Source organism: Triturus cristatus, chromosome 9 (assembly GCF_964204655.1).
Source record: "Triturus cristatus chromosome 9, aTriCri1.1, whole genome shotgun sequence".
Taxonomy (NCBI): domain Eukaryota; kingdom Metazoa; phylum Chordata; class Amphibia; order Caudata; family Salamandridae; genus Triturus; species Triturus cristatus.
This window is the reverse complement of record NC_140592.1, coordinates 181,601,625-181,673,713: the sequence shown is the minus strand read 5'-3', so window position 1 is coordinate 181,673,713 and position 72,089 is coordinate 181,601,625. Positions and strand designations below refer to the sequence as shown.

General features: G+C 43.5%; 1 protein-coding gene across 1 annotated transcript; it reads right to left on the bottom strand.

Moving 5' to 3' along the window:
• Positions 1-23,153: 23,153 nt before the first annotated feature.
• PSMD6 (proteasome 26S subunit, non-ATPase 6) lies at positions 23,154-63,568 on the bottom strand. Its single transcript, XM_085624701.1, has 8 exons — positions 63,313-63,568; positions 55,340-55,545; positions 44,615-44,760; positions 37,904-38,123; positions 37,617-37,725; positions 28,459-28,627; positions 24,268-24,345; positions 23,154-23,417 (listed from the first exon to the last, which is right to left on the bottom strand). Exons 1-8 carry the CDS (start codon positions 63,455-63,457, stop codon positions 23,321-23,323), a joined length of 1,170 nt encoding a protein of 389 aa, XP_085480827.1. The 5' UTR covers positions 63,458-63,568; the 3' UTR covers positions 23,154-23,320.
• Positions 63,569-72,089: the final 8,521 nt, after the last annotated feature.

The window sequence follows — 72,089 nt, the reverse complement described above, 5'->3', positions numbered from 1 at the left end:
CAGGGGTAGCACACTTTTTAGGAACTTGGACTCTGGTTTGGTTAGTACCTTCCAGACAATCTTCGGAGTCATTCCATCATTCATACACTCAGTGTTTGAGAGCGTTTTCTGAGGTCTTCCGTTTGCCCTGTTCGTCGGGACTGTGATTTTATTTTTCCCGCTCCGCAATGGATGTCCCATTTTGAGATCAAAGAGAACTGGCACCACCACATGTGCTCCTGTGCTGTGAACACATGGTACAATGTCTCGGTGCACCCTTGCTTCAGGAATTAAATGAGCATTGGTTCTTATCGTTCGGCCTGTGCGACTTCACTGCATGCATCCTTTATTCCACGGTCTGCCGTGCACTTTCGAGTGTGCCTTGGACTTGTGCCTAGAAACACAATAAGTTCCGCCTCTGGACATGGACTTACTGGTGGACTCCTTAAAGGCCCATTTGTATTGCTGTCCTTTGCATTTACCATTGCTTCTGAATGCATTCTACAAGCCTTCCTGGGACGCTTCTGCGCCTGGTGAGTTGGATCTTGGCTATGGTTCTGACGATTTTCCACTGGCTGTGGTCACTCCATCAGCTGCTGGGGGAGTAGAATGGGAGCAAGTTTGCTCCATAAACCTGCTCGGAGGTGTGTGTCTAGGATCATTATCTACCTCTTGAAACACAAACAATTGGCTATTTTGTTTGGTGGGAACTTTTTGAGTCAGCCTGTTTTTTTAACATCCTAAATTCTTTTTAAATATGATTTTATTCACTTTTATAGTCTTAATATTGGCATTCTGTATGCTTTTGTTTTTATATGGTTGCCTTTTTTTAATAATGATAGCATCTTTTATGTGAACATATGCAGTAGTATTGCTCTGGATCGCTTTCTTATTATTAAATAGCTTTAGTCGACTCATGACCGAGGCGTGGATGACAAGTGACTAGATTCGGCCCGGGAAGAAACACTGCCATTTTACATTTATGCGTTTCTTAAGTTCCCTTCTTTTCTGCACAATGACTTTTGACACACATTTGCTTGAGTGACGGTGCAGAATTAGTTTCTCGGAAACCACATTGCTTACAAATCCACTTCGTAAGTACACCATGAAGATTTAGTACAAGGCCTAGACACACATTGGGCAAATGTTGTGGTTTGTTATCCGGCCATGAGGTGACATGGCTATCACAAAATCAATAAACAATGTCAGACCATCTGAAGCCTTGACAGGGAAGCATGAATGATATTATAAATACAAATGGATTTCCATGCTCAAATTGGAGGAGCACTCTGCTATCGAGGTTTTCGCAGTGTTGGAGTCTCAGCCCAGCTGATTCCTGTTTACCCTCTGCGAGGGGGGATGGCCAGTGACCTGCATACCTTGCCTTCAGGTAATGCGGAATTAGATCATCCAGCACAGGATTCTTGGGAGAACACCCGCCCTAGGCAACTAGGTTAGGGACTGCATAATAGATATACCCAGTACTTATATGTCAGCATATGTACACTGTTTTAGTATGATGGTGGAATCGTGCATCCTTTTCACTGCCCTTATATTGCTATTCACTTTTATCTGCTTTTGTCTGTCAATCATTGCAGCGCATCTATTTTATACAAGAATCACAATGGTTCGATAAATAGTTATAATAAATAAATCAATGATATTCAATCAATATTGAAAACACCCCTTTGTGTATTTCTTGTGTAGCTTTCTGAGTAAGCACGAGTGACTGAGTGAAAAGGTTCTAAATCTGTTATCACGATTCCTTGGGGAGTCAGGGATGTCATGTTCGGAGGTTGCCCAAACCACTAGGTTTAAGGGTACTTATGGTGGCACTGTGAGCTAGCAGGTCTATAGGCCAACATGTCCTGAGGGGGTACATAGAATCAGTCTGGCACCATCCCAACCTTTATGTTGTCCAACAAACTAACAGTTCCTACTGAGAAAGTTGAAATCGTACGGCAGTCGCCTTACGGTGCCGCGTCTGGTTGAGAACGACTGACCCGGGGATATCCATGTGTTGCTTATTGACATGTTCTGTTGGCTCACGTCTCTTCAAAGACAAGGTAGATTCAGCGCTGGAGTGCTTTAAAGGACAGCAGGGCTACGGCCAGGTCCTTTGGGCCTTTCTATGACCCTCGTCATTCCCAATCCGCCTTTCACTCATTTTGTGGCCACGGAAGGGGCTTCCAGCCACCACTGTGCACAAGCTTCACAGCCTCTGCGTGGCCGAGGATGCAGTAACCAAAGACCTTGTGAGTCGGGCAGCCAGTATTCAGGCCAGTCCACCCACTCCCAGGAGCCGCAGCCTCCATGCCCTTATAGTCTGCCCCCTTATCATCATGCGCACTGAGTGGGCGGCAGAATCCACCACCTGCACCACTTGTGGTCTATCACATTAAGATGCCCCCCTTCTATTTAGGGCTGTTGTGTAGTTCCTATAAACTTATATAAGATCTGCGCGTTTAGACAACATACACTTTAGGATTGGTGTCTGGACTGATTCCAGACACCCCTACCGGGTATGTTAGCCTGTATACCAGCTAGCTCACATTGCCACTAGAAATCCCTCTTACCAAGGAGAGAATAGTTCTTGGCAACTACTGAACATGACAACCATGAACCCTCAGGATCGTGGAAACAGTAGATCACTTTTCGTGCTCACTTCGTCTCAGAGAGATGCACAGATTAAACAGTGGGGACGTTTTTCAATAAGCATTTATTGAACAAGCGTCATTCTAGTGTAAAATAAGTGTGCTGAAACAACCATTAGACAGTAACGGATATAAATGATAATAAGCACTAACAGAGTAAAAGGATGGTAGATTTCTACCATCGTGCTAAAACCATGAATACAGGCAAGTATATACAATACATGACCGTAATAAATGTGTACTCCTACGATGTGACCCCAACTAGATGTACCTAAGTGTACATAGCATGTATGTTAGTGTAAAGCCAAGAATCCCTCTAGGATAAAGTCAACCGCATTACCTGAATTGAAAGACTGTGGGACACCGTCTTGGTCTCGAGATGGACACCCCGCAAGGGATGTCAGACCACTGCGAGCTGGAGGGGCTGCGGGCAAGAGCCTCAGCGTCTCGCATCAGTGTGTCAGCATGGAAGTCCTTTTCTCCTCTGACTACTGCAATAGTAGCAGACAAAACTCTTCCATTTTGCTGCTTAACATGCTCTAGTTGTATGGCCATAAATTCAGGTGGGAGATTAAGGTAATCAAATTCAATGCCTTCAGGAGCCAAATCGCAAGATTGAGCTCTTTTGGATTTGGGTACCTCATTTTTCCATAGCTCTGAGTGAGGTGGTCGGGATTGAGGGGAAGCTTCTCGTGGGGAACCAGAGAGAGAGTTCTAGTAGTGTGGTTCACATGGTTGGCGAGCCCAAGTGGGAGCTAGAATGAGGGTGAGAGACATGTTCCTGAGCCTCGAACTACTAAAGAAAGAAGCGGGAGAGGTGGAAAGGCAAAGGCAAATATCCCTGAACAATTAATCCATAAACCATTGCCCTTAGATTGAGGGTGTGGGAATCTGGAGGCGAAGCTTTGGCATTTTGCATTGTCCACAGCTGCGAAAAGGTAGTGTGGAATCCCCTCTCCTTGTAAAAAAAAAAAATGGGAGGACGACTTGGAGTTCCCATTCGTGTACTTGTTGCTAAATCCTGCGGAGGTCGGCAAAGTGGTTGGCCATCCCCGGGAGGTGTTTGGCTAGTAGGTGGATGTTGTGATGTATTGCCCAACTGCAAATTGTCTGAGATAGGCATGACATCTGTTGAGAGTATCCCCCCCCCCCCCCCCTCCCCCCATTTTTGTAAATCGTATATGGTTGTCACATTGTCCGTCTGACCAAGACTACCTTGCCTGCCAGGTGAGTCAGAAATGCTTGCAATGGTAGGTGAATAGCTTGAAGCTCGAGGTAGTTGATATGGAGACCCTGGTGTTTGGTATTACAGAGAACCTGTGAGATCCTGTAGGTAAGCGCCCTATCCCGTAAGGGATGCATCCGCTGCGAGAATGCTCTGGGGAACAGAGTTGAAATGGTTTTGTGTGTTAAACCACTGCAAAGTGTGATGAATGTGGCTCTCTACCAACACTAGATCTTTTAGCTGACCCTGCGATTGAGACCATTGGTGCATTAGACACTCTTGCAGTGGGCGCATAAATAGTCAAGCATGTGGTACTATTGTGATGCAAATGCCATCCTGTCTAAGAGTCGCAAAACTGCTTTGAAATTTATATGTTTATTGGGCTGAAACGGTCGTGTACAGTTTGAATATTGACCACATTTGAGTATGCTAAACCCAACTGTGTGTTGAGCATGGCCCCAAATATGGCTGAACCTGTAAGCATTGAAGGTGTGACTTCTGTATGTGGACAGTAAACCCCAGTTGATGGAGAAGCTGGAAACTAGGTTGAGTGAGTTGTTGAGACATGATGAGTGTACTGGTCTTAATAACCCAGTGGTCCAGATATGGGAAAACATGAATGTTTAGTCAGCGCAGATGTGCTGCTACCACTGCTAAGCATTTTGTAAGCACAGGTGTGGTAGTGACTCTGAATGGGAGTACTTTGAACTGGTAAAGCTTTCCAGCTATAACAAATCTGGATGGATTGGACTGTGGAAGAAGGTGTCCTTTAAGCCTAGTGCTGACATGACATGAAGTCGCCTTGTTTGATTAGTGGGATGACGTCCCGAAGAGTGACCATATGGAAGTGTTCTGATAGTATGTAATGATTTATTGGACTGAGATCTAAGATGGGTCGTAGTAATCAGTCTTTTTTGGGTATTATAATGTATAGGGAGATTACTCCTGAACCCTGGTGTTGAACAGGGACGGGCTATATGGCTCCTTTGAGCAAAAGAGCCTGCACTTTTTGTATGAGCAGATTTTGATGTTCTGTGGAGAGATTGTGTCTGCAAGGTGGAATGTTTGGAGGCATGTTTATGAGCTCCAGACAATAATCAAGTTGGATAATGTCCAACACTCATTGATCTGATGTTATGGCCTTCCAATTAGGGAAGAAATGTTGTAGTTGGCCCGGCAAGTGTTAAGTAGTTGACAGAATGATAAGAAAATAACAGCTATGAGGTGGAGGGTGCAGAGGTTGTCGAGGCACCTCTACTACAACCCTTGCAAGTGTTTCCTCTACAAGTACCTCTGTAGTATCCTTTTGAGGGGGAGGTTTGATGTTGCTGCCTGTACGAGGAGGTAGAGGCATCAGGTGGTTTAGTTTGGAGCCTTGTTTGTATGAGGGACGCCGATAGGAACCACACAAAGCAGAGGTTTCTAGTGCCCCTATTGATTTAGCTACTTCGGTGTCCAATTTCATCTTTTCGAATGCTTGGTCCACTTGGGGACCAAAGAAATGCTCTTTATCAAATGGCACATTTAAGTGTTTGCTGCACCTCTGGCTTGAAGCCAGATATACGGAGCCAAGCATTTCTATGCAATAATAAGCTTGTATTGATGCCTTTGTCTGCTGTATCAATGGCACACTCGATTGAACTGTTGGAAATTAATTTGCCCTCATTTACAATGTCATGTCCCCTTTTTTAAAACTCCTCAGGGAGGTGTTGTAGGAGCTCCACCATTTCATCCCAATTTGCCCTATTGTATCTTGCTAATAGAGCTTGAATGTTGGCAATCGACCTGTGATTGGAGGATTGTGTTCCACACACTTCCCTGAAGTGTCAATAAGTTTGCACTCCTTGTCAGGTGGAGGAGCATCTGCTGATGTCTGTGAATTAGCCCACAAGCATTAGATACCAGCAGGGAATCTGAGGGAAACTGACCCCTTAAGTAAATAGGGTCCGAGGGTGCCGATTTATATTTCTTGTCGACCCTTGGTGTAATAAGAGGTGCTCGTACTGCTGCTTTGAAAATATCATCAGAGTGGCGCAGCATGATCTTTAACATAGGAAGATATTGACATGACCTTTAACATAGGAAGATATTGACATGATCTATGTGTGCTAGATGTTTCCAAAAGAAAATTGTCTTCTATAGGGTCATTATGTAATGGGACCGGGTGAGATGCTGCTGCCCTAGCAACAAGGTCTTGATAAGATAAAGCATTATCAGGGGGGTGATGGTCTGGCCGGGTAGAGATCTGGGTCAGAATCACCCAGGGGGGAATCTATATCATAACGATCCCAAGAATCTATGGGCTGTGGAAAAGCATCCTCTACCCCTCCCCCCCATCATGATCATCAGTGGAAGACTTTGGAGACCCCTATGATGTAACATCCTCTGGTTCATCTTGGGGATGTGGTGGTGACGAAGGTGGAGCAATTGGCGGAGGTGATGGAGAACAAGGAAGAGGAGGAAGTAAAAAAAACTAGATGCAATGTCCTTCATTGTAGCAGGCACTGGTGCATCTATGGCTTTTTTTAAAGAAAGTTGGCACTTAGATGGTTTGGGTGCCGAATGCACAGTCTGAGCTTAAATCCGGCCAGTGCAAGGCTGTTGTATTAATTTATTTCTGCTTTGGATCGAGCCGCTCCTGCATAAGTTGGAGGATTGGTTCTAGAGGCAACTTGGATGCTGAGGCCAAATGTTTTGCTGCCAAAATAGGCTTCTTCTTCATAGCCGAGGTGTTTGGAGCTGAAGGGTGCCCAAGTGGATTGCTCAGAATCGAAGAGCCAGTTTGTTGGCTTGGTGCAGACTGTAGTTGTTTCAGCTTGGCTTTTGGTGCAGAGCTGAAGATTGGGCGTCCGTAGCAGATGATCGGTACCTTCCCTGCTGGCAGTGGTGGCCAGGAGTCTTATATTTGGTTGAAAGTGTGTTTTTAGCTGGGGGAGCAGGGACATGGGTACTTCCGGTACGCTGGCCCAAAGGAAAGTCCTATATCTGGAGACTTATGTCAAGGTCGGAGTCGTGGATGGAGAAGGCCTCCTCCTTAGCCGCAGAGGCCTTATGAAGCTCTCCCTATTCTTGTTTGACATCTTGGTGTTCAAAGATGTCGGATGTTTTTTTGAACTCTCTGCGCTGCCTCTCTTGGATACGGCCCACCAGTCCCGTAAAGTCATCTTCGATGGGAAAGATCGACAAGCCTCACAGTCTGCCTCCTGATGGCCTGGGGACAGCCATAAGTTGTAAACCTGATGGAGGTCAGTTCTCGGGTACCTCACATAGCAGCTGGAACAGAAGCGATATGGAGTCTGTTCCATTAGCAGCGCATTCTCGATTAAAGTCCCAGATACAAATATTAGCCCCAAAGGCTGCGATGGGAGCTCATCGAATCAACGGGCGGAAGTTTTTCGGTTTTCCGTTCGCAGCAATGGAAACTCATTCGAAACCATGCAGATGAGGGTGTAAATGAACAGCGAACTGAAGTGCGCCCAGAATTGTCTCAATCTGAAGCGCTATACAACACGTCTGAACTCGACGCAGAAAGAAAATCCAACAATGGAGTCGATACCCATGTGTATTGGCACCAAGACGAGTCGTCACTTTGTCTTGTGAATCAAAAGATTTCTTTGAAGAAAAACAACTTGCACACATCCGGACCCAACACTAGATGGCAGAAGTATGCAGAGCAGATGTATCTACAGCCATGCATGCCGCGAACTAACCATAATTATTGTTTTTCCTTTTCATAAACCGGTCTAAATGTGGAACAGATCCCTTATTGAAATAGATGGTTTACTTCTTCATGATTCAATTCCCATTCATCTGATTCAGTTCCAGGTCTGCTGAAGTCATCAGCCCCGTCTATCTTTCTGGCTGGCAGGAACTGAGCCAAAATAGATGTGCAATGTTTGACCAACCACATAGATGTGTCTTAGGGTTTCTCAACAGGGTCAATGAGCAGATGCTCCTTACTTCTGGACAAGTGTGGTTTGTTTTCACTAGGAACCATTTCTCCTACCTGTACGTTACATGATTGTATCGGTGCCGAGCTGAGTTGAAGGGTGTTTCTCCACGTTTCCAGCTAAGTATCCCTAACCAATGTTGTCTGCACTACACTCTCCATCCATTTTTGTCCAGTGTTGGTGGGGTAATTCCAGAAAAACTCAAATTTGAAATCGGTAAAATTGTTTTATAATGCACGCTGAAATGAGAACCAGCAACACCATGATGTCTCTGAGCGTTACATTTGTGTACTAACATGCTTTTTTTGTTTTTACGAGAAAGCATGTATCTAGTGCTCTGCCAGGTGCATCCTGCAAGACTTTGTGCCAGTGACTAACATTAGGTCCTACAAAGACTTGTTGTGCACCTTCCTAACGCATGATTGCCATGTAATATCTGGATACACTTAAACACTACTGCAAGATCCTCCAACGTGACAATGCCTTCATTAGCCGATTTTCCAATTAGGGAGAAGTAGGAGGCTGGCTTAGTATAAGGGGCACACTTATTTAGGTGAAGCACCTTGCACTAATCCAGGCAACCCTTATGGTGGTTTTAGTGGTCTTTGATAACCATACAAAGCTATCAAAGTGGTAGCTGTTGAAAGCAGCCTTCAGGCTAATCTTGAAGGAGTGTTAAGCAGCTTGTTTTACCAGTTTAATCAATAGTGAGTTAAATTAAAAGGAACCACACAGAGTTCAAATAAAAAATACTTCTACTTATTACATAACACTCACTAAAACATTGGTATATCTCCTACCTGGAGATATCAACACAATACACCAAAATTCTTCAAATGCAATCAGGTGTTTAGCACAAAATACAGCGGTCTCCAGGGGATACCAAACCATATATTAAAAAAGTGGAATGCGAACTGCAAGGGAGGATGGGACTTGGACCAGAAGACACAGAGGAGCAAGGGACACAAGGAAACACCCGAAGTAAGAACCCATGAACCCCACGGAGGCTTTGTACAGAATGGGAACACAGCCGTGTGCCCAATGGAAGTCAATAGAGAAGTCGCGGTTGCAGTTTTGCAGAAGAAGGACGCTTCCCAGAGGACTCAGAAGAATTCTATTGGAGGATGGAAGGTTGGAGAGGCACTCCCACCTGTGGAGGCCCCGGGAACCAGGTTACCTACACTAGGGAAGCCAGATGGGTAGGAGTGAAGAGACGTCAGAAACCTCAGTAGAAGACAATGAAAGACTTGGAAGAAAATGTCTCAGGAGAAGAAGTCCAGTGGAATTCACGGGTGGATTTTGGAAGTGAAGAACCTGCAAGCAAAGGAGACAGAGTCTATGCCACTCGGAGGTGACCAGGAGGCACAGAAGAGCAATGCCCACTGATGTCAGAAGGTCCAGGAGAGTTGGCGGTGACCTTGTTGCTGCAACTGGCATGGAAGAGGAAGGAGCAACGTTGGGACCAGAAATGTCCAAGGGACTCGCCAACACCAGGAGAGTCAGAGCAGGCCCCAAGCAAGCAGGGGAGCCCACAAAAGCAGTAGAAGACCCTCAGGAGAACCCACAGGCCAAAGGCACAGGAGCTGCAGGAAGACCTCAAGCAACTCAACAAGGATGAAGGCCCACATTGCAGAGGATGCGGTGAGGACACTGATCTTGAAGGGACAAGATACTGGAAGCTGGAGCTTCTTCTAGCCTGGAGACCTCTGGAGTGCAGAGCTAACAAGCCTTGGCAAAGGCAAGTCGAAGTGTTGCACAGGGGGTTTGGTCCCAGCAATTCCGACGGAGGGATACTGGCCTAAAAACCGCACACAGGACAGGTCATGCATTGAGAGAGTTGCAGAACCGCCACCTGTGTTGCTGAGCCTCTAGAAGGCCACAGGACGACAGGAGCAGTAGACCGGTCAGCTTTATTGCGGTGCTTGAAGATGCAGGGAGTGACTCCTTCACTCCAAGGGAGATTTCTTTGGTTGTCCTGGATGCCCACAGGTCTGTTGAAGAACCTGGAAGAAGCACAAACAACGAGGAATACTTGAACAGCCACACCAGGAGCAGCAGGAGTCTTCCTTGGTGGTTTCGGTTCCAGTCGAAGTCCAGGTGTCCAGACAGTAGAAGAGCGACTTAGATTTGTCGTGTGGCAAGACTCAAGCCTGAAACTAAGGACCCACCCACAGCTAATCCCTTAAGTACCCTATGTTAGGGTTGGAACAACTCAGAGGGGTCCCTCCCAGAGGAGGGTCTGAACAGTACTTCGTACTGTGGAAGGAGGGCACCAAATGTGCCCTTCAAAGCAGTCTGGTGGTGCTGGCAAGCATCCCCACCCCAGTCCAGTCCAGTCCAATACACAAAGTACTGTCTGGGAGGTGATCACACCTCCCTGTGACAGGAAACCTATTGTTCTACCTTCCCCAGTACAAGCTTGGCTCAGCAGGAGGGCAGAATCGTGTCTGTGGTTGGCAGCAGCAGTAGTTTGCTGTCCGGCTCTGAAAGGCTGTTACCGGGAGTACCCAGGATCACACTTTCAACACTTGAATTGGTGTTGCGGTATGATTCCAATATGTTTGATACCAAACATGACCGGGTACAGTGCAGCCACTATATAGTTAGACATCTTGTAATGACCGATGTCCTATATATATATATATATATATATATATTCACAGAAAAAAACCATAGGTTTCAGGGGTGTTATAGTTAGCTGCCCATTTCACTGGTATTGTGGCTTTGACAAAGACCCGGCAGGTTGAAGCGCATCAACCATATTAACTTCACTGAAAAATCTCTTGCAGTGCAGGCGTCCTCTTGAGTGGCATTGCAAGTTCAATTGAGCATCAATTTACTGGTCCTGCGCCTGTCTTGCCCTGCACCAACCCCACGAGGTGGAAGAGATCAGAAGAACTGCAGGGAGCAGATTTTTATATATATATTCACTGAAAAAACCATAGGTTTCACACACGTTATAGTTAGGAATTAGCATTTAAAAAACCTTGCAAATTCACTGAAAAAACCATAGGTTTCACACATGTTATAGTTAGCGGAAATTTTACTGATAAAAAAACCAATGAAATTCCCCCGTTATAGTTAGTGCAGGCAACTATAACTCACGCGACCGCAATCCTCTGCTGATGCTAATACTGTATTTAGACACTTATTTACCCATGTCTTCTTCCATACATTTTTAGCTATACATATATTACAAATATTTTTTTTTCATAAAGACACATATGTCATCAGCAGAAGATTGCGGTCGCGTGAGTTATAGTTGCCTGCACTAACTATAAGCGTACCGTAAGCGCACCGTAAGCTGGCTCAGATATATATATTGATTTAAAGGCTATTTTCTCAGAATCTACTGAACAGATTTACACCAAACCTACAAAAGGCACTTCCTTGACCTGAGGACTACCTCTCTGCCAAATTTCTAGTAATTCTGTTCATCCGTTCGGGCTGTAGCCCCGTCTAAAGGTCCTATGGAAAAATGCATGGGAAAAACACGTTTTGGGACCCCCCTTTTATCTCAGCCCCCGCTTGACGAATCCCCCCGAGACTTTCAGGGTAGGAGCGGAGCGTAGCGCCCCACCTATTTTGAAAAATTCGCGAGGATTCGTCGACCGGCGCCAAAGTTATTCAAAATAGAATGTTGCGGATTTCCTATGGAAATGTGGTCCTAACTATAACTACCTACTGGCGACCACCAGTAGGTAATATATATATTAAAATGGCTGACTGCACTTACAAAGCCTGGAGAATAGACTATGGGGTTTGTACGGGTGTCCTTATGCAGGGGCACCCTCACACTTGTAACCAAGCACACTGCCCTCAGAACTGAAGAGCCTGCCATAGGTGTGACTTCTAGGTTTTAATTGCAGTGACCTTAGATATGAGGGAACTTAATATCTGTCGTGAGAGGTGCAAGCACCAACTCACATAGGCTGTAACGGTTTAAGTGGAATCCCGTGGGTGGCACAATACATGCTGTGGCCTGGTGTACCTATGCCCTGGGTACCTTAGTACCATATACTAGGGACTTACAAGGGTACACCAGTAGCCAATCGTGGATGTACAAAAGTACTTACCATGGCCAATTTAGGGAGAAAGCACAGCGACTGGTGTCCTGATTAGCAGGATCCCAGTCAGACTAGGTCAAAAACACACTGACACCAAGCAAAACGTCAGGGTAACGATGAAACGCAATCCAACTTTCCTACAGGATAGACCAAGAATTCCTTTGTGAAAAGTCCCTAACAGCATTATGTATTTGGTAACCACCCCACCCCAGGTCCAGAGAGCAGTGCTAACAGACGCTGAGCAACAAATGCTTATGATCCACCTTTACCTTTGGTATGTCAAATAGTTACAATGGATGGGGCCAAGGAAAAATGCAACGTCTATCGATTTAGTGATGACAGGCAATTTCCTCATTCCAAGAAGGGTGTTGTCTGACAAGTCACCATGTTGTAGGGTTGCTGGTTGATAAAGTTGGCTTGATGATGGGCTACAGCTCTCTGTGCTTCTTCTAAACCAGGAAATATCTGGTGTCGTTCCTCTAATTTCTTTCAGAAGACTGCACTGGCTCTTCCCTGGATTCCACTCTGTCACAGGAAGATTGGGGAGGCGCACTTTCCACAAATTTTGGCAGGTGACCTGAAGCCAGGATGTCCAGCACCCTTGTGTCTGATGCCAAATTCTTTTTTTTTTTTAACCACTGCAATACTTACAATTTCTGTGCTCTGCTGAGCAATGCTAACATGTGAAACAGGATAGCAATGCTTATGGTAGGACACTCTCCTTCAAAACTGTGCTGATCTGAATGTGGTTTGTTCCGCAGGTTCTTTTAATTTGATATTGGTACATATAGGATGGCAATGAAAAGCAACTCTGGAGATGAAAATATCTGAGGGTATGTAAACCTTCTCCTCAGCCCCTGAAAGGAGGCTAAACACCTGCCAGATAAGACACATTTTACCTTTTTGTATGCAGAGCCTCAGCTATATTTCTTTAGTGAACAATTCCTCTTAATTGAAATCAGTCAAAAATCTCCACCTTCATTCAGAAATCCGTGCACTTCAGCTACACCCGGTGAAGAAACACGTGCTTCTAGTACATGTGCCAAAACCCCACAAAGCACTTCACCACAATACCCCAGCCTACCTTGCTCAGAAACGTGAGCGCTCTGGGGGCAGTAGAGTATCTCAAAGCTCCTGCTCTCTTTTACTGAAGCCCCCGAAATCCAAAAAGAAAAATCTATCGCTCATTCACTGGAGCAGCACCACAAATTTGAAACTCCCTACCTTCAGAGATTAGGTTAGTCTCTCTATAGCCTCCTTCAAGAAAGAAGTGAAAGCCCTACTCTTAAACACTTTTCTTCCTTAACTGACACTTCTATTACGATTGCTTGGTATGCCTTACTTTTTTTTAAAATTATTGATCTATCTTGCATTTGTATACTTAAATCCCTGTACAGCGCTGCGATACCCTTGGGTCATGTTTGCTCTTTATATAAACTCTTTAAACCCATTGTCGGCACCATTCATTGACACCTTTGTTGCATGTTTAGATGTTTGCCTGCCTTCTGATAAAATCTGCTTAGCTTCCACCTGTTTATCTTCAGGTATGAAGAGGAGAAATGTCACTATCTTCTGGCATGATTCTCTCTCATTTCATAAGCGGAACAGTTGCATTTGTTGGCCTGATAGCAAAAGTCGCCGATCTAGAGAACTTCCTTTCCACAACTTCAAACATTCAGCTTTCCTTCTATTTAGGCATTAAAGAAATAAAACCCGATGTCAGATTTTGGGCAAGAAGCCACCACTTTCAAGTTCAAACCTGCGATCTTGAGAAGAAAAAAAATCGTAACGGTTGCTTTGACCTTTCCAAGTGGAAAATGGACCACTGGACAGTAAAAGACATGCCTTCGGCATTACACATTTTGACTAGGATGACTACAGGAATACATGGGTCGGTACCAAGGGGCACGGCCTGACTAGGATTAAAGAAGGGAATAAGACTCACTTTCTTTCAAAAGAGCAACAAGCAGGGTCAGCAATTTGTAGCATGGATGTAGTGTGTATCAGACAGACTGGCTCTCCAAAAAATATCACCTCTCTGATCCTCAAAGTATAATGGGACAATAATGCACAATCATTGTGCTTCTCAGGATAATGTCTGGAGTGTAGGAGGACAAACTACATGCATGTCCTTTGACTAATTACTCCCACAAGAGGCACAACAAAATCACACAACTCCAGAGGTCTGCGACAAAACCGAAAGGGAAAAGGATCAGTGAAGAAGAATAAAAGCCAACCTAAACAAAAAAAGTAATTCTGGAAAATAGTCTCCTTCTAAAACTAAAAAAGGAGCTTCGAACACTAGAAATTCAGTCTTAAAGAGTAAACAAGCATTGTCAATAGCTACAGGTCTGGCTATATCTGAAACGGTCTCTTCAGTCGGCAATGAGTTGAGGCTCTCAATAAGTCATCAGATATACACTCAACACTCATTCTTCAAAGCTCATCTATCCATCAATGGACCAATTTGACTCATTCTTGTTCTTGCACAATAAAACACAGACTCAAAAATAAATTAAAAACAAAAAGTAGAAAAAAGAAACATGTTGCCACCGAAACATGGCACTCGGATGTGCAATCAAAATAAAATTGAACATAGTAGAAGGCTGCTTTGCAATGGTATTCTACAGCATATCGTTATTTTAAAGTTCAAACATGGCTGCCATAGTCAGAAGCAACATGTTGGACACCTTGTAGTGATAAATCAATACCATTCCTAAATGGCCCTCAGTAAGCATCACACTGTTGGGTGAGTTCTGGAATGTTTTAGTGATACTGTAGCATTGTTGTGCCATTGCGAGATGGCTGAAATAATGCTTCTAAACATGGAGGCCATCTTGGACAAATTAAACAACGATACACTAAGAACAATACCATTCCAACATAGATGCCCAGCTTAGAAGTAGCAGCCACATGTGATGCAGTGCACTGCAGAAAAATGAGCGGCAATCTGCCTGGTAGCATTACAGGTTCGAGGTGATGTATGGTCTTTAACCCCTTCCCCGCTCATGACGGAACCGCTCCGTCATGAGCCACGGTTGCCGTGTGCTCATGACGGAGCGGTTCCGTCATGCCACGACCGTTGGCGGCCGCTCCGCCCACGCGGCGCTGTTTCCCCGCCTGTGCGGGGGGACAACGCAACTGGGCGGAGTCATGACGGAACCGCTCTGTCATGAGCACAGCTCAACCGTGGCTCATGACGGAGTGGCTCACCGCGTAAAAAAGCTAGTGGCTTCAATGGGCTAACCCACTGCCACACATCATGGGCAGAATGTGAATGACACTCAAACAGACTAAAGCTCCTCCAACTATGTGCACGTATAGACACATGCAGGAATCTCTTCGATTACAAGAGCCCTGGAAACACCTAAACCCGTGAGGCCCTCTTAAGATCAGTATCACAGCTCAAACCTTCTACTGCCAGGGTGTGTCAAAGAGCGCAACCAAAACCATTGTTTATTAAAATAACCTGTGAGATTACATGTAAGAAAATAAAAGTCTACGACCTTTAGGGTACCTACTGCCTTTATCGTAACTTTTCATAATAAACAATTAGATCTATGGCCTATAACAACTTTTTCCAATGAATCAACAAGGCCTGCAGCCTTTAAATTTGACCTGTCACCATAACAAAGCATACACTTAATAAATATTCTCATTCAGCAACCTTCAAGCATATAGTCCTAAAATTAAAATTACGTAACAAATTAGAATTTGCAAAATACATCCATGCCACGAGGGGCGAATGAATGTTCTCACAGCAATTGCAACCTTAAACCCAAAGGCTCTGTTAGAGTGGGTAATCAACACTACAACCATTGCCCACTACATTAATCTGTGTTAATCGGACATCATTGTTCCCAAATTAATTATAATGGTCTTTATAACTGGCTTGCCACCATGACCAGTTCAGCCTACTTTTTTTTAGCATAAGCTTTTCAAAGAGGCAATCGGATATGAAGTCATACAATTATAATTACGTCAAAAAAAAAAATGTATAATTGGCAAAATAATGTACACCCACAACATGGTCCAACGATGAATTTCAAAATTAACAAAACCAGAGTGTAGATTTCAAAGGGGTAACCAACATTAAAACCCTCACCTACCATGGTAATCTGCAAACTATCTTGTAGCAAAATGCCTTTCTACAGGCATAAACAGTATAATACCAATCAACCTTTAAAAGTCTACTGGACTTTTCAAATGCTTTTCACAATAAATAAGCCAGACCTACTGCCTTTGTCATAACCTTTCATCATAAACAGATTAGAAACACTCTGGCCCTAATCATTGGCTTGTCACCATAACCAACCCAGGCTTACTTTATTAGTGTCAGGCGGTGCCATGCTATTAACCTACATTTGCCAGAAAGGACAAGCAACACCAAATTCCTAGCCTAATATGGTAATCTGTGAGACTCTATGTAACACCATTCCTCTCTAGAGACTTCACAGTACACACAAATACCTATTGGCTTTAAATTAGGCTTTCCACAATACATAGGTCAGGCCCACTGTCTTTATCAAATATTTTTATAATAAACTTACATATCACAATTAGGACCTTGATCATTAGCTTATAACCATAATCATGTCAGTTCTGCTGTATTAAGCATACGTTTTCCCACAAGGCATAAAGTGCACAACTTCTGCCCAATCAAATGCTGTACTCCAAGGAAACTACATGTGGGGTGGAGCCAAAGCCCCTCTCTTAAGGGTGCTTTTAAAGGTCTTTTTCTGTTGATTCATAATGTCAGATGACATCTATGCTGTCAAAACAGACCTAAAAAGGCAGACCCGGCATGCCCAGACTGTGTTCAGAAAGCAACAGAAGGAACAGCATCCTGTGGGCACTTCTTTGCATTTGTGTGTGGGGTCAGCAAGAGGGACCTCAGAGGGTGCTGGATGCTTCAAAGGTACAGTCTTTAAATGGTTTAAAACTTTCCTCCTATTTGTTTGTTTTGCTCCCCTTGAATTCTGGGGATTGACGGGATTCAATAAAACTGATGCACATCCATCTGTGTCCTTTGTGAAGTAGAATAAGGAATATGCTACTTACCAGTATGCATCTGTTCTTGGCATGTAGAGCTGCAGATCTACACACTTTTGCATAGATCGCCATCTGGTGTTGGGCCCGGATGTTTGCAGTTTGTTTTTCCTTTTGGAAAGTCTTTGGAAGTCACGAGGTCTGTGACTCCTCCCTTGGATCGTATTGCGCATGGGCTTCGGCTCCATCCTCAGATTGTTTTTCGCCAACAGGGAAAGATGGAGCGTAGTAATAACAGTAAAGAAACCCATGTGTGTTGTATCTAAATAAGATAGACTGGAACAGATACAGGTAGCCGGGTGGGCGTGTGTAGATCTGCAGCTCTACATGCCAAGAACGGATGCATACTGGTAAGTAGCATATTCCGATCGAGGCATATGAGCTGCAGATTACACACTTTTGCATAGACTATATAGCAGTTCCCAACCCTAGCGGCGACCACCGGTATCTGTTGCAGTGGTTTGAAATAGTGTTTTTAGTACAGCCTGGCCCACACTAGCTTGTTGCTTGGTTTGCACATCTACACAGTAATGTTTAGTGAAAGTGTGCGGTGTTGACCATGTAGCTGCTTTGCTGATATCATCTAATGGGATGTTCCCTAGAAAAGCCCCTATCTTTCTTGTAGAGTGGGCTTTAGGGGGAACAGATAGCGTGCGTTTTGCTTTGTGGTAGCAAATTTGTATGCATTTTACAATTCACCTAGCTATCCCCGATTTAGAGATGGGGTTGCCTTTATATGGTGGAGAGAAGGAGACAAACAGTTGTTTTGTCTTTCTGAAAGGTTGTGTTCTCTGGATATAGTAAAGTAAGGCCCTTTTAACATCCAGCGTGTGTAGAGCCCTTTCTGCAACAGTTTGAGGTTGCGAGAAAAAAAACGGTAATTCTACCGATTGGTTTAGATGAAAGGGTGAAATTACTTTGGGTAGGAATTTTGGGTTGGTACGGAGGACAACCTTGTTCGGGTGAATTTGGAGAAAAGGTTCTTGTATAGTAAGTGCTTGTATCTCACTGACCCTTCTAAGGGAAGTGATGGCTAAAAGGAAAGCTGTTTTCCATGTGAGAAATTGCAGTTCGCATTTATGCAAAGGTTCGAAAGGCGGTCCCATTAGCCTTGTGAGAACTATATTTAAGTTCCACACAGGTGAGGGTGGTACTCTGGGGGGAATTATCCGTTTGAGGCCTTCCATGAAGGCTTTAATGGCAGGCACTCTGAAAAGTGATAGGTGCTGTCTGTTTTGTAGGTAAGCGGCAATTGCTGCGAGGTGTAGCCGAATGGATGTATATGCTAGGTTACACCTTTGTAGATGGAGTAAGTAACATATGATGTGCTGTATAGATGCGTCTCGAGGGTTGATTGTGTTGTTATGGCAATAAACAACAAATCTTTTCCACTTGGCAGCGTAGCAGGCCCTAGTGGTAGGGCGTCTAGCTTCTCTGATGACGTTCATACAGTCGGGGGAAGGTTAAGGTATCCGAATTCTAGGATCTCAGGAGCCAGATCGCAAGATTGAGCTGAGCTGGGTCCGGGTGTCTGATCTCTCCATGGTTCTGGGTTAGGAGGCATGGTGAGAGGTGTAACTTTTGGTGTGGCACTACCGAGAGTTCCAGCAGCGTGGTGTAACACGGTTGTCTGGCCCATGTTGGAGCTACTAGAATCAGTGTGAGGGAGTGCTGCTGTAGCTTTCGCACCACTAATGGAATTAGTGGGAGAGGTGGAAAGGCGTACGCAAATTTGCCTGACCAGTTCATCCATATCGCATTGCCTTTGGACAATGGGTGTGGGTATCTGGTGGCGAAGCTTGGGCATTTTTTGTTTTCGTGGGTGGCGAATAGGTCTATCTGTGGATGCCCCCACATCTGAAAGAACGGATGAAGAACCTGCGGGTGAAGTTCTCACTCGTGGATCTGCTGCGTCTGTCTGCTGAGCAGATCTGCCATGGTGTTTTGGACTCCTGGGACATGTTGGGCTAGGAGAAAGATTTTGTGTGGAATTGCACATCTCCATATGCTCTGTGCTAGTTGAGAGAGCTGTGGAGAGTGTGTGCCGCCTTGTTTTTGAATGTAGTACATGGCCGTCATGTTGTCTGTGCGAATAAGGACTGCCTTGCCTAAAATCTGTGTCTGAAAGGATTTTAGGGCTAGAAAGATTGCCAGTAACTCCAGATGGTTGATCTGGAGTAGCTTTTGTTGCGGCGTCCATGTGCCCTGCACTGTGAGGTGTAGTAGATGAGCTCCCCAGCCGGAGAGCGATGCGTCTGTTAGGATTATTTGTGGAACCGGGTCCTGGAACGGTCAACCTCTGGAAAGATTTGTGGTGTTCCACCACTGCAGAGAGCGATGGGTGCGACCGTCTACCGACACCAGATCTGTCAGTTGCCCCTGGGCCTGGTTCCATTGGCGCACTAAGCACTCTTGGAGTGGACGCATCTGGAGTCTTGCATAAGGCACTATGAAAATGCAAGAGGCCATCATCCCTATCAGTTGCATAAACACTCTTGCTGGGAGAGAGTGTTGAGGTATGAACCTTTGATGCAAAGCCTGAATGCTTGCAATCCTGGCAGGATTGGGGTAGGCTATGGCTTTTGAGGTGTCTATGGTGGCACAGAGGTATTGCTTTGTGTGGGATGGTATTAGCTGGGACTTTGTGGTTCACTGTGAAGCCTAGCTGGTGAAGTAGTTGGATTGTAGTGGCGGTGTGATGTACACATTGGTTGTAGGATGTGGCCTTTATTAGCCAGTCGTCCAAATATGGGAAGACGTGAATGTGCGGTCTTCTGAGGTGTGCCGCCACTACGGCTAGGCACTTGGTGAATACCCTTGGTGCTGTTGTGACCCCGAATGGGAGCACTTTGAACTGGTAGTGTTGCCCGTCCACTACAAATCGGAGGTACTTTCTGTGAGCATGGTGTACCGGAATGTGAAAGTATGCGTCTTTCAAGTCCAGTGTGGTGAGAAAGTCGTTTTTGGAGAGGAGCGGAAGTACCTGCTGAAGTGTTACCATGTGAAAATGGTCCGAATGTATGTATGCGTTTAGAGGCCGGAGATCTAAGATAGGTCGTAGAGTCTTGTCTCTTTTTGGTATCAGAAAATATAGGGAGTAGACCCCTAAATTTTGCTGATTGGCAGGGACTTGTTCTACCGCTTGTTTTTGTAGGAGGGAGATTATTACCTGTTTTAGTAACGTGGAATGTTCTTGTGACATTGGGCGTTGCCTGGGTGTAATGTTGGGGAGGGGGGGGGGGGGGGGGGTAGATGTCAATTCTAGGCAGTACCCTGAACGAATAATTTTGGTCACCCATCTGTCTGATGTGATGGACTCCCAGACGTGAAGGAAATTTTGTAGCCTGCCCCCGACCGGAGTGGGATGGTCTGGAGGGAGCAGGGGGAAGTCATTGGGTAGGCGGTGTGGCAGAGCGGGCGGTATGTTTTGCCTCTGCCTTTATTGTTATTGCCTCCATAGCCGCCTCTTTGATAACCCCTTGTGAAGGTGGATTGAGCAGGGGATTTGTAGGAAGTGGATGCGCTATCTGAGGAGTAGCCTCTGCCCGTGCCCCGAAAGGAAGAGCGGCGAAAGCAGCGCCTAGGAGGGTGTGACTGCAGGGCTCCCATAGATTTCGCCGTGTCTGTGTCCTTCTTCATCTTCGAGGGCCTCATCTACCTTTGGACCGAATAGATGTTCTTGATCAAATGGATGATTTAATATGGAGGCTTGTACCTCAGGCTTAAAGCCTGAAACTCTCAGCCAAGCATGGCGATGGAGGAGGACGCTAGTGTTAATGGCCCTGGAGGCTGTGTCTGCTGCGTCTAAGGCACAGCGTATAGAGGTGTTAGTTATGGTCTTACCCTCTAGAATTAATTCATTGGCCCTATTTCTGTATTTTTCTGGGAGATGGTGCATGATGGTTTCTAGTTCATCATAATGCGCTCTGTCGTACCTGGCCAATAGCGCTTGAGTGTTGGCGATACGCCATATATTGGCTGCCTGTGACGCAGTGCGCTTTCCTGACGCGTCCAGTAGCTTTGACTCTGTCAGGTGGTGGTGCTTCGCCTGACGCCTGGGAGTTTGACCTCTTCCGTGCAGTGGATACCACTAGGGAATCCAGTGGCGCTGGCCCTTTGATGTAGGAGACAACAGGCAGGATCTGTGGGGGCAGCTTTATACTTTTTCTCTATGCGTGGGTTAATGACCCTAGCCCTGACTGGGTCTTTAAAAACCTCTGGCGCATGTTTTATTACCCCTTTGAGCATAGGTAGTATAGAAGGAGACCTATGTGCGGTATCAAAGGTGTCGAGGAGGAAATCTTCCTCTACCGGGTCAGTGTGTAGCTCTACCCCGTGATAATGTGCCGCCCTCTGAAGTAGGTGGTGAAAACCTAATGAGTCTTCTGGTGGAGATGGCCTGGATGGATAAAGGTCATCTTGTGGGACATCTGGAATGTCTGGATTATTATAATTGTCCCATGGGTCTGGGGATCCTGTACGGGTGGGGTCTTGTGGCACATCCCCTGGATCGTAGTATGGGTCCTCCTGATCATCATGGTCTGGAGACAGGGTCGGAGAGCGATGAGGCAGGGGTGGAGAAGGCGGAGGGGGCGTAGGTGGAGAGGGTGGAGGAGGTGGGGAAGGCACTCTGAAAGGGGAGGTAGCACAGTCTTTCCTCTTTGGAGGTGGAGGCGGAGCTGGTTTGTCCAAATGTCTCTTTTTAGAAGAAAGTGCCAAATGTCCAGTTTTTGGATCCTTGGTAAGTGTCTTTTGCAAAGGATCCGGTGTAAACAGTTCTTGAGACAATGGTTGTTTGGTCGGCGGCGAAGGTTTCGGGGCCGATGGCTTTTTAGGCTTGTCCGTGCCATGCTTTTTTGGAACCTCCGATTTTTTGGTCGGTCGCCGAGGCAGGCTTCGGCGCGGGAGTGTCGGTGCCGAGGGCCTTATGATGTTTGGTCGGTACCGAGAGGCTGGGTTTCGACACCGAGGGCTTTGGTGCGGAGCTCAGTGTCGAGGTAGAGGCCGGTCTCTTTTTCGGTGCCGAAGTGTGTTTATCTGCCCCGCTGGCAGGCTGGCTCGAGCCCTAGCCGCCGGAAGGCTTATTAGGCTTCTTCACTGGGCCCGAAGGTGGGGTGTTCGAAGCAGTGTCTTTGGTCTTGCCTAGGCCCAGAGGCGAAGGCGTGACCGTAGCCTTTTTGGGTGTCGGCGCGGATGTGGGAGGGGGTATTTTACTCACGACCCTCTGCGCCGGGGTGATGTCCTCCACATCCGAGTCATCGGCTTCGGAAGCACTGATGAGGTCCTCTTCGGTGTGCTGCTGTCCCGGAGCTTCGACTTCGGGGACGAAGATGTCGACTGGAACGGAGGTCGAGGAGTGCGCCATGTTTCGTCTGGCCCATCGATCTCGAATAGTCTTTTTGGATCTGAAAGACTTACAGGCGGGACAGTCTCGAGCCTCGTGTTCCGGGGAGAGGCAGAGGTTGCACACCTCATGAAGATCGGTGTGGGGGAATTTGGACCCACATCGAGGGCACTTCTTGAATGGAGTTCTTTCCATCAGCCGGGACCGGAGCTTGGATAGGCCCGAAGGCCGCCGTCGACGCCTGGAATCGAAGGTGTGTCGAAGAGAAGGTGATTGAGGAGATCAGGATCTGAACAATACCGCGATGAGCGAGGATTTCGCTTCGATCGTCGAACTGGAAAAGTTCAGAACCGGAGCGCGAAGTATTACATCCGAGCCCGATGGCGAAAAAAACACAATCTGAGGATGGAGCCGAAACCCATGCGCAATACGATCCAAGAAAGGAGTCACCGACCTCGTGACTTCCAAAGACTTTCCAAGAGGAAAAACAAACTGCAAACATCCAGGCCCAACACCAAATGGCGATCTATGCAAAAGTGTGTAATTTGCAGCTCATATGCCTCAAACATAGATATTTTCTGTTAATTTAAATTTTGTACAAGGTTTTCCTCTCTGGTTACTGTTTTCTGAGATTACGTTCGTGAGCAGAGATATTCAGAGCATTATATGTATTAATGAAGATCAGCGGATGGGGACGGAGTTTTGGTTTTCTTAAGGCATTTCAACTGTTAGCTGTTTTGGACTTGCTTAATACAGTTATGGCGTTTACCTTTGTAAGTCTTTCTTTAAAGAAATTTAATTGTTGTACAACATTTTCATGCTTCAAAAAAAGTTTCAAAAATGAATAATCGTGGCGAATATATTTGTGGTAAAAACGGCAAAATATTACTTTTGAAAAGAAGAAGAAAACATTTATTTGTTTTTAGGTTAAGAAGTGTTTACATGAACTGTATGTAAAATCCCAAAACACATCGCTTGACGAAATCATCTACAATTCAAGCTACATAGTACATTAATAGAGGACTCTCAAAATGGTCTCAAATAAAACATTTTTACATGTTAATTACTCTGGAAAGCTTCTGAACTCTGTTTAATAATAGATCGCCTTTTTTGATGGTTTCTTGATACTGCCAGTTCTTACTGTCAGGTCTGTCAAAAAAAAAAAAAAAAAAGAAGGTTATAAGTTTTAATATTAAAAACAAATGTACTAAAAGAAACCGCAACACTCGAAACTTCAACAGTCATCATGTTCACACAACAGCACGAATTTCACAGTGATCAGGGAAGGGACAAAGAACATGCTATAAACAGTTGACACCAATGCAGGTAGCTGGGGAAGAGGATGTGGCCTAATGGCTAGGGCGGTGGATATCAAATCTGGGGAACAAGGTTCCAGTCTTGGCAATGACGCTCAACATTCTGGGATTCTAGGCAAGTCACCTAATCTCCCCGCGCCTATCAAAAATGAATGTGTCCTTGTGTAACGTTACTGGTGCTCATGTAAAGCGCTCTGATACAGGATAACTTCAGGTCAAGTTTACGCTATATAAAACTCAGAAGAGAAAAAAAGAAAAAAGGTACCTGAATGTGTTCGAGAAATCAATATGCATGTCCAAAACACACAGTAAACACTTTCCTGCTTGAAAGGACTTAATTAAGATGGCTAATTGGAAGAACCTGTAGTGATGCTGCAGCAGGATATCTAGATGCACTCTCACCAAATTGCACTTATGCCTATCGTCACTCAGATTTGTAAAAATTGCATTAACCAAAAAAAGATATACATTAAAAAAAAAAAGAAACGTTTTCTAAATCGCAGATTGTCATTATACCTTCTTCGTCACAAAATTTCATTTCAGTTGTTCTGTGCACACATCCAAACAGACGTGACCACACTTAATATATCGGTCATAGATACTCACTTCGACAGTTAGCCATAACAGATTCTATAGAAGATTGGGACTTACAGAAAAGAGAAAGAACTTTAAGCATACACTACCTGTTAGTTTCTACGATCTCATTTACTTTGTCTATTTTACAGTGCAACCTTCCAGCTGCAATGAACCTTGAAAGCTCTCTGATTTGGAAAGAAAGAGAAATGGAATGCAATTTAAAATGTGGTTGTAACTTGAAATCATATCTAAATTTTCCCATTATTATATCTCATACACAATTTCTTAATTCCGTTATATTACTCATTCGTTGACAGGTACTCAAATAGCATAAACAAATAATTAAACTAGCAGTTTAATTATTCAGTTTGCCGCACAAATGAAAAAGTTTTCTTTGTTACTAAAATTAATCGGCAAAATAATATATTGCGATCTGATTCATTTACTGTTAATCAACAAATGCAGCTGAGATACAGGAATGAACAAATTGTACAGTAACTAAGAGTCAGTTTCATCCACTTTTTCAACACGAGTGGACATCAGTGAGTTTTTCTAGCTGTAAATAAAGACTTTAGTTCACTCCCAAATATGTCAATGGATCTCCTGCTTTCACATCGTCTCGCTAATCTGCATTGAAATGTTGATAAACCCAATCGGAAAAGACTGCTTATTTGGTCTCATTCTTATGACTTGTTTGCCCTCATGCCATTTTACCGGGCGTATTTGAATGGATGCCAGACTTCTACGCCCTTTATCTCACAAATGTTTCTGTATTTCCACGATCGTTCTGGCTTCTCAAAATGCAGGCTGGGTGATGGGGGAGGTCCCCAATTAGTTTTATAAAAGTTTTATTTCGCACACTTGCCTTCCTTCACCCCAAGGCAGTTTGAGGACTTAAATCTAAAATGTAAGATTCTGGTGACGAACTGCATTAAGCTTCTGTTGAGGCAATGAGTTTGGGGTGGGGGGGTGATGGGGTGTACCAGGGGAAGACAGGGCAGGGTTGGCTAGGCAGTTCTCTCTGACTGCAAAGTTGAAGGAAAGGACAGTGGACCACCCAAGATGACATGGGTGATATGGAATCTAGGAGTGTGTGGAGTAGGCAAAGAAGCTGTATTAAGAGAAATGTTCAAACAAAAAAGCTAAAATCTTGGGTCATATCAATGGGAAGAGGCCAACACAGTTTCTGAATCAAATTCAAAGCAAGTTTTTATTTGCCTCCCCTTTTCTCTACATTTTGGCCCGAGGGCATTGGGGTCCCCGGGGCCTAAGTCAATTCAGGGAGGATGGGCGTGCGGCCTCCTACCTTTACAAAAAGAGAATTTGAAAAAATACATCGCCCACAGAGGATGGGGACCCCTGGGCCTGGACAGCTAATCAGAGCGCTCTCTCCTGCGGGAGTCTGACTTCCACGGGAGCGAGATGGCCCAAAGGGAAAAAAGCTCCCAGGACAAACCAGAGCGCGTTATTTTTCAATCGGCGCTACCGCAAGACATTTGCGGACCCATCCGTTCAGATATACAAATATTTTTGTATCTTAATTTTTCAAAAACTACTTAAGAGCTTTTCACCAAATCACAAAAAGCACAATCTGCGGACCAAGTTCTAGCTTCTTCAAAATTTGATGTAATTCCATTCAGCAGTTTTTATGGTAGCACTGCCTACAGAAAATGCATGTGGATTTTGCATTCTGAGACCCGCCTTTTTTTCTTGGCCCCCGCTTGACAGATCCCCTCTGAAACTTTCTATTTAGAAGCGAAGTAAAAAAGAGAACTTTTTTTGGGTGAAAGTTTCGTGGCGATTTGTCAAATGGTGCCAAAGTCATAGGAAAACAAAAAAAGGATTTCCTATGGAAACTCTGACCTGACTACCCAGTGGCAACCGCCACTGGGATATATATATATTATATATAGGTTTTGACATACTGGGTGCTCCCTTGTGTCTGGACAAAGCTATACCTCTCTGAAGAGCTCCAATTAGTGCGAAACACGTGTATGGGGTTGCTTTAATTCATTTCAGGTTGGCTTGGGTGGTATTTTACCAATCCAAAGCTGTAATACTGTGCCTGGAGCAGTAAAAGCCGTTGGCCATTTTACAGCTCCACATAGATAGTACTGTGCTAATCCTATGCTTAACCCCTTCGGTGCTCATGACGGAATGGTTCCGTCATGACCCACGGTTGAGCTGTGCTCATGACGGAACCATTCCGTCATGACCACGCCCGCGCAAGATTCCGCCAGCACAGCGGCGGAATATGAGCAGCATCTAAGGGGTTAAAGACTCTGCTGTAGAAATGGCAAAGACTTTGTCCCTTTCTAACTTGGCGTGGATAGCACTGTGCTAATCCAAAGCTTAAAAACGGATAGAAAAGCAGACATTTGAGGTGAGCAAATTTAGAGTGTCGCTGGTGCTCTATACAGGAGCTGCTTTCCACTTAAACTGGAGAACTAGCCAGAATTATCTGCTTTTGTTTTGTTATATATACATACATATACACACACACACATCACATATAATAAATAACACACATACACACACATACATATTCATATACGTATAAATAAATACACATATATACACACACATCTACGCTATTCACTCCATTTTAAAAATAAACAATGCATCTGCAGGCATTTTGGGGGGGGGGGTCAAATAGGAATATTTCTTCTATGAAAAAGTGCTGCAGCATCTTGCACAATGACAGAAGAGTTCAACCTCTGAAAACACCTGGGATCGATCCTTTTTCTTTTACACTTCCCTATATAGCAGCCGTATGGAGCTACTATTACCAGCAGCCGTGCAGTAGGGAGAAATGAAGACCATATTCTAGTCCTCCAACTAATCTGGCAGCTGCTTTTGGATGCACTAGTCTCCCTTGTATATTCAGGATAAGGTGTTCTTCCAATAACAAAGGACACTGCTTAGAATTCTGAATTGCACAGTTAATGATTCTGCAGAACATATGCCACAACATTTTACTTTTATTATGCACAAGAAAAATAGGGATACATCACTTGTCAAAAAATCAACTCAAGAAAGCGATGGTTCAGATGGCCACTGTTAATGCAAAAACAGACAGCAGTAGCTTTCATGGAAGTCCTACATGGTTACAGTCTTGCACTTTCTGTTCCTACACAATATACTACCCCTACAACAAGCCACAAAAACCATGGAAAGAGTTTGAATATGCAGGATACACAGGATGTTCACAAAACCTAAAGGATTGGAAGTCAGATTTTAATAAAGTCAAAAAAGATCTTTATTTCGGCCATTAAGACCATAAAATCACAAGTAAAATACAACACAACTCATTCATCCAGTTCTCCTAATAAAACTCATTACTCTAGATACAAATTGCTCAAAAAAGTGCATGTGCATTACAATATCATTTCATAAAATTCCGATAAAAATAGAAGTTCAGGAGGAATAAAAGGGTAGAAGATGCAAACTTGCAAACTTTTAAAACATTACAAAATATCAGTTAAAAAGCACCAAGCCCAATAATGAAATAAAAGAACCAAATCATGTGGGACCCAACTTTAAAATAGCTCTACTTACGCACCACATGGAAAATAAGAAACGTGAAATTGAATACGCACTACGCATGCTAGTGTCATATTTCAATATCCTAAAAACCTATATGCAGTGTTTAGTTTGGAGGTTTCTGCATAGCTGCAATAACCATCGGTGTCTCGCCTTTTTATATCCTTGAAAAAAAAATAATACATGATATTCCGTCTCAGCTGCATTATTACATGCCGGACATCCCAAAGAGGGCGTACCCACCCATTTGTTTGTGAAAGCACGTAACGGAAGTACCCCATCCCTGAACTGCAGATGTAGCTTTTTGGCAAGGGCTAACAAGGATTATTGAAGTTTTGAAAGCGAAGGTCTCAAGGTTTATCTTAAGACACTCTACTCTGGTAGCAAGTTAAGGGAAGGCATTCCTCAATTTGAAAGAAAAAGCGGGAGTCCTAGAGTTTGTGGTACACTAACTTGCAGGGTGTCTAGCATCACATTGTGCAACTGAGTCCAAGCAAAGGGCTAAATTACATCCATATCTAAAATAGTTTTAATAGCCATTCAGACAAAAAAAAAGTTAAGGCCAGTACAGACGGCAAAATTAATCCGTGACCAAGAAGTGAGCAGTCCTGCTGACTCTGTTCAGAGACATAAGTAAAAAGGCGCAAGAGGATGAAGAGAGTAATTAAAGTTGTACCAAGTTCTGTCTGTAATATTGGTGAAGAACACATACAGTCAGTGCACGACAACAGTCAAAATATAAAAAATAAACTTACTGATCTATGAATTCCACCCCAACACCAAATGCTTCCGCCATGTAGCCAAGTGTCAATGACCTGTAAGATTCTAAAAGCTGGCTGTATGCTTCAATCCTCATCTCTCTTACATAATAGCGATAGTGGGGTGCAAATAACCAATCCTTCTTCATTTCTTGTTCAACAATAGCTGAAATGATAAAAACAGACACATACTTAAGCTTTAATTAGATAATCAGCAAACCCAATACAAACGTTTAATGTTATGATTACACTAATGCCTATTGTGAATACCTTCAGCTGATGAACATCATAGCCCTGGGTTGTTTGAGTTCGCAATCCTGAGGAAATCTTTGCCACTACAGTACACCCACATCAGAGTCAGGCTGGGACAGAAAATACACTGGGCACCAAAGTAAAATTGGTCTCATTAGTGAATTAGCTAATAAAAGTGTCCCTGGGGCAGTTTTTTAACTTGAAAGACAAAATGGAAAAGTGTTTAGCTAGGTATGGGAGATTGCATGGATTTCAGCTTGCTGCAGACAGTATGTGGCAATATCAGGGAAATAAATAGTAAAACCGTCCACCAGATCATAAAATAGGCCCACAAATGGCCATAAAAATGGCCCATTCACAGATTTGTCAGACCAGCCGTTCAGGAAATGTCTAATTACCCTATAGGCCAGTCCGACCCTGCCCAACACTCACTATGCTTAGGGAAAGCCAGCAATAAACACAACACACAGTCACACCTAGTTTCTAGACACTTGCAAACTGAAGATCAGTTGAAGCCACATGGTCACCTGGGTGAAAGTCCTTCTTAGGAAGGAATGCAACTTGAAGGAAACATAGCTTAGTAGTTGCTTTCCTGAATGGCCCATTCATTCCCAGTTGAATGGCCCACAAACCTGGTTAATGAATAATATAAAGCTGAAATATGATGGTGGCACAGATTCCTACAGTAGCAAAATATATAAACATTTCTTGTAACTTTGATGATCACCTTTGTCCTAAGCAACTCCGACTATGCTTACTGGTGAGTATTCCTCTCTATTGGTAAAAATGTTATATGTTACCAGGAGAACCCCGTTCAATACCTTCTGCTACTTTGTCCGAATCAACACCATGCGCATTGGCTAAGAAATTGCTGCAGGCCTTCAACACCTTTAGATCTTTCTCTAAAGATTTAGATAACGGTTATAAGAAAAGAGAGTCTGTGGGAAATGTGCACTTTTTGCAGGGTCACCCTGAATTGGATTGCCTTTCTGCACTTTGTCCCTGCTCAGTGGTAAAGTGCTTCTGCTCCTCATTTAAACGTGGTAGAATTGGCACGCTCCTTACTGGCACATCTAATTTACTCATAATTCACTAGGATAAGGTACGAAGTGTACTGAGGGCCTGTAAATTAAATATAACCCATGGACTGAAGCACTCATTGTGCAATACATCGTAATGGCACTGTAAAGCATGCATCCAGCCCTACCAGCGTAGCCTGGCTATGCAGTTTTAAAACTGCAAATCCAACCTGTCAAAATAACCCCTTTTGGCAGGCCTAAACCTTACTTTTAAAAATTAATAAGTCACCACTTTGCAGGCTATTGCCCATATGGCAGGGTGCATGGTATTTAAAAGTAGGGCATCTAAAAGTTTAATGTGAAGCATGTCCTTACATGTAAAAAGCCCTGAAAGCTAATTTCATGCAGCGGGCTGGATGTTCCATAGGAAAGCATTAGGATATAATATTACGTTTAATAAATGTTCTCTTTGTCAACTAAATAGCTAAAAATGTATTTTTGAAATATTTAATACAAGCCCTATTAACTGGTGAAGTCGGATTTGTAATAAATATTTTGGTAAGATGACTTTTAGAAACTTACCTTTGTCCTGCCTGAAGTTCCTGGAAGCTAAATCTCCATACTGCTATCCCACTTCTCCCAGCCTGCATTTATCATTTCAACAGGAGTGAATGAAGTGTGAATTTGCTCCCAGAGCAAGGAAAGAAGGACTTGGGTGTGGGGAGGTTGTATTGTGCCCTTGAGAGGATGGCCTGTGAGCTGGGCACAAGGACTAATTTCAGAGGGACATACCCTGTCACATGCAGATGTAGCCAACACTCAGGTCTGCACCCTTCTTTTGGTCCCACAGCCAGACTGGCCTCCATCACAATTGGTGTCTTCTAGACATCAGTGTCAAATCCGGCTGGAATGTCAAAATCTGCTTGACAGGTCTGCTGGGGGTTTTCATGACACCGTGGGTGCACATCAAAGAGGTCTCCCTTGTCACAAGCAATGCTAGCTGACCGTTGGGCATGTATCATTTTTTGTATCCCCAGGTAAACCAGCCCCATTCAAAGTTGGCCTATGTTTGACATTACAGTGTCAAAGCCTGTTTGACAGGTCTGCCGGATTTCCATACAATACCAATACCACTTCAAAGAAGGGAAACAGAATGCCAAAACAATGTGCCTGGTTGGTGAAAGCTCAGCTTTCTTCTACCAGGCTTCTGTCTCTGAGTTTGTTGGGGGGTACAACAGAGCCCAGGTTTAGTGAGGCAGAAATATTTGGACATCTTGAGTGTGCCCAAAGTGGGTAGGGGCAGCTTCTGGAACCTTTACACCATTAGTTAGGGCATCCCAACCACCAGCTCATGCCAGGTATAAATGATCTCCAGGCACCCACTTCAGAACACTCCTGGACCTGTGGAAGATCACAAGAGGATAGAACCTACTGTTTGAGACCAGTGGAAAGCCTAGAAGACTGAACCTGCTCTCCATTTTGACCCTGGAATAAAGAAGTGGACTCCAAGGGTTAAAAGGCTGACCTACTACAGCTACAGGGACATAAAAAGCTACAAGCGGTCTTTTCCTGCAACTGCCCAGCTAGCCAATGGCAACTGGATCTAGACTGGACTCTCCAGTTGTCTCTGCCTGTCACTCTGCCAGTCTCTTGTAAGTTCCTCCCCTGAGATCCTGGGTTTCAAATTTTTTCATTTAAGAAGTGGTCGATTGGGAATGAGATGATTAAGTCAGACGGTGAAATCTTTGACCAAGATGAACCTTGTTAGTGAATCCAAATGCGCCTTCGCAGTCAGTGTCAAATTACACCTAGGTCATGTTCTCACGAGATTGAGTAGCATTGCCACTTTTTGGTTCTTGGTGCTATGTGTACATAAAACTTCAAATAACCATATCCACAGTTCACCTCATTGGATTTTTGTTATTTTGGTGCCATTTTGTTTATTCATTGATACTCTTTTTTTTATTCACTTGGGATTTTTACTGTATTGCAATTTTACTTTATTACTTTTTTAGTACTGCATACATACTTCTACCCCCCACAACTAATAACCCCCTTTCTTATAGTGTCCTATATGAATATTGCATTGCAAATTATGTTAAGGTACACATGGATAAAACAAAAACTGAAATTTGGATGGCAGCTTGTTGGCAACATAATAGAGGCAACAGACCTACAAATACTTACGCCAAACCTTCTGTAGCACTGTTTGTTGGGAGAGCAATTTAAAACCCTTCGCAATTCAAATTAGGATCTCTTAGTAATTTTGTTAGATTTAATTATGTAAATAGCAGCCTCTGAACAACAACTTGCAGTCTCTTAAAAATAAAATATCCCTTGTTTTCTATTACTGATGTCTTGAAAAGGATTAACACTTTTGAAGGGAAATCAATGTGTGTTTTAATTGCAAGGGCATATGCTTTCAAATATGGATGGATGGCCTGATGTTTTCAACCTTGTGCTGGGAAATTGTAAAACTATTTCAATTTCTGTGCGTGTGCAAAAGCATGGTTTACTTTTTAATTTAGCTTTTAACTTCAATGACCGACTATAATTGCCTAAATAACTTATCAATTGAATAGTGTTCAATGAATGTGGAAACAAGCATAAAGAAAGTATACATCTGAAGCAGACAAGACCTGACAAACCATAAAATTCATATGGAAAGAACCACAGGATGAGCCAAGACCGTGTGTGAGACCGTTTCTTTTTTTTTTTTTTTTTTATAGTTTATAAACTAGTTCTTTACTGCTGTGAATTCTAATTTAACAATCAAGCAGAATTCTGCTATTATTTGCAAAGTGTCTATAAAGCTGGACTCATACACTAGATCTGTGCATACCACAATTTGGTGTACTTTCAGGGTCAAAACTCAACATTTTGGTAGAATTTTAGTGTTGGTGCACCAAAATGTTCTCATTTCTCAAGGCCTGTAATATACGATCAGGCTAATTTAAACTTGCAATGGCATACCACAAGTTAGCATACAATATTCATGTGGTCTTTCTGATTGCGCATAAGTGGATGGGAGTGCACAATGTTTATAGATATTCAATGCATGCATAGATGCACCCAATATGCAGGTATTTTCTGAGAGTGTCCAAGTGCGCTCCGAGCAACCCACTCTGGCAAATACTACATGTGGAGGACTCAAACCATTGCTTTTCATGTGCTGTACATTGGAGGTGTGTTTAACATACTTGGCTGATAAGGTATTTAATCATTTCGGGACGATTTAGATTTTGACAGATGGGTACACTAAAGTGATGGATATCCTGTCCACCTGATTACAAATGCATTGACATACAATTTAGTCTAATTTTTATTTTAGGCTTTTATGTTTTACTTCCAAGACAGCGACCTTATTATTCCACCTTGACACGCACCCCGGGAAAACCTGATTAAACGATTGGTGCTCAACGGTCAGCATTTAAGTGGCACTTTTATTAATAAGACAGAATTCATTTTTTTGGACATATTTCTAGCCCTCAACCCCCAATATCATTAATCATTTACAAATAGGAGGGAGAGAGGAAATTGGTTTAAATAACCGTAGTTTCTCATCACATTTTCATCACTATCACTGCATTTGTAAAGCACATTTAACCACCCTTCTGTTGCCACTGTGGGCATGGTGAGAATGTGAAGAAAAAGTACGGGGAAAAAACATTTGATTTTCAAATTTCCTCAAGTATTTCACTAGTCCAGAAAGTATAAATGAGGGTACAATTGACCCAAGAATCTGGAGGACTCATGTGATGTGTTTTGCTATCTGATGCAAAGCTTGAAATCTTAATTTACTAAATTAATAATAATTTGTCTCGGTTTTAAAAGTGAAAAATGTTCACCATATGGTTTGTGCATTCAACAGTATTTAATCTAACACTATTACACCACTACATCGAGCGAGCGCTACTTCATAGCTATAACAAGGTGCTCCTGGAGAACCAGTCCACTACCCTATTGTTGAAACCAGGGATGTGCTACGCTGTAAAGGAGAGTCCCTTGTTCAAGCAATAGCTCCAGGATCCCTTCGCTATCTCCGTAAGACCCTTTGAATGTGGTCCCCCCATCTTGTTGACGTATTTCACTTCAGAGACATTGTCCATGCGCAGCATTATCTTACACCACTGTATACAGGGAGCCACTGGGACAACCCACGCTGTACAAAGAGAGACAACGTCCACACACATAAAAACAGTCACCATTTAAGAAAGATGCTATGATAAAGAAATAGAAATCATGTTAAGGAGTGAGAGATAATACAAGAGTGAGGGACAGAAATGGAGAAAAAGACTCCACATTAAATAATAAAATGTGGACAAAGACAACCCCCCCTCCCTTAAAGATCTAGATTCAAGCTACCCTCGGAGCAATCCAAGTTGAGACTAGTAGGTCTACTGCCACATACCTCAAACTCTACTTCCATATTCAATTTCAATTCAAAAGACTTTATTCGGTGTGTTAAAAAAACCACCATAAAAGCAGTCACAATCACGCATGATTAAAATTAAGAGATAAAAAACAGTGGCGGTTGATTATAACCATGAATGTCCCTACCAGAGGTACATGTTTAAAATTACTAAAAGGCTGCCATCCAGTCTCCATAGGGTTCCTTACAGCATCAAAGAACGATACTTTTTACGTATGTCAATTGCTTTTGAGATAAAAGGGGAACATTAAGGCAAACCCTAGAGTCATTCAACTCACGCAGATATTTCAGAGCAATAATATGCGATCTGATATCTTGTGCAAGCAAAAGGGGTTTTAAATAATGACACTTAAAACTGGAACAAAAAACACAACACAGCATAAAGTGCATAGTGCTTGCTTTGCTCTGGCCGTCACAGGAACAGGGAATCGTATCGAATAGGCAAGTTTTCATAAGGGAAAAGGCAACTAAATGGTGGACAATCCCTAATCTAAATCTCGTTAGTACAAATTGGTGCATTAAATTTGAAACGCGAGTTAAATAACTTTGATAGCCCTCCTTCAGTGCAAGTGAGAAATAAAGTGCAACACTTGCGCCCCCCCCCCCTCACCCTGGCTTCCCATTTATGAAACAAAGTTATATTTGATAGACCATTTAGAGTGTTATCGATTGAGGGTTAGGCTGAATTGGCATCTTAAACAGCTCAATATAGGTGGAATTGATATAACTTAGCCAAGGGATGCACAGTGCTTTATCCAGAGGCAGACAGTCTTCAATAATTGACTTAAACAAGTTTCTTCTTTGGTCCACATGGTGTGGCAGAGCATAAAAGGCAAAGTGTGATTACATCGGATAGTTACTGCAGCCCAACCTCACTATGTGCTACCTCTGTAGAGGCAGAGGTAGGGAGACATAACAAACGTTTGAGGAAACCATTTTCATCGGTCTGAAGAAACGTATTCTTATAATTGCCCCATACCCCCCTCCCTGTATGTGGCAGTAGCCAATACCCTAGCCTTATAAATTGCAAGCATGTCTTGTATGGGCCGGGTGCCCAACTTTGCTGAGAGCCTAAAAATTCAGTGGGCACTCCCACTCATCCTAACCCCAACATTGGTAATTTTGTGTGACCATGAGCCATTTCCTGCAAAGGTAGTGCCGAAATAGCAAAAAGTGTCGACTGTAGCTACCGGGGTGTTATCCACAGATCATTGTACAGGTTTTGTTCTTGTTGACCACCAGTTTTCTTGCAACTATAAAATAGCCGAAAGTATTCATTAAACGTTGTAAGCCCACTGGGGGCATCGCCAGCGAAACAGTATCATCCGCATACAATAGAACTGGTACACGACTCCCGGCGACTTGAGGGGAAGAGGTGTGGCGCCGCAGCCAGGGTGACTGACACCGGAATCTGGGGATCACGGTTAAAAAACTCTAGCTAAGATTGCATCCCGCAAGTCAGCAAGGGTTTAATAAAACTCCACAGGTACACAGTTAGGTCCTGGGGCTTTGCCTCCTGCACTTCCATTTACTGCTAGTAGGACTTCTTCTATGGTAATGTTCAATGGAAGAGCTGGCGAGGGGTCATCTATTTACCTTAGTCTATCCTCCTTCATTGTAACAGGCAACCTAAACATTTTGGTAAAGTGGGAGACCAAGGCATCACATGCAACGCAAGATAACAGCTCGGGGAATCGTCCTTTAAAAAGGGTGAATAAACAGTATCCCAGAAAAGCTTACTATTACCTGTGTCTGCAGCCCAAAATAAATTATACCAAGACACCTTTTGTAGCTCTTTTCTTTTAAAAACAGAGAGGGCTTTAAAAAAAATTTAATCTAGGAGTATGATTGAACCAACCTCGTGATTGGCCATGGCCTGAGCTACTCGGGCAAATCAGGGGGCCATTGGTTATGATTAGTTACACTGATGAAACTAGAAGGTAGCTGATTAGGAGTGACTTCATCCTCCAGACGATAAAGAATATCTGTAAGGCCCTTATAAAAAAGCCCATGTATGATTTTAATTGGGTCGACTCTCGCCCACTTAATACGTACGCCATTAGGTCTTGTAGGGATGAGGTTAGCAGCAAAACTTTGCCCGGTGTTACTAACTTTTTCCCAAAAGAACGATACAATTGTGGTCACTCATGTCCGGCTTAACAACCCCAGGTGTAGAACACCATTTACTTGCACTAGCTGAAATAGTATGTGGTCAATAATAGTGGAGGCATTCCTTACTATAAAGGTTGGTATCTGTTCTCCATTATTATGATATTCAAAGTATCTATATAATACATTACCCTACTCGTCTGTGCTCTCTTTTAAGATTGTACTATACCTATGAAGGACAGGCAGTTTTAAACCCTGCCTTGAAATATAGCTATCAAGCGGCTCTTACAAAAGCTCTGGTGTCAATTTTTTTTCCACTTGCCATCTCTGCCTGGTAATCAAATGTATTCAAAAGGACACCACTTGAAACTAGCATACCATGTGCTACAATTGAGTGAGTGTTTTACAAAACCGGAGACTGCTCTGCCTTCATTCACAGATTCTTTATTTGATCCTGGTAAATGGAGGCAACCATAGTTTTCCCTAAGATTGCTTTCTTCCCAAGTTTTCTCTGCAAATGTATTCAGAGTGAATTTGTGTTTCCAACAACTATTTGTGCAGAACATCTGTGCTGAATAAAGGATTTATAATGCTTCCCACAAGGAGTTATGAAAGGATTTACTGGTGCACGAGGCCAGGCTTCCAGTTAAAATCTCGCCTAACATGCATTTTGCCACACTTTAAGTTGGATTAGAGTTGGGCGGTTTGGGCTATGGTATAACACAAAGTAGGACATGGCAATAATCTACCTGTACCAAAGGGAGGACCTAAACACTGCTCAGCAGAGTTTGAAACTTAATGAATATAGAAAGGTTCCATGTGAAAAGGTTTATCTAGCATGATTATCATTCATTAATGTCCTGTGAATTTCAGATTCCTCTGGAATCCTCACGGAGGATGGACTGGAAGTTGTCACCTTAGTAAGAAAATCGCTGTAATGTAAAATCTACAGTGTAAAAATGCCATTAAAATGCCTGGGCTGCAGTGATCAGTTCATTTAAAGGGTTACTCTTCGATGTCACTCGCGGATTGCTTGATTTGGTCACTTTTATTTGTATTTTTACTACTAACATTTCAAATGATATAATTTCAACAATGTTGTTATTAAAACATACTTTTATCTCTTCCTCTTTTCCAAAGTGGAGATTACTTCTTGGTCTTATTCTGAATGAGGTGTGTGTGTCTGCCCTTTGTCTCAAAATGCAAATACAGAATTTATTTTATCTGCTGTACAGTGCAACACAAGAATCCTCCTCCCTCCATTCTGCTGCTTGTACACTGAAGATGCATTGGGAGGAGAATAGAGTAGCAGTGATTAAAAATAAAGCAATATTGACACTTACCTAATGACTGAAAGAAAACAGAATATCGACATTCATACAGGGAAAATAGATACTGTCGCACTGTAGGTAAACTATGCAGCACCTCCAGAATCTCTGCACCTTTAATGACCTGATGGAATAAAAATACATAATTAAAAAAAATCTTATGCTAGGACCTCAAGCCGAAGCCCATCCACTATTTATTGAAAAAAGGTATTTACTAAGGGCTAAAACTGAGAATTCTGATTATGAAGCTATTGTTTTTAAAATTAATTTGTACATAATTATTAAATATATAATGAAGTTACCTTTTCTCTCAGGTCAGGTCTGTCTAGAGCAATCATGCTGACATACACCGTGTAGGTCACAAATGTTTTATAATCCATTAGTTCATAGGAGGTAAACGTTGAAACTGTATCAAGAAAGAGCTCTGCTGCTTGCTTGAAATCTCTAATGGCTACACAATAAAGACCTTGGTATACTTTTAACCGGTTTCTCCTGTCCCAGTCTCCACCTTCTTCTATAAGACTAAAGGAAAAATGAAATGTAAGACATCAAATAACATAGTTTAGCGTGAAACACTAAATTAAGAAATGCTTTCAAAGTCAGACAAGACAAACATGACAATGTAGGGTGATTTCAAACTGCAACATTAAACATTATTAGTATAAATAGATATGTAATGTGCTGGGCTGGTGTATTTGCAAACTAACAAATGTTTCACAAAACTAACACGTCTTATTTCTAAGACTATGAATTCTGGACTCTCAACTTAGACTTGAATTCCAAGAGCTTTAATCCAGACAGCAACTAGATTGTAACCACATTAAACGCTGAAGAAAAGTTACTTACCTGTAGCAACACTTCACCCATAAAGATATCTTCTCCAGGTTCACAACGTTAAAATTATTGCCACCTTCAAGCAAGACTCCAGAAAGATTTATTGTGTAGAGCGTGTATTTATACTTCTAAATAATTGACAAAGAGTAAAGCTGACAAAAAGCATCAATTGGGAAAATAATGATTTCTACACATTTTAAGACCACTGACACAGGGGGCTGCCAAGAATGCTTGGCCTGAAGACAGCGCCACCATCACTCCCCCATGCCCACCTGGGAGCCAAAACAGACAATGGTGAGATGTGCCTGTGGCAAGGGGCTCCGGTCACAAGGCCTAACTAAATATCAAGCTCAATCAGGAGAAGGAAAGCCTTGCTTGTACCTTCGCTAGTCAATTCATGCTGAGAGAAAGCAGAACCGTACTAAAGAGAAATTATTAATACATGCCATATAAACCGAAAGTCAGGAGCCACTTCACTCTGGAGGGCTAATTGTGAGCATTAGTTAAATAACTGCTGACAAACAAAAGTGTGCATAAAGCAGCAAGGATGGACAAAAGCAACCAGAAGCAGATAAAAGTTGACATTTGAAACTCAAAGATCCAAAATCGGGCACAGACAGATGATGGCTGGCGACCAGCGAGAAAACGCAAATAGATCCGCATGAGACAGACTCAGAGGTAAAATCGTTGCCTCACTTCAATAGAGGACACAACAACAAGATGATGGACGAAATGCCTGAATTAATCTAAGCCACTGGCAATTGCTAAGACCTCATCCCAATACATTGTTTTAGTCTCAGTATAGACCCAGCCATATGCAAATCAGTCTTGTCCCTGCTCCAATGGGAACAGTCCAGCCCAAACTACAAAGCCGGGTCCTCCCTGAACCGTAATATGGGCAACCTAGGACCAGTTTCGCCCTAATAAGGACTCATCAGCCAGGTATATCCTCGTCACACTTAGGATGTCAACTGCAACAAGGTGATGGATAAAATGCTTGAATTAATCCCAGCCACAGGCAATTGCTTGGGCCACATCCAAATCCATTGATTTTCACCCACCATGCCACCTCAGTTTGGACCCAGCCATATGCAAATCAGTATTGACTCTGCTCCAATGGGAACAGTCTAGCCCGAACTGTCAAGCCAGGTCCTTCTTGAACTGGAATGCAAGCAATCTAGCACACTAAATTCCTTCCGACCACCTCTGCAAATTAGTAGAGATCTATGTGTGGCCCTCTGGGCCATAGGGAATCACAGTAACCGTTACCACAATTTTGTAATGTTATAGATAGGTTTAAGTTAAGTTGCAACTTATGCTGGATACGTTGATATTAGTGAGGGGGGTGGGGGGGGGAGGGGTGTTGTGCCAGTCGCAAGATTTGGATGCCAGTGTGGGAGGGGGAGATTAGACTGGGGATTCTAGTTAACATTCAGACTATACGTGTACACTTTTACATCTCCTTACATCCTAAGCATTATGGCAAATTGAGAGACATGGACTCTGGGGTCTGCCCCACAGCAGGACTGCATTATTAGATGTAAAGAATATACATTAATGAGTGTAAGGAATCTAAGATTTATTACTTGTAATGTTGGGGGGTTAAATAACTCATGCAAAATGTGCCAAATCCTAGCATATCTAGACAGACAGAAAACCAAGAGTGCCCTATTACAGGAGACCCATTTACAGCAAAGGTTGATTCAACAAATAGCTACATGTTGGGAACCACATAGGTGTACAGCATCATACTTTACCTATGCCATGGGTTAAGAATTTTTTATAAAGACAGAAGATCTAGTTTCCTCCAGTTACTTCAACTGTAGATGAGAAGGGAAGATAAGGGATCCTGCAGGGACTATTCTATGGAGCACTGGTTATATTAATCAAGGTATACTGCCCAAATGTAGGTAAAGTATAGATGGAATGCTTGAATTAATCTCAGCCACAGATAATTACTCAGGCCCGCATACCAGTCCACAGCATGCAATCTCAGGTTGGACCCAGCTACATACAGATCAGTCTTGACCCGGATCCAATGGGAACAGTCCAAGCCAGGTCCTCCCGGAACATACGCAATGCAGGAGCGGTTTCATCCTCATCAGTCATGTAGAATTTAATTCCAGTGACAGTGTGCACGGGGCCCATATCTTGGCATACCCGCCCCTCTTAGGGCGACATATTAACGTATTAAAAAAAAATTGATGGATTGTTTGAATTAATCTTATCCACTGGTAATTACTCAGGTGGTCCCAAGTTATTACCAGTTTCGGAGATTTATTCAAGCATCCCATCAATCACTTTTGTGTATACTTCTTTGTGTACTTCCAAATGTAGATTAGCCACAAATCTTTCAAAATCTCTGGAGCAGTGTGTTGCAGTTACAGCCCTGTACTGTTGTTGAGGAGACTTCAACAGTATGCTTAACCGCACCCTAGAGAATTCAGGGACGTAGGGAACAAAATGCACATGAATGTCATCATCAGTATTGCAAGCCATTAAGACAGAGCTTGGACTCAGATGCTTGGAGAGAAAGAGCATGGAAAAGCACATATATAAGTTTATGTACATAATGTGTTATAGATTTGGCTGACCACTAAGAATGCAAATGTACACTGCATCCCACACAATTCTAGAACATTATTGGACCATGCACCTCTACTGATGAGCATGAAATGGCCTAGTGAAGTGAGTAGGACGTGCACATGTCATCTCAGGCATGGGGAACTAAAATGCACCAATTGTTGCAACTTTATTATGGATGTAATTAACAAATACTTTCTGTTTAATAATGGATCAGTGGAGGAAGCTGGCAGCCTTTGAGAGGCATTCATGGTGATGGGGAGAAGCTTTTGTATTGCAAAACAATGTGATACACTAAAAAGCATGACAAAAAAAATGGGAGCTCTTGAAAAAGAGATACACGAATTGGAGAGCAAATACTTTGCCCCAGCCTTGCTTGCAAATATAAATTACAACATTTCTGAATATAATGAGAAAGCTGATGGGGAGATAAAACATCCGACCAGAGCAAGGTCAGAATACAAGTATAGGGAAGGAGAAACACTGGGAAACACTTAGGCAGTAATGATTAAGCAATGAGATGGGTTGCCCGTGATGATATCACAGTGGCTAGTGGGGAATACCAGATCCATTATGAGGCACAGGAGATCGCAAAAGCATTTGCCTAATTCTATACTGAAGTATACTCATCCAAAACCCATTCCAATGAGTCGCAATTCGCACATTATCTTGAAATTGCTCTAGCTTGGCTGAGTAACAAACAGACACAACAAATTCCTGGGACAGCAGATCACTGTAGAGGAGCTCAGCGAGGCAATAAAGGGGCTGTGGAGCAGCAGGGTGCCAGGCCCTGGCGGGCAACCTGGCAAATAATATGAAGAGTATGCAACTCTGTTGGCCTCAACACTGGTCCCAGCATATAAGGAGGGGACGGATTGACGTCTATTTCCTGCAACTATGACAGAAACACTAATCATCACAATATTAAAACCTGGGAAAGCCCACAATGTTGGCCCGAACCACAAAGGTAAACCTAAACCTGAAGTTTAAGTTTAGACCTGAAGTTTAAAGCCCCATTCACAAAGGTAAACTTACACCTGAAGTTGAAGGGCCCGATTCACCAAGGTAAACTTAGACCTCACGTCTAAAGTTTCTTTGTGAATTGGGCCCTTATACTCCAGGTCTAAACTTGGACTCCAGGTCTAAGTTTAACTTTGTGAATTTGGCCCAGTGTGAACCTTAGAGGCAATTGTTGCTTATTAACATTGACACCAAAATACTTGCCAAAATCATAACACTAGAATCTTTAAGATGCTCCTAGACTTAGTCGGACCTGATCAAATTGGCTTTTTCCCCCACACAGATCTATATCATTCAACCTTCACACAATCTTTGCATTACTATAAAAGATACAACCGGAGATCAAAGTGGTGGCAGTGCACCTCGATGTAGTCATAGCATTCAAATCACTCAAATGGAGTTATAGGATTGCAATTCTACAACGGACAGACATGCCATCAGTCTTAATCTAATTAATAACACTACTGTGTACCTGTCCTTTTACATGATTTAGAGTAAATGGACAGATCTCTCATTCAATAATACAATTAACAGGTAGCACCAGACAGGGAAGTCCCTTTTTTTAATTTGTATAGTTCTTTATTACATTCTTGCAGTAGGGATGTCTCTATGCGACTGGCAGCCCTAATCGTTATACCCCAAGCAAGGGGTACATGGAATACAGATTTGTATGGACAGCTAACAGAGGCAGATTGAAAATTCTGCTACTCACAGATTCAGACACTGTCAACAATAGCAGATTACCACACTATTAATTTTAAATGTCTTCATTGTATATAGTACATACCAGACAGCTTAATGACACGGGAAATACGAACTGATTCAAGATGCGACTGCTGCGCAGCAGAAGACGCAAATTTCCTACATCTTGCCTGGTCCTGCCTCTCCAGTCATGAGTATTGGAAGATCATTACCTCTACCAGATATGATATATGTACAGGTAGAACCAGACCTAGACCTTGTGTACTTGGACGATTTAAACACATTTTCTGGAACTCCCTTCCGCTGCAGCAGAGGCATTCCCTGTTAGAAGCTATTTCGTAAAATTCTGAAGCCTTGGCTTTTTAGATAGGCTCTCTCCTTTGTCTGCTATTCTTCAGTTGCTTCTGACCTCTTAGCGCTGGGACACTCCTTATGGGAGTAGCTATGCATTTTATAAAATTCGAATTATTATTCCCACAAAGAAAGAAAAGCATGCTGCGTTAGAACAATGCTGGGACCGGAGCAATGCTCCAATCTGCAACTAGAATTATTTGCAGAAACACTGCCACATGCATCAAAATCCAAAAGATATTTTGGGTCCGTTAAAAGACTACTTACTCCACAGACTGCCTGTAACAAAGACTATAACATAAATGATATGGACAAATAAAGGATAAACGGGAATGTAATAGCAAATTGCCACTGACTATGATGAATGCACCTACAGGACTCCCAGATCTACTGGGAAACTATATGAATTTAATCCAGATAGGTCCTAAACAACAAAAAATGAAGGATGTGGGGTTGTCTGTAATGAGCATCCTTCTTACATTTTTAAAATGCCAATTGTACACTGTCAGGTGCATGGCAATTTTCGCAAAGCCTTCTCCGTACACATTCCGTTTTATATTCATGAAGGGTACAGCGATGTTCCTTTGTCTAACATTATACTTCGTAAATTTACTAAATTAAGTACATGCAGAGACGGGTGTAACCTGCAACTGGCCTGGGTTTGTGCAACGTGGGTCAAGGGGAGCTTCTCTTTTGAGACTGCAGGGGGGCGAGACCAATTTAGGGTGTCACTCCTCTGGGCTCACCAAAAGAGTGAACTATATGAGCAAAAATGTGCGGTTTGACTGAGTCCCCAGGATAAGGCAGCAACACAATCTGTAGCCAAACACACAAATAGTATGGATCTCGAAGGGCACACAGGAATATGGCTGGGATGGCTCAATTGCACTGTATGTCAGGGTTCATCATCATTACACTTGCCTTTCTGAGGAGCTTTATAAAAATGCCTCCTCTGAAGTATTGGAAATGCAAGATGCTTCACACATGGAGCTGCTGTGAATCTGTAGAGTCACTCAGTGCTGGAACACCGACTATAGTGACAAATATCGAATTGGTGCCAGGATAGCTCTCTAGACACCGACTATTGCTCTACTTCCTCCTTAGACTAGGCAAAGCTCCTAATCAGATGTAACTTATTGCCTGTGGATTCCATATAACTGCCATGTCTGCATGCAGAGGTGTCAGTCTCAGGTGATAGGCAGACACCTTTGGTACCATTTTGAACCAGACATCTTTGCATCACAATCTTCTGAGAGTGAAAACCAGAGCACAGGCCTTTTAAACGGACAGCAACTCATTGCTCACATAAGAACATCTAAAAAAACATCAGATCCTTAAAAAATGTACAAAATGAGTGGAACCAAAACAAAAAAAATAAGTCAGGGTTTTTTGTTACAGTTTATTACAGGGCGGCTCTGTGTAACCCATGATATGCAGTTCTACAATCACACTGAAACCAAGCATGCATTTAAATGCCCTAAAAAGCAAGAAATTGTAAGAGCATTCAATGCTTCATAATATACCTTTTTGCCTTTTCTGTGTTTCTGGTTATAAGGTCATTATCCATATAAAAGAGTCCAATTCGAAGAAGATAGAAAACAATATCCAGACGATGTCCCAGAGCCACAGTTTTGTCATAGGTTTTCCGAAATGCAGTCAATGCACCTTCCTGAAAACAAAGATGGGTTAGTACTAAAATAGTAGAAAATGTGTATGTAAGAAAAACTTTGTACAGGAATGCAAAGGAGCAAGGACGGCAGATGATGGAGTACTAGCACAAACTACTAGCTAAGCCATATGTGTAAACCAGTGCGAAAAATTGGTTATTTTTTCATGTAGATGAGTGGTGCAGCTGCTTTTTTTCAACTCAAAATACTCCAGTTCTAATACCGTCTTCTACGGCTGAACAAAAAAATCATGCTAATCTCAGCAATCCACGTCCCCGATTCTCAAATTGTAAATGTGTATAATGCAGGTTTGCTGTGAAAAATAAATCATATTTCCACATTGAACTAGAACACTTGGTTAAAAAGTTGCTCATATGGCATGTTTATCTATTACCAGGTTACATCATGTAGTGGCTGCAATATGTCTCTGAAGTTCAATTTCAGGTAAACTGGCTGGAAACTTTGAAGGGTTGTAGCCTAACTATTAGAATGGAATGCTGACAACACCGTCAAGTTTGTTGGGGGAAATACCATTGTGAAACATGCTTGTTGTTCTAAAGAGTTCTAGGGTGTTCGTATCATTGACCACACTAAGCATATCAAGTCAATTATGTCATTATGTAATTTTATGACTGACAACAGAGAAATTGAAGAGATGGATGAGACTGGAAATTCATTATAAAAAAAGAGAAGGGACAAAGGTAATGTTACATTTTTCTTTGTAGCTTAACAGAGTGTAAACCAAGGAACACATGTCTTCAGGTCTCTGCAAAAACCTGTAGTTGAGCAACCGCAGGTGGCAAGAAAACAAGCAAGGGTAGTGCATAATTAACAGTATAACTTGTAATCCTTTCACCAGGATGGAGTTGTATACATTCAGATAAGGCAAGTCAATGGCATGCAGATAAATACATTTAAAGCTACAAATATGGCAAGATATACAATACAGTACATAAGCCACAAAGTCAAATGTGGTGCAGACCCGCACCCAAATACCACACAGACTGCCATTGCAGACTGCAATACATGGTGCAAACATGACTTGGCACACTCCGGTGTGGCATGCCAAAGGCACTGCATCTAATATATGCAAGCCACCCCTACAGCAGGCCTTTGAGTCCCAAAGCAAGGTGCATTTAATTTTATGTGAGGACATATCTGCATGAGCAGATATGCCCCTGTGATGTCTAGTTCCATTACTGGATATTGCAAGGAAGCAGGGAAGCCATCTTGAGGTATGTACTGGGCACTGGTCAAACAGAGTTCCCCAGCTACATAATGGCTTCACTGAAAATATGGTGTTAGGTATCAAACCTCTCGTATTATTAAACCCACAGATTCCAACTAAGGATTTATTAATACATGCACCCAAAGCGAGTACCTTAGAGGTACCTCCTGAAACTGACCAGCCCTCTAGTATGCAGACTGACTGGTCAAGTCTAGCCTGTCAGCAAAGATGCATTTCTGACCCACAGGGGTGAGAGTCCATGCTCTCAAGAAGGTCAGGAAAAATGCCTGCCCCAGAGAGAGGTATTTTGAACCTCCTCCAGGAAGGCTGATAACTTAGCATTCCAAGGCAGGGAGAATGAAGATGCCACCGCCGTTGATATGCAAATCTGGCTTCCTTCAGAGATGAGAGGATGCCAACCCCCTGACCAGGACTCATTTGGTGCCAGAACAGGCGGGAAAATTAGTAGTCAGAGAGGCGTGTTCACCCTCGGGCTAATTCCACCCCCAGGGTGGGCTACCTGATTAAGATACAAAATTAAAAAGTCTGCCATCTTGGTGTTGGCAGAATTAGGATCTCTGGGGACAGAGTTATGCCCACTTCCAACAGGAAGTGGTCATATAGTGGGCATAATGACCCCAGGGTTAAGTAGCCCATTGTCTAATGCCCCTAAATATAGTGTTATGGGAGTCTGACACTAGGAAGGCAGATTCCTGATGATCTAAGAAAAAGGACACTGAAGAGCTGCGAGAAACAAGGACTGTGGAGACGCAACCAACTTGGCGCTAGCCCTGCCTGCTGTTCCTGCCAGATTGCGCTCAAGTCGTCTTGTCCTGCAGGTGCTGTGCCTCCATAAGCCTGGAAGGACTGTCTGCCTTCAACGCTCTATTCGGGAGGAATGCTCTATGTCAAAAAATGCTGTTAATTTAATGACTGCAGACATTCGATTTTAAACAGCAATTGCAATATTCCTTGGGGATACATGCACCTTCAAAAGCCCAAGTCTCTTCACCGATGGGCTGACATGAAAGATCCAAGATACTTTCAGGATTAATACTTCTTGACTGTGGGACCAGTTGCCCCTATCAATTGGTGCCTCCTGCGTATTTTTCGTGCCAACGATGACCCCGTTTTGAATAGCACAAATTTAGTGGGTCAAAACATCGACAAAATAAGCTATGTGGACTGCGTTTTACTATATTGATGGTGGATAGCAACACTTGCTCCACGACTGCTAACTCAAAATATCCTACTATACCTATCAGCCACATATGTATAGGTTTCTGTACATAGCTTGTATGCACTTTTTGCACCAATAGTCACTTTCACAGCGCTGTCACTCTCTAGGAGCCCAGAACAATTGTTTTAAGTCTAATGAATTGAATTACATATCTCAAAGAATAAATTGAACAAAATGAATATATAACTTTGAGCTAATTGGGTTAGTGGTGTTTGTACCCTGATCCCAACACTCTGCCGTGGAAGTCAAGGGCTACACTTCCCCCTAAAGGACCATTCATTTGTGAAATATTGTCCAGCCCAGGTCCCTAGGTTACTGGGTTGCCCAGTTTATATTTAGGTATGCCTTCAACAAAGACCGAGAGCTGCTTCCTTGCATCCTGCAGGCACCCTAAAAGAACTGGTCAGGATTCTGGAACGCTTAAACCTGACACCAGAAAGCACCCGTGCCCCCTAGCCTGAGTTGAAGTGGGCCAATGTGGCCAGCGTGGTTCCCCGACCCTACATAACAAAGCCCACCTTGGGTTTGCCCACAATGGACTCTTTGAGACGGCCTACAGCCCTTTTGTGCAGCCCCTTCTACTACGATTATCTCCAGTGATGAAAACCTGGTGCCTCTGAACACCTCTGCAGCTGGACGCCAGAGAGCTTACAGAGGTGACCTGGTGGTGTGGCCTTGGACCTTGCCCCATACTCACCATAGGTCCAGGAGTTTGGTCCCGTACGTTGCTATGAAGTGCCCGAATGCAGTACATGTCCCCCCCCCCCCCCCATAGGATAACATTGGGCACCCGACACTGAAACACACCTCTGCACCCGGCTCCCTTCGGGCCGCCCGAGGTGGCCAGTTGGTACTGCCTTCGACCTTGCCCCATACTAACCTTAAGTCTGGAAAAATTGGTCTCTTCTGTAGTTAAGTTCCCGAATGCAGTACGTTTTCCCCAATAGGATAACATCACCATGCCCAAAAATTTCACTGAAAACTGAAAAAAATTCATAACTCGAAAAGTACTTGCCTGATTCGGGCGATCTTGGTATCTAAATTCATATAAAAAGTATGCATTGTTTTTATAAATTGGTGACGGATTTCTTTGTGTCTCACTTACTGCCTTAGTACGTTCAATAAATGCTTAGCACTACCTTCTGAAATGCCTCTGCTCGCCCACACTACCACAAAAGAGAGCGATTGGGGTGTCATCTGAGCCTCTGTAATTCCTTTGGGGTTTGCCTGGACTCTATACCGTGCACCTCTTTTTGGTCCACTGTATAAAGAGCATGCTTCCTAAAACATGGAATTATTGGATTCTTTTCGAGTCGTATGAGAAAAGAACATCAGAGTAACGCAACCTCACAAGCTACACAGAATGGAATTTTGTTAATTTCTTAAAGCTTTTTTTGGCAAAATGCTACAAATTTCAGTTAGACAATTTTGCCAATCTCCTTTGCCTATTACGATAACGGGCGGACTTTGTCCGCCCGCCACCGTACCGGGAAACTGGACCGGCCGCCACAGGTGCGGCGGTCCCGCAATTGGAATTAGGATGCCACCACCACGGTGGCATCCAGCATTTATTGCATTGTGGCGGCGGTGCTGTAAGCAGCACCCGCCACAATGCAATATATGTGTGTCGTGCATTTGCATGCACAAATTGGTAGGCACCGCGCGGTGCCTGTCACATTGTGCATGCAAATGTACCCCGGCGCCGCCCCCCCCCCCCCCCCCCCCCCCCCCCCAAGTACACCCCCAACCCCCGCCAACCCCTGGGGGCCCACAACGGGCCCCTGAAAGTGAACTCCGCCTGGCTTTCCATAGCAGGGTCTCCACCATGGAAAGCCCTGCACTGCTGCCCATCCCAATATGGATGGCGGTGTCTTGCAGACACTGCCACCATATTGGAGCCCTTTTCTGCTCGGTCGCCTGTCCTACCGGCAAAGAACCGGCAGACTGTCCTTCCTTCCGCCAGGGTCCCCACCGCCATCATAATTTGGTGGGGGGGAAATGGTAGGCAGGCGGTGGAAAATGGCAGGCGGATCGCCACTGTCAGAAGGGCGGTGGCGATCTGTCCGCCATCCAAATAGACCCCTTAGTATTTAAACCATCACTATGGGAAAGTAGAGATATCACAGATTAACACTCACTTTAAAAAAAACAAGCACTTGCAAAGTTAATTGGTTTGGTACTGGCTAGGAGCCGCCTGGCTTTCTTAATGCCTGTTTATTTTTGCTGGTGATTTGACCAGTTTTTTCCAACACAGTTATTCTTTCAAACTGTCACAGCACTGTCTTATTTTATTTTGGTATCCAGGTAGCACCTCATTAAAAATAATCTTGTGCCTGGCTAACCAATTTTAACTATCACATACCTTTATCACTAGCACTGCATACATCACTCCTTATCATTTATACTGTGGTTCCTTCGATCTAAACATTATACCAACAGATACATTTGGGACACATTTTTGAACCACCATCTACGTCCATCTGGTAGAGTATGGTTCTCTGGTGAAGTTCCCAGGTTCCCAAATGATGAAGCGAGCCACTTGTTGTGGGTGATGGGAATCTTTTTCATACATACATACACACCTATTTGTATATTTGGTACCTTGTTGACAGCAGGTAGATTTGGATCAGTATTTACGAAGTGGTTATGTCACGGTCATTTAACTTCCTTTGACTCACAGTTTTTCTTGTTTGTGTACATGAGTTGAATTGGGGATTACAAACTGTTCGAGTCCTTAAACTACATCCCTTAGACCCCTACTCCTTGTGAGATATTTTATTAACTGATTTTAATTATAAACATATTTTGGGAGCTGCTGGGCATTCACCAATAATAAAAAAAATAGGAAAGAAACAAAAATATATTTTAGTCTTAAATAAAACACACACTGCTCAGTATTCCACAGCACTGGATGAAGCTACTTTGTGAGTGAGTATACATACTCCAATTGTGAAAGAGCAGAACACCGTCAGAGTAAAGTTAGCTAAATACAGAATGGGGCTGACCCACAGGCTCATGGGGTATGCTGGTAGGGGACAGAATATAAATGTGAATGGCCACAAAAGACCAATGGATGAGGACTGGCTAAAAGCCCCCAAATATAAACATATCATCATTTTACTATAATCAAAAAGCTTGCACCGTTCAGCCATTGGCTACTGGTTCGTTTGGTTTTACGCAGTAGTATACATGGTTAGCATTAGCGTTGGCGTCAGCCCACAGCATTTCGCAGATGTTCACATTTTCCATTTACACTGATGAGTGCTGAACGTAGCTGCAGCGGTTCCAATTCACATACGTACATGGATATGAGACACCCAACCATTGCTACACAGACAAATAGTGAAGTTAATTTTCCCAGCTCTCCGGAGCACTGAACCGACTGCTGAAACCATATGTGCGTTTGTGGTTGGCACAACATGTGCATCTTTTCAAACAAAATTATAGCACCTCTGCCAATTACAGCAAAATGCACTGCAATGTCCAGTTACAATGGAAATCTCTTAATGTCAACAATCTCAGACACTGTGGGTCAGTCATATGAAAAATGAATCTCCACCAGATATGGCCCCAGCATGGGAACTGGTGCTGAATAATAAAAGCATTCTGCAATGGGCAGCAAACAAAAAGCAAAGTCACTAGACAGAGGCCGTTGCACATGGGAGCAGCAGTAAGATGCTAAACGCGCTCGCATGGTGTACAGGAATATTGCAGCAAACGTACACTATTGGGTAGTCACTTTACGCTGAACGCGTTTGACAGTTTCCGGCTGCTTCTGAATTGGGCTGGGCTCGCTGGCTCAGGTTCACCCCACAATTTTGAAGAAGATAGGGTCTCTGCATGATCTTTTTTTGCTATTGGATATTCGTACTCTCAGCTGTGGAATGATTTCATGCCCTCCTAAAGGTTTGTCGGAAGGGGGCATTTTCGTCTTTGAAGCTAGTACGATAGTGGTGTGCCAGAGCCACTGGTGCAGACTCTGCACACTTTGCCTTCAGTAAGTAGTGTGCAAGTCTGATAAGTGTACTTATGAAGCCAGTGGGTGTTTGAAATGATGCAATCTTACCTTTGATGTTGCCTTAAATGATATGCATTAATGAATTTATTGAGTTTTGACCACAGACTACATCCCTTTTGACGAAAGCAGAATGCATTCACAGCAGGCTCAAAGATGTGCATGTTGTGTTCCAATTAAATTTAATGCAACAGAAGCAACGGGACTCGGGAGGAATGTCATTTTGATGGTATGATGGAGAGCATTTTAAATACAAAAAGGGAAAATCTAATATTGCTGCTGAAAATTACAGGCGAAGTTAATTTTTCTCTTTTTTACACTAACTATGATTCGGTATTCTGCTTGGTTGGTCTTGCAATTAATTTATGACACCTTTAATATATTTGATTGGTTTAACTAATTAGATACGTTCACATACGCCATCAGCTCACAAATGTGCAGAATATTTGTTAATAGCCTGTACATCCCATATGACTACCAAGAGAACTAAGCGAGTAGCTTGAAATGGAAATACTTACTCCTACTCAATCTTCCTTATTCCTACTTTTACTCTTCTTTCTTCTCTTAATTCAAGTTACTTCTACCACACTCCAATACTTACTGCTACTTTTATTCCCACAAATTCTCCTTTTATTTCTACTTGCACCTATTCTCATTCCTACTTGAACCCATTCACTTCTAATATTACTCTTACATTGTCTTAACTTGTGCGTTTACTCTTACTCTTATTCCTACTTACTCATGCCTACACCGTACATATGCTTGCTTAGATACACTTATGGTTCCTATGTTACCAGCATTTTTTTTACCAGTATTAATCCGCGAGATGCACGCGGGGTCAGGTACCACACTCCTGCACCCTCCTGCTCACCTCGGCCCTGCTAGAGCGCTGCGCGGAGGGGAGACAGGTCTTCCTGGCGCCTGGCAGCAGTGACTGCTATCTATGCAGCAGATCTGGTCTCTAGGGGCCCCCAAGTGAAAACTTTCACATCTCCTTTTCAAGTCATTTCATCCCTAAAGAGTCGCTCAAGCCCTCCCTGGGAGACTCCACACCCCCCCCACCCCCCCCCACTACACTTCCACCAGGTCTGTTGTTGTGCAGATTTATCGCCTCCAGGCAAGATGTCTGTCTGCGCGGCACTGCAGCCCCCTACCCTCCACAAGGCCCCATTGACAGGAGGTGTGAAAGGCCAGCCAGAGGCCGAGAAACCAACAGGAACAGAGAGAAACAAGGTCTATCAGTCTGGCTTGTTTTAGACACATGGCCATTATTGTGTTATATGTATGGATGCAATAACATAAAACTCTCAGAGGCACCCAAGTACTGCTCCAGTGGTGAGATTTGTGAAGCACAGGAGTTTAGTTTGCATACTAAAAGCCACCCCGTCAAGTACATAAGCCACGCCACTTGGAAAGAACTCCTAGTTATGCCTCTTTAGTCACTCCCCACCTTTTCATCCCACTTAAAGCACCTCACATGCACCACAGCCAGTCCTGCGCACACACGCCAACTACCCCTGTGTCTCTCTCGATTGCCCCACAGCATCTCTCTCACATACACAAGCAAGACTTACATCTCGCACATGCACAGAACACCTTCTCTCACAAACACACACTATCTTTCCCTTTATCTCCCACGTACACACATGTTCACTTCATTAGTTAATTCCCATCCCATAACATTTGTACTCTTTTGGAAGCAAGCTCGCCCACTCCCTCTCTCATGCAAACCCACTCACTCTCTTGTAAAAATACATACTGGATTTGTTGTGCCATGATCTTTGTACAAATCCACTCACTGCCTCTCTCTCCCACGTCTCCGACACACTCTCCCTCCCGGCATTGATGACCCTGACATTCCAATTAGCAGACTGCGAAATGCAGGGTTTCCTAATTAACACAGCCCTCCAACTACCCACTAGTCGTTAATAAAGGGCCATTTTCAAGCTCAGATACTGGCCGTCCTGGAACTACACTCTGGTTCATGGTTTTAAATACTGCCTGCCCGCAGTGAACTCTCAGATGAGAGGGCAGTGTTTCTCTTGGCACAAAAAAAAAAAACACCTCACTCTTCTTGCGACACTTGCTTGTTGAAGATGCTGCTGTAGCCGCCATCTGCACAGGCACGAGACGCCTATCGATGCAATTGTCTCATCAACGCGAGCTCCACTCACACTCAATGGAGGGACACAACAGCAGCAACAGAGAGTAAGCACCGGCGGGGAAGCAGAACTAGAAAATACCCTCACACGGAGCAGGGGCTTACACAGGCGCCGCAGTGGAACCACCACTCACACACAAAGGATAGGGACATGTCGGGCGCCAGCAGGGAAAACGCCCCTCACGCAAACAGGAACAGTGAAGGAAGAGTTGGCAGCAGTGAAAACATCCTTTACACAAACAAGAACAAGGAAAGAGTTAGGCACAGTGAAAACGCTCCTCACACAAACAGAATAGAGAAAGAAGGGGAACCTGCAATGAAAAACCTCCATACACAAACAGAATAGGGAAGGAAGAGTGAGTTAAAAGCAGTGACAAACCCGTTCACACAAACGGAATATGGAAGGAAGAGTTAACAGCAGTGAAAATGCCCATCACACAAACAGGAACAGGGAAGGAAGAAGAGTCGGCAGCAGTGAAAACACCCCTTACACAAACAATAAGGAAAGAAGAGCTAGCAACAGTGAAAACGCGCGTTACACGAACATTAAAGAAAGAGTTACCGTCACTGAAAACGCACCTTACACAATCAGATAGGGAAAGAAGTTACCAGCAGTGAAAACGTTCCTCACACAAACAGAAGGGCCGTGGGAGCTCGGTAACGTGCGCACTTACTGCAACAAGTATCGATCTCTTGTCTTTATGGGGCCATGTGTTTCTAATTAGAAACACATGGCCCCATAAAGATAAAAAAGTGCTTTGTGACAGCAGCAAAGCAGGCGACCCAGTCGGATCAGAGGTGAAAGGGCGTCCACAAAAATCCCTCATTTCCAATGGCAGGCCACCGTTTAGCATAAACGGTGACGCCAGCCAATGGAAATGAGGGGCAGGGCTTAAAGCCCTTTTCTGCAATCCCTCGCTAACAAAATTTCTTGCCAGCGAGCAGCGCATGCGCTGCAACGCAGGCGAGACCTAAAAAGAGGTGACATCGGATGAACCAATTGCAGTTGTAGGATTGTCAATCAAAAGACCTTTATTCGAATTACTTGAATTCATAAAAGTACAGACATAAAAACAGTTCATTAATACAATATATAAAATACAATATTTTTAAAAATTAAAAAGGGAACTAGGATTGTCTTCACCGTAGAGAAAATACATTTTTCTAAACTTCCAAGGCGATGGTCATGTTGTAACACACGGAACATAAAAGCCAAGTGGAAAGTACAGAATTTTCAAGATCGTCAGCATGTTGCACCACATCTGGGTGTGCCACGCAATATGCCGGCCATACTGAAAGCAAGAAACATCATTTAAATGTTTTTCTGTACTTCAAAGATGGCCGCGTCACTGAGACAGAGAATGTTGCATCATGTAACATGGTGGCCATCTTGAAAGAATACCAAATAATCTCTCAAGATAGCCAGTCACGCCTATATGCTTTGCCAATGTGGCACATTTCAAAAGTATCGGACATTGGCAAAGCCAACAGTGGCAGTCACAAAGCAATGGCAAAGCAAGACTGGTTTGCTTTTCCAATGCTTCTTTTCCTTATACAAACTCTAATCTACTATAGAATTGATATATTGGTACGATCAACTAAGCTAACACTAAAGGGCATGGAAGGCGTGTCTGACAGGAGTCAAACTTTATGGTTACCCGATACCAGAGTTATCACAGCCGACATACTGAGGCAAAAAAACAGTACCTAATTTAACTGAGCAAGCTACTGCATTCCAAGCCACATATTGTGCTAAAAAACATAAGTTAAAGAATAAATACTAAGATAGCAAAACTGCTTTCTTGCTAAATGCAACAAATGACATTTATAGTGGCAGAATAAATAATAATACGCACACACACGTACGTATTTACTTTCTTATCGCTATAACTGCATACCATTTGTATTGGCAACAAAAGAGGGTGACATCAACTCACCTTGTCCCCAATACGACAGAGATATTCAGCTTTTGCCATCATGGCATCACGAATTTCACTTTCACCCAAGTTCTTTTCTGCATCTTCTAATACGTCGTCGAGCCGTTTCAACTCATCTTCATTAGCCTTTTTCATTTTATTTAACAGGTCGGTATCTACCTGCCACTCAAGCTGTTTACATAATCCCTCATAGTATGGTGCCATGTCTGGGGAAGGAAAAAAAGACAACCACCATAACACTAGTAACCTTTACCGTACACAAAGAAAAAAAAAACACAACTACAGTTTAAGGCAGGTACTTTAAGCACTTCAATAATCTTCCATCCCACTCTCCCATATCACACCATGTCCTTTTACTTTCCAAAATATAGAGTAAACGCCACTCAGCTCGCAAAAACTCAACGTCACGCAGGAATCATTGTGATATATATATGCAAAAACATGAAATGTCTACTTAGCAACTAGTTAAATTTTGTTTGATTTAATAAAAAGGCATTGCAACATACAGCCAAGTGCAGCAGATTAATTTATATCTACAAGATCGCTTCTCCTCAAAACAAAATCTAATGTAAATACAAGTCCTGCTAACATTTTTTATAAAACAGATAATCACTCTAATAAAAAAGTATGTTTGAAATATTAAGAACCACCCAAATAAAAATATCAATATTTCAACGTTTGTGAGTTTCAACATGAAAACAATTTCCCTCACACATCTAGTGACCTGGTGGACAGATACTGCTGGTGATATTACAAGTCTGTTATGCCAGGATTTTACAAACAAAGGATAACATTTTTTTTTAATTATTAGAAATCCTTGATATTACGAAATATACAATTAATAACCATATTCTGTAAATACATATGGCTGACCAAAACAGGCCATATAAACGTATCGCGTTCTATCCTGCCGAACACAGAACACCCAGCTTCATCCCCAGCATGATGGCAGATTTGCAAATCGACCCGTTTTCACCATTCATGAGCTCCCCTGCAATCTTTGTGAGAAAGGTTTTGTGGATGACCTGTTTGACGTGGTCTTGACTTTGGGTCTGCAGATAAATGGTTAGATGTTCAACTGAAGTAAAATGATTTTGCTGCTCCAGAGAAACCCCTCAGTGTAAATCACTAGCCCCTTTTTAGGTCTCGGCTCGAAGGCTGCGATTGCGCAGTCTCGATCCGAGATTTAATGACTTGGAGAAGAGGGGCTTGAACTCGCCCCTCTTCTCCCCTGTTCTCCATTGGCTGGCCTCTTGAATGCTGGCCAGCCATTGGAGAAGAGGTCCGTCACTCCGAACAGGCCCCGTCCTTTTCGGATTCGGGGGCGTGTTTTTTTCAAGAAGTCTAATTATCTCCTCCAGCCAATGGCAAGAGGAGAGTAAAGGAAAACACGCCCCCGAATTCGAAACCACCACTGCGTTTCTCCGAGGCATTTCTGCTTCGCCTCGGAGAAAGGCGGTGGTGTTGATGGCATCATCCCCTGCTCCTCGATCTAAACACGGTCCCTCCAGGGGCCCTTCAGATGCCCTTGTTAATGCTTGTACACAGCAAAACAAAACAAGATTAAATAACTCATAATAGGTTCCTGTCGGCCCGGGTAACGCATTTCTCCGCACACCTCTTGCGCCACGTTCTCCGTGTTCTCATGAACTCCCTTCCTTCGGTTTCCCTTGCGCGCTGGACACAGTTAAGCTGTGCGCAGGGACTAGAGGCGCAGATGTTCGTCCGCAGCGCGCTCCCTTACAGACCTGCAATGCTGGGCTCCCAGCAGCTGTGCGGCCATTTGCCGCCCAAAGTGGCGGTGTAAGGCAGGAGCCAAGCATGAATATTCATGAAGCGGAGGAGGCCGCGTGTGCGTGTCTCTGCGCACGAGGACTGGGGGTGTTGGCACACAGGAGAGACAGCTGCACCAGCCTCTACAACACACGCGGAGCGCGGGGCCGCAGCTGTCGCTGCACGGACGCGAGCTCTCGAGCCGGGGTAGGCAAACAGGCGGAGCGACAGACGGCCGCCATACCGGCCAGCCGGTTGCTTGAACATGCGCACGGCGCTCCAGGAACTACTCTTACGTTTTTATAAAAAAAAAAGAAATACAGTTTACTCTTTTTGAAGAACTACGCTGACTCAGCCATTTTTTTTGCGTTTGAGGTGTCTTAAGGTAATATACACATACAACTTTAAATGTAACCTAATGAATGCAGACAGGACAAGTCGTAAACAGCAATTACCTCTGTTTTCCGACTTGTGCCGTCAAAAGTTCTTTCATGAGCCTGCTGGACTACTCTGTGTGACGACTATGTTCTAGGAGGAAGTAACCCTGTATTCTCCAGTGTTGAAATTTAAGGGTTACAGGCAGGGCTTTAAGTGGGATGAAAGATTGGGCGTTGGGGGGGGGGGGGTGGGGTGTCTCAAAGGGGCGTCGTCAATGTAAGTAAGGGCGTGGCTTAAAACACGTAAGCTAAACAGCTGTGCTTAGAATAGTGTGCCGCCCAACTTGCATTTTGATGATTTATTGCTAATCTCGTCACAGGTGCTGGAAGGTTTGTGGAAGCCACTGTGTGTGTGGCTCTGTGTGTGTGGCTCTATGCGCGGTGGCTCTGTCTGTGTGTGGGTAACTGTGTGTGTAGGTGGCTCTGTGGGTGGCTCTATTTGTGTGTGGGTTGCTTTATGTGAGTGGCTGTGTGTGTGTGGGTGGCTCTGTGTGTGGGTGGCTCTGTGTGTGGGTGCAAATGCAAAAGGTCTCGCATTTGAGAGTGATTAAGCTATTGACATTGTAAATAACAATGCCGTTTCTTTAAATGTTTTAAAAACAAACAATGTCATGAGCAATGCCAATAGCTCTAACTTTACCAATGCCGAGACCATTGCATTGTAAATGCTTGTTCTTATAGATAAGGAATTAGGATTACTGGAACATCATGAATGTTCCTCTACTAAAGTGACAAATCCAACAGCTACATAAATTTTGCCCAGAAACAAAAATGTGCCTCCATCATACAAGCATTGGCTATGTCAATGCTTGTCACCTGTGGGACCCATTGGCTTTTTGGTGGCAAAAAAAAAGCCACGCCGTACAACACCACCGATGCTGTGCAGCATGGCTAAAAAAGAGAAAAAACGCATATGGTGCATCTTGTAGGCATGCGCACTAAGCATGCTCTTGACTAAAAAAAGAGATGAACATGGGGTTTTCCATTTTTGATTTCCAGGTTGGATTGGTAATCAAAAAGAAAAAAAGTAGCATGAGCTGGTGGGGGCGGAAGCAATAGAGAGGGGTTGTAATTGTGGACGACAGGGGTGAGCAAGAAACAGAAGGGTGGGGGGCAGCAACACAGGGTAGTGGCAAGCAACATTGAGCATGGGAGAGGCAACACAGAGGGCACTGGGAGGAAAACAAATGGAAAGAGATGAGCGGGGGAAACAAACGGACGAGAGAGCACAATGAAGAGCTCAGGAGAGAGACACGTGTGAGAAAGAAACGCAGGGAAAGCACATCACAGCTGAAGGTGATGAGAAGCACTTGGGCAAAAAGCAAAAGGGTGCGGCAGATGAATGGGGAGTACATGAGGAAGACATGCGGAAAGCTCATGCACTCTCCTGTAGTGATTACAGAAGAAACTAGTGCCTGAAAATTGACCAGCAGAAGGAAAAGGTAGTGCATCTATACTCCAAGGCAGGGACAATAAAAACGAAGAGGAAGGAAAATCTATACACGCTAACAAACAAGAAGCAAGCAAATGGGAGTGACAATTAAGCCAGTCAATGCTAAACAATGGGCAGGCTCTAAGTCCACTGCAAGCTGACAATATGTCTTGCAAAAAAGACAACGCATGTGCTATCTAGTAACCGAGATCTAAAAAGGCACAACTATATAAAGTAATCCTTGAAGCCCCTCTAGTTCCTCTAACAATACACAGAACATTTGGTGTAGAGTGTCGTAGCTATCCCTTGAAACTAGTACTTCGTTATGCTCTCACAAGAGCACAAGTCATTTAAAGATGGTGGAATGTGTGTGAATACAGGCCAGTGTCCCCACTCTGTCCCGGGTTTGGACTACAAACAATGAAACTGGGGTACACCACTCGAAGTGTGTCTACTAAACTGTCTAATAAGGGCTAGTTTGGCCACAGACACACTCCCTATTAGTATATAGTGAATAACTAGGAGAGAGTGTCATTAAATAAAAGAGATCTGTATCCTGAGGAAGGCCTTCGACCCTGATGGGAGATTTAATAGACAGAATCATGTCAGTACGAGCAGACAGGGCAAAGGAGTCGTAGGTTGTCACAAATAGCCATTCGTAAGAAATGTTAATCCTGCCAAGAGTGACCCATTAAAAATTTCTAGACGGGTACCCTCTTAGGTAATTTTATTTCTATTTGTTCTCTGCATTATGGGATCCCTAGTTTGAAATTATTGCGTTTCATATATTAAAACTCTTTATGTTAAGAATAAGCGTTCCACCCCGACGTTGGACTACTTCAGGGTGTGTTAGCGGGCCCTATGATGAAGCATGCACTATTTAGTGGGTGAGGGCAATCAAAAAAACCTATTGGGTTTTCCAGAAATTATTTGAGGGCGTTGTTTAGTGGGGTCTCCCCCTTGGTGTCAAGTGTTGTTCATTTACTTATTTTGATTTATTTATTTGTTTTTCTTGATATGTGACTTAAGGCCATTCCCAAAGGACAATAGAATACCAGGAATGTGAGATCTCAACCTCACTGTTGAAAAGTCAGATGCTTTCAAGCAGGTCAGTCTGCATCCCATCACTGACACAGCAAACACGACATTGGAAAGTTCTGCTTCCTCATACGCCAAAAGATCATTCTCTATTTCTAGGTACTTATCATTCTTTCATTCTTTACCAGTTCATATTCAGCAATGATGTCCTGTATGCTCTATCTTAGTCTCCTATGAGAGCTCGTCCTAATGGTTGCTCTTGTCACTGCAATGCAGCTAAATGTACACCTTTCCTTCTTCATGGCCAACCTTTAGACAAAAAATCCCCAATTCCTTCTTGGGAGGCATTGGCCCTGGACTGACAGTCACCCTTTAAGGATCAACTTCACGAAAATACAAACTTGCTCTTCCCAGCTATCTTTTCACATGATTTTATCACTCCCACATGATGTTGCCTCCAAAAGATTAGAGGGATTTTCTTCTCCACTGCCACGTTGCCAGATTCTAACCACTTACTAATTACAAATAATTCACCTCACTTCTCAATCAAGACCATCAATTAACCAACATATTATCTCATTGTTACCACCCGCCTCTATAAAGTCCCTGTGTAGCATTCCGCCCTTCTTACAGAAGGGCATCCTAATAAGGAGTGCTGGAAATTAGTGGGATTGCATAGGATCCCAGGTGCTATTTCTGGGTCGGATGTGGTATCCAGTCGACAAAAGGAAACATGCTGAATTTGTCATGGGGTCATTTTTAAGACAACTTGACATAATCGGCAGCGCCTGCAAGTATTCTGCATTCCGTTCAGAGCAGCAATGTGCAGGCAGTTTTAGTTTGCAGCTGAGCCCAAAACAGAGGCCGGATTTAAATAGCTATGGGCCCTCTTTTTGTTCCTGTACAATCCGTAATGGTCGCCATCTGCAGCCTAACGCCAATACAGTGGAAGAAAACAAAGGCGCACAGCTTGCTACCCTTCACAAGTATTTAAGAGAAACTACAGGAGGCAAGTTTTTAAACTTTAACTCCCTATGTAAGAAATGTGCTGTATGTGTGATGTATGTGTCTGTGCGAGTAGTTACACAAATATTGATTTAGATGGCACATGCTTTTTTTTCTTTAACTCTTTTATAGCACTACACATCCCAGAGTAGGGCATCAAAGTGCTTTACATCACACACAGAGGCACAATAAATCACACAAGTATGTAAATCAATATGCAGGAAATGTTACACAAGAGAATGGGGATTATAAGGTGTAGGAATCACATTCACGCTTCTAGATATTATATATTAAGAGTGAATGGTCCAAAGAAACACAAAGTCAGAATGTAAAATGAAGCACAACGACTGTAGTTGCCTGTACTAACAAGACTATTACTTCCCACAGGAACACCAATTTGGATATTTAGTATAACAGATTGAGAACAAAACATTGAGGACCTATACCCATGACTTACAGTTTGCATGCAGCTCCTTGATGCATATAAATGGATCACTGTGCTATATTTGAACGTTTGCAACATATGAACTATAAGTAACAAAATGATCTCTTCGTCAAAAGCTGTCGCTCTGCAAAGCGTTAGAACGTTAAATTGGAATGGGTTTGTGCTTAGAGGTTTGCACACCCGATAAACAGTGGGGGCAGTGTTCATAAGATGTTTCGTTTCTGCTATCTTAACTTTTTTTTTTTATTGGATTTTCTCAAACGGTATGCTGTAAGTTCACACAACAGTATACAGTGTGATTATGCAAGAGTTGCAACATTGATCACATATATATGACAGTGGTGAACATGCAGATACTATATCATAACAGGCAGTGCACAATGAATATAAAGACAATCTAAACGCATTATTCCGGTAATTCATTAGTCTCACAGTGTTCCACAGATCTGAGATATTGTAACAGTGGTTCCCATAGGTCACTGGGTCTAGAGGTAGATCCTCCGCATATAGTACTAGGTTGTCACAGTAATAAATTACATCTTTGAGCCAGAGGGCACTTTGGGGTTTTACCGTACTGTCCCAGTAAAGTGCCACTCACCGTTTTGCAAGAAGCAAAGCCACTTTTACAAACTTGCCCACTACTCCCTTCAGAAATGGCACCAGGCCCAGAAGACAAACGTGTGGGGTGCATTGCACGGTCACATTGACCATTCTGGACAGTTTGCTCGTTACCTCAGCCCAAAACTCGGCAACCCCAAGACATGCCCAGGCTAGGTGCCAAATATCAGCTCCTGTGCCCCAGCATCTTTTACATATATCAGCGTCTCGCAGTCCATAGTGAAATAATCTCTGAGGGGTGCGATAGGTCTGGTGCAGGTATTTCAAATGAATAATACGGAGGTTCCCGTTGGAAGTCAAGCCTCCAGTCAGTTGGCAGCAATATTCCCAGTCCGCCTGCGTCAATTGGGGAGATAAATACGCATTCCGATTTTTCCAGGCTTCTGCTTGGGAGGGGGGGGGGGGGGGGGGAGGACAAGTTTTCAGCTCTGGCACTTTGGTATAGTTTAGTGATGAGCTTGTGACGCGTTGGACCAAGGAGTAGTGTATGCAGCGTCTGTAGTGTAGGTGGTTCTGCTGGAAATGTAGACAAGTGGGCCTGTAACGCTTTTTTGAGTCTATGAAGAGCGAAATGAAATAGAGGGGTTTTGCTATCTTAAATTGATTTTCAACGCGAGTGTTTGATTCTGTCCTGCCTCAACATCAAAGAAGGACTGGGGTAAAATTCTAATTTTGACCATACGTGATTCTTTTTCAAAAGTCTCTTGTTGGTGCGTGTTTTTCTTTTAAACTACACAAACCAACTCTGAAATAAAAAACAAACCCACATCAAACTATTTGTCAAGGCAACGTAAACTCAAGTAGATTACACATATTCTCTCTACCACTTGACCCAGTGACTCAGCATAACCCATTAAATGGCCTGTACATACTCCTAGCCAATGTGCTAAAAGCTGAAACCTGGTTAAACACATTCACTCAGGAGCTGTTGGAGACGGTGCAAAGTAACTCTATAAAGTCATATTTACCTGATGCTCTATGGTTGGTTTTAGTCATGGGAGCGCTTCCACTACATAGGACTCGTATTCTTACGGACTAGCATCTATGGTTATAGGACATCCTACATCATCGAGGTAAACTTATTAAATAGCCTCGGAGTCTATAAGTGATATGGACTTGCATGTCCCGCTCCAGTGACTGTCAATATGTCAACTTGGTGATTATGCAGGACCTTCTCTCGAGCCAGTCCCTAACTGGAGCACCTAGTCTTTTCACACACACTTACTGTTGCTCTTTACAGCTTCCATCAGCTCTTCCTTAACCAGAACATCCCTGCGATGCGCGTCAAGGGTCAGTAGGAACTTGAGCTGCGCGATGCGTAGGTCCGGGTTTTTAGGGAGCCCCTCTTCTTCCAGATTTTCCAGCGGCATCTCTACGGGTGGGAAGAGGCCACTCTAAAGCAGACTGACACAGCAAGTGTAGCGGCGCCGGAAGCGCTTGACGCACTTCCTGCGCGACCTGACCTGTTGTCGCTGAAACGCAAAACAAATGCTTCCGGAAACCGACCCTAAGACTACGTCAGATATGCAGAACGCACATCCGGATGCCGAGAATGGGTTGGCCTGAAATCTGCAGTTTCATTGGGCTTCCGTAGCTGTCACGATAAGAGTGGGGCGGGGTGATGATTACGGATGCGAGCAGATTGAAATGGAAACGAAGAAGTTTACTTCTTTCTTTAAGTCGGGAGGATGCAGCGGGAGGCACTAATTCAATATGAGATGCATCCCTAAACGATAGCTGCCAAGGTTTCTTATTGCTCTTCTGCAGCATTTTCATAATGTCAGTGTAATCGACATTCAACGGTTATGAGGGACGCTTTCTCGCGAGCCAAATCAAGCAAAATATATTATAAGAAATCATACCCATTTGAGCAACGAGAAACTCTAAGACCATATTAAAACCGCTGCAAAGGAGGGTACTGTGGTCCCAAACAGGATGTGAGAGGCCCCAGCCAGGTCTGCCAAGTTTTCAGTTTTCAAATGTATCCCATTCTACATTTGAGATGTGTCATATCAAGTGACATTTTATCGATGGCAGTTTAATGGCCCTAATTGTTTTTACGCATACATCTCATGTATATCTAAGAACAATTAGTACATGGCAGCACCTCACACTCTTCATATTCCTCAACATCCCTCATAGCGACCTCTTTGATGGTTTATATTCCAAGAATTAACTTTAGACCCCCCCACTGGCAGTAGCCCCGAAGAGTTCTTACATTAGAGCAGTCATTGCTTCCAGTACCATATTGCAGAGACGCCTGTCGCCCCTGCTCCTAATCACATCGCAGCATTCAGTGAGCGAAGGACTTTCCTTAACAAGCATAATCTAACTGATTTTAAACTGCAATGAATTTTCTACCTTTGGCTTTTAACTGGTTTTAACAAATATGTTCTGTAGCAACTGCAAGAACTAAAAAGGCAGTTAAGGCGGAGGAAAGTATACTGAATGTCTATTTATATATTTTTTAAATTCTTTTAAGTGTAATATTGCAATGGTTTTACTCAACTATGCAAAACTTAACTTAACCCTGCACCTAATCAAGTTACTGGAGTGCTCACTACAGCACCAGCCCCCAGAAGCTAGCACCTTGCTGCAGGGCCCTATGAGGGGTTCCTGGCTCTTTAAACAAAGGAGATGTTGGATTCCTGTCCTCTGCTAAGCACCCTGTTAACAATTCACTTCACCTCTCTTAGCCCAAATCTTCAGGCATAGTTAGGGTTGCCACATAGCCGGCACCACTAGTATTTTACTGTCCCGGCTGGTCAGTGCTTTAAATGGGAAAAAATAAGTGTAGTTACTCATTAAATTGAGCTAGAGTCGTGGCTAGTGGGCGGGGTTAGTGGCGGGGTGAGACATGATGATACTAAGACTTTTCTATTGAGTATTCATTTTGCCCGTGCAATTCTTTTGATAGTAGTTTCAACCTTCCCTAATATGCAGATTAACAGCTGCATATGATGATAAAGAGTGGTATGAATACCTTCTGGGAGCATGCCCTAAATCATAATAGAAGGAGCTTTTAAATGAATGCAGTCAAGCCATCGACAGCACTATTCAGGCTAATTATCAGTGTGCCTCAGAACAAAAGTGAGTTTGGAATAGCAGCATTAATAATGAGTACTACGCCAGTTGCAGGACATACGAAAACGTGAGAAAAGTATCAATATAAACAAAACATGTTTGTAGGAGAGTAGGATCTGCTTCTTATGGTTAACCCCACTTTTTACTGAGGTTTCACTGTTTTTCGACTTTAATCTGGCTGGGACCCTGCTATTTAGATCCCCAGCCTAGCTGCTTCCTCTCTAAATTGATTTCATGTACTTTAGGTACACTCCAGATTGGATTCTGGGGTACCCTTATAAGTCCCTAGTATATGGTATACTATGTACCCAGGGCATAGGTACCCCAGAGGCCTGCCAGGGGCTGCAGCATGTATTGTTATTTAACAATACAACTGCTAGTACTGCACTAAGTCTTAAAACTCAATTTCTTTGTGAGGACACATCTTGAAGGAAAACAAAAAGTGTCAAAGACCTTTCTTTTTTTGAATTAATCAATATTTTTAATTATTTGAGTTTTTTAGCCTTCCATTTATCAGGACAATTCAGAGGATAAACAAACAAATAATGGCAAACAGTTTGTGATAATTTCTCCACACCATTCATTGATTCAAATCATCCATACTAGTCACACATACCATCCATTCTTATGGATTCATTCAAACTCATACATTCACATACATACTGTTCAATCTGGGAGTTTTAAATTAGAAAACGTGTTTTATAATATTTCTGTTAGGACCACAAAGAAAAAACATTGGGAAAGATGATTATCTATTAACTATTTCTTTTTAACCAAAAATTCAAAATTCTTGTGGTCGCTTCACAAGGTCGACGCGTTTCGAGACCCCTTATTAGCTGGGGCTCTCATCAGGACCTGTGGATTTAAAAAAACAAGCCTGTTTGAGTTAAAAAGTTGGGACCCCTAGGCCTCTTATGAGCAATCATGCAATAGTATAAATAAATTACCTTAGGTGAAATGATGTAGAAGTCAAGCGTATTGTAGAAGGATGTAGCCTGAGTGAAAGAACATAGGAACAAAGGTGTAGTCGCAGACACACTGAAGTTTCAAACAGGCTGTGTACATTGGGCAATTCTGACTTACTTTTAAGATCTCGCTCTTGGTGTGAAGGAGATTACGCTTTGTCTCCTGTTGTATATAGTTGAGGCAGCCCTTGTTTATCGAGAAACACAACTGGTGTTTTGAAACTGAAACGAGAGCGTAAGCGTCCTTTGAGTATTCTGATAATCTATAAAGCGATCTAAACGGCATTGTTTGTAAAGAAAAAGTCCTTTGGGTATTCTGTTGATCAATGCAATGGTATAAACGACATTATTTGTGAAAATTGAGTTCGTACCTCGGTGCACGGCAAACTGGGAGCTCGTAGTTTCAGTTTGTTGCGTGTTGTTTGATTGTATGCGATTTGCACGATTTGAATTCTTTTCAATGCTGTAAAAGAATTTGGAAGCTCAATTACCTTACGTGAGGGTGAATCCCACGTTACATTGGTTTTTTAGAGGTTGTATCGGCGGCATACCTGGATTCGAAGTTAACTTTCTTCAGAGATTCCCAAACCGGTGGTTCTGACGTCGATCACGTGGTTGTACGTGATTTGGCAGCATGTATTGTGCCACCCCTGGGAAGCCATTTCAAATGACACAATTTACAACAGCCTGTGTAAGGTGGTGTATGCCTCCCCCTGTTGGACTCTACAAAACGCCTCGCGGCCCCCGCTTCGCGGGAGCCGCTCGGGAATATCGTTTGCTGCTGAACAGGGAGTTAGCCCACAGGACTGCGAGGACCAGCAGCCCGCAAACACTCACCTGCTGCCTCTTCCTCTGGGGCTCCGCCTCCCCCTGTTGGACTCTACAAAACGCCTCGCGGCCCCTGCTTCGCGGGAGCCGCTCGGGACTATCGTTTGCTGCTGAACAGGGAGTTAGCCCACAGGACTGCGAGGACCAGCAGCCCGCAAACACTCACCTGCTGCATCTTCCTCTGGGGCTCCGCCTCCCCCTGTTGGACTCTACAAAACGCCTCGCGGCCCCCGCTTCGCGGGCGCCGCTCGGGACTATCGTTTGCTGCTGAACAGGGAGTTAGCCCACAGGACTGCGAGGACCAGCAGCCCGCAAACACTCACCTGCTGCCTCTTACTCTGGGGCTCCGCCCCTCTCTCAGGTAGATTACAACGTGCGCATAGTTACGCAGTGCGGGACGCAGCGCGGGCGAAGCCCGGGCCAAGGGCGGGCCCGTTTTAGCCCGTTATAGACCGTGCAGGACCGGACCGGGCCACATCTCTTTGTTGTATATTCCATTTTATTGTTTGTTTGTAGTCTGTTCCACCATATGTCAAGCACTTCGGTGAGGTCCTGGAACCTGGGTGGACGAGGGTGGGCCGAAGAAGTCATTCAAGAGGGGTTATGAGTAATTATCCTCTCCCAAGCACTAACCCGTATTTTAGGGATCATAATAGGTTTAGATGCCTGAGTGAGATAGATTGACTAAACATTAACTCTGATCCACCGAGTATCCCGCCCTCTGTCCCTATGGACAGTGATAATATTTTTCACATCGTTTCCAGAGCCATATCAGCAAGCAAGGGTGGTTTTGAGGGCTTTGATGTTACCAAGAATCCACTAACTAGAGCTCCTCCTGCCAAAATAACCTCGGGCGAAATGGACAAGTTTATTCACAATAGCTTGGGGGATGCCAATCTGACAGTTACTGTGGATACTGTGGCCCCAATTGCGGTAGCTCTACCTCCTTTCGCACTGCTAACAATTTTATCATGGAACTTAGCCGGCATTGGCAATAAACTAATGTGCCCAGATTGGGGCCTGTTTATAGATAAGCATGACATATGCCTCTTTCAAGAAACATGGGCAAGGGGCGAACATCACCGTAGTGGTTTTGCCTCTTTTTTGATTCCAGCTAAGTGGGAGGGGAGGGGTAGACCATCCGGAGGTTTGACAATCTGGGTTCGTACCCACTTGGGTTGGCAGGCGACGGTGGTGGATACTTCATCCCCATTTGTGCAATGTGTGATCCTGGCATGGCCTAATGATTATCGGCTCACTCTGATTAATGTTTACTCTAGACCGGTAAATATCACAGCGGAGTCTAATACCATTGACGAGCTCTCTATATTGTCACCCAGATCATAGACGCCTCTTGCTGTTCAGATCACGGCCCTAACTTTAAAGCATTCAATTAGGGCATGTAACGGCCGTTTTCAATCTGATGTCCCCACTAAGTGTACTTACAATAAACCGGGTAAAGAGTCCAGGTTGGATTATATATTTGTCGAGACACGTGCTTGGGATAAGATTCAGGACTTCAGGGTTGAAACAAGGGAAGACAGTGATCATAACCCATTGATTCTCCAGATTCTATCCCCGGGGAACTCAATTGTGTCAAATACTGAAAACAAGGACTTAGATATAGGCTGTGATTTATCCAGCAACAGGCGTAGGCTGAGGTGGGAAAAATTTGTTAATCACCCTGCCTTACTACCCGAACTATATGAAAAGATAATCCCAGTCCTGGAAGTTGTTGGCTCTCTACCATTGCATGCTCCCACTCTTGAGACGCACAAAAAATTTGGGGAGCTAAATAAGGAGCTAAATACTATTCTGGCCAGTGTTTTAAACCCTATAGTGACTAAAGAGTGTAGGAGCCGTAATACACCTACTTGGTACAACACTGCTTGTAGAAAACTAAAAACAGAACTCCTTGAAGCTGTTAAATCTAACAACAATAAGGCATTAGTTAGACAAAAACGCTGGGAATACAAGCAATTAATTGAACATGCTAAATCTGAGTGGGATAGTGATAAATGGGATAACTTAACTGAGGCTCTTCATAAAAAAGACTCTCGTAAGTTTTGGCAAATTGTCAATACGGGCTCATCCGAACCCATATCGGCTATAGCTCCTAACATCGCTGCTAGCGTGTGGGAAGCCCATTTCTCCTCCCTCTATGGTAGAGAGCCCTCCACCAACGGTACTGTCCAGGGGGAAAAAATGTCCAAACTTACCCTAGTCCAATATGGGGACGATTTTCGGGAACAGGAAGTTTTTGACATAATTTCTAGTCTTCAAGCAGGTAAAGCGCCCGGTTTGGACAAACTTCCTGGTGATCTTTTTAAAAATGAACCAATGATTTGGGCACCTTATCTAATGGCGTTATTTAACGCAGTTCAGAAGGGTATGGCAATACCCAGTACTTGGCTGGGAGCTGAAATAGTTCCGAACTTCAAGAAGGGCTCTCCCTTACTCCCGGCAAACTATAGGCCTATAAGCCTTATAGATGTGCCTCAAAAGATCTTTGCAAAGCTGATTTTAGAGCGCCTTGGGGACTGGATAGAGGAGTTCTCTATCCTGAGTCCCTATCAGGCAGGGTTTAGGAAGAATGTTTCAACACTGGACCAAATCTTCTGCCTTATGATGTTATATTGGAAAACTGTAAAGGTCGAGGGTGGCTCTTTGTATATCGTATTTGTGGATTTACGTGCGGCCTTTGATCTGGTACCTAGATCAAAACTATGGTCTGTATTATCTCAGTTGGGTATCCCTGCCTCTTTACTGAATATGATAATTCGTCTTCATACGGGGAACTTTGCGCAAGTTAGGTGTGGGAAGAATGGGGCACTAACATCTAGATTCTCTGTTGACAAGGGAGTCAGACAGGGGTGTGTTTTGGCTCCAACCCTTTTTTGTCTATATGTCAATGGAGCTTTCTCACACCTAAACAAGGTGACAGATAACGACGCCCCCAAACTTGCGGGTAATAGGGTCCCAGCGATAATGTTCGCAGATGACACCCTATTACTTCCGATGGGCCTACAGCGAGTCCTGAATGGCTTTGAATCATTCTGTTTGGAGCAGGGTCTAGAAATCAATACCCTTAAAACAAAATTTATGATTTTTAATCCATCAATTACGACACGCTCAAGTCCATGTATAAGTGGAATTGCTTTGGAAAGGGTCCATACTTTTGAGTATTTGGGGCTTACCTTAAATGAAACAATGACGTGGGCCCCGCATCAAACTAAGGCCCGACTGAAATTAGTCCAAGCAATCGGGGGGATTATAAAATTTTTCAACACATCAAGTGTAAAACCGATCGCCCCACCCCTTGAAATTTACAAAGCTCAGGCAAGAGGTTGAGTGGTCTATGGAGGTGAACTCTGGGGGACTAAATGTTCCCCGGAGATTACATCCATAGAAACTAGGTTTCTAAGGCAATTGCTTGCCCTCCCCTCAAGTACTCCCTTACTCCCACTGAGACTCGATCTGGGTCTGCGACCAATTGATGAAGTTCTTGGCCTCAAGCCCCTAATATTTTGGCGGAGGATCTGGACTACTCCAGAGTTTCAGGTATATAGAAACGAACTCATGGAAATTCTGAGCCTACCAAATGCAGGGAGACACCCTTGGCTTAGCTATGTGAAGAAGGAACTAGGATCGCTAGGCTTCCCACAACTATGGTCGGACCCGCTGATAACATGTTCTACTGTCCCCCGGAAGCTTCTTATTAACTCTTATTATGAAGCTAAGTTAGTAGCCCTTATTCGCAAATCTCAATCTTCCATCTTAACACATGCTTTTTTAAACTTCAAAGATTTTTATCACTTCGAGGAGGCTGTGAGCGAGATTAGACCCCACCTTGCTAGAAAATTATATATACAGTGGAGGTACGGCACACTGCCCATAAGAGCTTTCACTAGCAAATGGATGCCGCTCTCCCTTAAAAACTGTCCAGGCTGCGACGCAGAATCTGAAACTGATTTACACGTAATATTCTTTTGTCCTGCTTACAAAAAAATCAGGAAATGTTGGATTCTGTCTGTATGTAGGAATCTGGGGTTTACCCGATGCATGCCTGCCTATCGGGTCTTCAAAACAGATCTATCTACTCCAATACTTTTTGCTGTATCCTCATTTCTTGTGTCTATGTGGAGGAAGAGAAGATCTTGTGTAACTATAGCTTGAAGTCCTAGGCATCTAATTTATGTTATTAATTTTTAATTTTGATGTATGTGTATGTGGACTATTTATCGTACTTGTTGCTAAATTGTTTGTACTTTTATGACTATGTGTCGAAATAAAGATTGAGATGATGATGATATAGGTTACCTATATCTCTCCATGTCACTGCACATGTAAGCCTATCAGTCACCCCTATGGCAGGCCTTAACAATCCTGAAGGCAGGGTGCTGGGTTTCATGTGAGAGGGTGCCCATGCATGAGCAGAGCCCTTCTGCAGCTTTCGGAACCTTTTTTCCGGGGTTGTTTGTGATGCAGCCAGACCATATATTCTTAAGTGCATTATAACCTCGTGGTAAATGCTAACTTTGGAATGGCTGCATGGAAACATGTCGTGTTTGGTGTCAAACACCTTGGAATCATACCCCCACACCAGTAACTGGTGTGGGAGGTATGATTCCACCCTACTAGAGGGAGAAACATGACAGCTCCGGTATACCCGGTACCAGCTTAACAGACCCTGGCATCACAAAATGCATGCTGTCAGCCACAGACACGAGTCTGCCCTCCTGCTGCTGGATGAAACTCTGTCAGGGGATGCCTGGACAATAGGTTTCCTGTCACAGGAAGGTGTAAGATGGCGCCCCGATATACCTGATGTATCACGTGACTTTTTTGAAATCAGCGGAAGTCACAGGGTAATTGGTGTGTTTATTAGATGGCAGCGCAAAGATCTCGATGCGGCTGGGACGAAGCTCGGGACGTAATTATTGTGCGGTGAGATGTATGAGTGAGGGAGCGATACAGACATGAGTACATTTACATTTTTGGGCATGGTGAGTGTAAACCTATGGGGGAGCTATGGGCCCCGGTCCTGTGCAGAACTTTGTCACGGGCTACATTGTTTAATAAGATGCTCTTGGATGCCGCTAGATAGCGGAACCAGTATGATCAC

What these genes read in the sequence shown, in the direction of transcription:
- PSMD6 (XM_085624701.1), bottom strand. Translation starts at nt 63,457, where the DNA reads ATGCCGCTGGAAAATCTGGAAGAAGAGGGGCTCCCTAAAAACCCGGAC. An exon ending in GGAAGCTGTAAAGAGCAACA is followed by an intron (nt 55,546 to 63,312) that starts GTAAGTGTGTGT and finishes TTCCTTCCCCAG; the next exon opens with ACATGGCACCATACTATGAG. An exon ending in GGGGTGGAATTCATAGATCA is followed by an intron (nt 24,346 to 28,458) that starts GTAAGTTTATTT and finishes TTTCCAAATCAG; the next exon opens with AGAGCTTTCAAGGTTCATTG.